This window comes from Miscanthus floridulus, chromosome 19 (genome assembly GCF_019320115.1).
Source record: "Miscanthus floridulus cultivar M001 chromosome 19, ASM1932011v1, whole genome shotgun sequence".
NCBI classification, from domain to species: Eukaryota; Viridiplantae; Streptophyta; class Magnoliopsida; order Poales; family Poaceae; genus Miscanthus; species Miscanthus floridulus.
In genome coordinates this window covers 90,275,357-90,346,343 of record NC_089598.1, presented here as the reverse complement: position 1 = coordinate 90,346,343, position 70,987 = coordinate 90,275,357, and the positions used below count along the sequence as shown (strand labels likewise).

The 70,987-nt window shown below is 47.0% G+C and overlaps 4 protein-coding genes across 5 annotated transcripts; 2 read left to right on the top strand and 2 right to left on the bottom strand.

Annotated features, from left to right (window-relative positions):
• Nucleotides 1-17,246: 17,246 nt before the first annotated feature.
• On the top strand, nt 17,247-19,731 carry LOC136528145 (amino acid transporter AVT6E-like). Its single transcript, XM_066521060.1, has one exon. It carries the CDS (start codon nt 17,864-17,866, stop codon nt 19,316-19,318), a length of 1,455 nt encoding a protein of 484 aa, XP_066377157.1. The 5' UTR covers nt 17,247-17,863; the 3' UTR covers nt 19,319-19,731.
• A 5,847-nt stretch (nt 19,732-25,578) lies between these two features.
• LOC136527492 (U3 small nucleolar RNA-associated protein 21 homolog) lies at nt 25,579-54,527 on the bottom strand. Its single transcript, XM_066520249.1, has 19 exons — nt 53,982-54,527; nt 53,607-53,634; nt 53,422-53,522; nt 52,946-53,149; nt 52,612-52,855; nt 45,761-45,936; nt 45,140-45,222; nt 44,984-45,056; nt 44,775-44,840; nt 44,641-44,683; nt 29,051-29,190; nt 28,719-28,931; nt 28,352-28,436; nt 27,974-28,268; nt 27,399-27,654; nt 27,033-27,246; nt 26,475-26,689; nt 26,199-26,354; nt 25,579-25,984 (listed from the first exon to the last, which is right to left on the bottom strand). Exons 1-18 carry the CDS (start codon nt 54,108-54,110, stop codon nt 26,205-26,207), a joined length of 2,715 nt encoding a protein of 904 aa, XP_066376346.1. The 5' UTR covers nt 54,111-54,527; the 3' UTR covers nt 25,579-25,984; nt 26,199-26,204.
• Nucleotides 31,261-34,444, top strand: LOC136528615 (serine/threonine-protein kinase BSK5-like; the record flags this gene model as incomplete). Its single annotated transcript, XM_066521573.1, has 8 exons — nt 31,261-31,641; nt 31,723-31,858; nt 32,674-32,807; nt 32,901-33,006; nt 33,087-33,172; nt 33,390-33,578; nt 33,858-34,019; nt 34,427-34,444. Coding segments are annotated over 8 exons (1,212 nt in total), but the record flags the coding sequence as incomplete, so codon positions are not given.
• Nucleotides 54,528-55,290: 763 nt separating the features above from the next.
• On the bottom strand, nt 55,291-62,534 carry LOC136527829 (protein S-acyltransferase 24-like). Of its 2 annotated transcripts, none has more exons than XM_066520673.1 (13): nt 62,090-62,534; nt 61,196-61,336; nt 60,795-60,907; nt 60,581-60,660; nt 60,311-60,474; nt 59,413-59,551; nt 59,240-59,315; nt 58,080-58,137; nt 57,838-57,915; nt 57,654-57,752; nt 57,245-57,323; nt 57,023-57,171; nt 55,291-56,517 (listed from the first exon to the last, which is right to left on the bottom strand). In XM_066520673.1, exons 1-13 carry the CDS (start codon nt 62,375-62,377, stop codon nt 56,089-56,091), a joined length of 1,893 nt encoding a protein of 630 aa, XP_066376770.1. In that variant the 5' UTR covers nt 62,378-62,534; the 3' UTR covers nt 55,291-56,088. The 2 variants fall into 2 exon arrangements, with proteins under 2 accessions (XP_066376770.1, XP_066376769.1); XM_066520672.1 differs by having other exon boundaries at nt 59,240-59,339; nt 62,090-62,533.
• Between the last annotated feature and the right edge of the window lie 8,453 nt (nt 62,535-70,987).

Below are 70,987 nucleotides of genomic sequence, written 5' to 3'. Positions count from 1 at the left end.
CATCACCTAGACGGCTTGGCGATGATTGGAGAGCTTGGTGATCATCTAGCGGAGCTTGTAGATGACCCAACTCAAGTTGTGAGTGGTTGTGGGTGATTCACCACGATGGGGTGTTGAAGAATCAACCCATAGAGAGCACTTGATCCTTACACGGATCAAGGGGGAGCTACACCCTTGTGCGGGTCCTCCAACGAGGACTAGTGGGGAGTGGTGACTCTCTGATACCTTGGCAAAACATCACCGCGTTCCTCCTTTTCTCTTTACTTTGAGTATTTACTTTGAGCAATTCAATTCTTGTCATTTACATTCCTAGAATTGCCATGCTAGAGTAGGATTGGAACTTAGGGTGCTAAACTTTTGTGCGTTAGACCAATAGAAACACTTTCTAGGCACAAGGGGTTAATTGGGCTAACCATAGAGTTTAATTATTGCAAAGAAATTTAGAATTAGCCCAATTCACCCCCCCTCTTGGGCATCTTGATCCTTTCAATTGGTATTAGAGCTAGGTGCTCATGTATTTAGGCTTAACCGCCTAGAGAATGATGTCTCATGGGGATGAACCTCCTCCTATCTTTGAGGAGGATGATTTTCCATATTGGAAAATTTGCATGGAGGCGTACTTAGAAGCTCTAGATGTTGGAATACTTAGAGCCGCCTCACAAGGCTTCCCAAAACCTCAGGATGCTACTAACCTATAAGGCGATGAGGTGAATTACAAGAAATGGAATGCAAAGGCTCAAAACACCATATTTAGAGGCCTTTGTAAACATGTGTTCAACCGGGTGAGGAACCACAAAGATGCCCATGCACTATGGTCAGATGTTTGTGCGCTCCATGAGGGAACAAAGAGTGAGCGTGAGGAACGTTATCATCTTGTCATGAAAAAGCTTAACTCTTTTGAAATGCTTCCTAAAGAATGTGCTAATAAAATGTATTCACATTTGAATGTTCTTGTAGAGGAAGTCAATGGGCTTGGACTAACTCAAATGCAACCATTCAATATTGTAAGAAAGATCTTGAGTGTCCTCCCCATTGACAAATATGGGCACATTGTGACCGTGCTTTATCAAGGTGATCTTTCCACCGCCACACCGACATAAATCTTAGGAAAGATCAATGCTCATGAGATGTACATGCACATCACACCTTAAGATAGCTCATCCTCTAACAAGAAGAAAGAAAAGGACTTAGCATTCAAAGCTAGTCAAGAGAAGGGCAAAGCAAGGCTTGAGTATGAGAGCTCAAGTGATGATGAAGTTGATGATGCAAGCCTTGCTCTCATGATGAGAAAAACCGCCAAGATGCTAAAGAAGCTCAACAAGAGTGGCATCAAGTTTGATGGCAAGAAGAAGAAGTTCTTCACTAGCTCTAGAAGGAAGCCAAAGCCAATCTCCGAGATGGATTGCTACAATTGTAGAGAACTTGGTCATCTAGCTCACCAATGCACAAAGCCCAAGAAAGACAAGTTTAAGAACAAGAACAAGGGCAAGAAAGATGACTCAAGTGATGAAGATGAGAAGAAGAAAGACAAGCCATACAAGAAGAGAGATGGCAAGAAGAAGAACTTCCATAAGAAGAAGAAGAGTGGAAAGGCATACATCATCAATGATTGGCTCACGGACATTGATTCATCTAGTGGCTCATCCGATGATGATAGTGATAGTGAGAAGGTGGCCACCATTGTTATTAACTCTTCATCATCTTCACCGCCACTATCGCCATCATACTCTACACACCTATGCCTTATGGCCAAGGGTGAACACAAGGTATCAAATGATGATGAGAGTAGTGGTGATGAACATGCTAGTAATGATGATAGCGATAATGATGATGATGAATATGAATCACCTTCTTATGATAATCTTGTTAAATTGCTAAATAAATACTCCAAGATCATTATAAAGACTAGAGCTAAGAATGATAAGCTAGAAGCTAAAAATGATTATCTTTTAGCTAAATGTGATATAGCCGAAAAGGCTAGTGTTGAGCTTAGAGAAGCAAATGAAGCTATGTCATCCAAACTCAAGGAGCTCAAATCTTCTAAGAAAGAGCTTAAAGATAATCATGATAAACTTGAGAGGATGCATAAAGAGCTCATCACTAGCCATAATATGCTAAAAGATGAATATACTACTCTTAAGATTAATCATGATAATCTTGTTATAGCTCAAGAATATTTATTCAATGAGCCACATGATGCTACTAACAATGTTGTTAAGATTGATATAGCTACATCATGTGATGATTTGATTATTGAGAGCATTGAGCAAAGTTCTAGTAGCAAGGGCAAGCAAGTGGTTGAGGCTGATGATTATGATGAGTTTGTCAAGCTCAAGAATGACAATGAAAGGCTCAAGAAAGATCTTGAAGAGATCAAAAGTCACAATACCATTATGCTAGAAACTCTTGATCATGATGGTGAGTTGATGCTTGAGAATGAGAAGCTCAAAGAAGAAAACAAAAAGCTCAAGGAAGAGAAAAACAATGATGCTCTTAAGGAAGAGAACAAGAAGCTCAAGTTAGAGAAAGAGCATCTCAAGATTGGATTGAGCAAGTTCACTAGAAGCAAGTATCTTCAAAGTGAGCTACTAATGAACACCGTCATAAAGATGGATAGAAGTGGCATTGGGTACATGGCAAACAAAGAGAAGAAGGCTCAAGCTCAACAACAACAAAAGCCAAAGCCAAAAAAGTGTTTTGAGTGTGGACAAGAAGGCCACTTTGCTCATGAGTGCCAAACTCCACCACCACAACCCTTGCCCAAGCATGCTAGACCTTTTGCCTTCAATGCTCACTACATGCTTAGAAATGATTCTAGAGGAAAGATGAAAGTCATGTTCTTAGGACCTCCCAACAAGAATAGGCCTAAGAAGATTTGGGTTGCTAAGTCACTTGTTGAGAAGGTGAAGGGCCCTCAACAAGTTTGGGTTCCTAAAGCTTGATCTCTTATGTGTAGGTGAACTACAAGACCGATGGAAGTCATTGGGTTATTGATAGTGGTTCCACACAACATATGACCGATGATCCTTGTATGTTCACCTCACTAGATGAAGAAGTAGATAGACAAGAAAGAATCATATTTGGAGATAATTCAAAGGGCAAGGTTAAAGAATTGGGCAAAGTGGCAATATCAAATGATCATTCTATCTCAAATGTGCTATATGTTGCTTCATTGAGCTTCAACTTGCTATCCGTTGGATAATTGTGTGATCTTGGCTTCTAATGCTTGTTCACCGAGAAGGAAGTTGTTGTATCTAAGATAGATGATGATCAAGTGATATTCAAAGGATTTAGATACAACAACCTATATCTAGTGGACTTCACCTCCGAAGATACAAATTTGAAGACTTACCTATTTACCAAAACAACACTTAGGTGGCTATGGCATAAAAGACTTGCTCATGTTGGGACGAGCTCACTCAAGAAGCTAATGAAGAATGACTTGGTGAGAGAGTTAAAGGATGTGAAGTTTGAGAAGGACAAGCTTTGTAGTGCATGTCAAGCCGGCAAGCAAGTTGAAAATACTCATCCAACTAAAGCTTTCATGTCAACCACAAGAGTGCTAGAACTCCTTCTTATGGACCTATTTGGGCCAACAACATACAAGAGTTTGGAAGGAAATCTTTATTGTCTTGTGATTGTTGATGACTATTCAATATATACATGGGTATTCTTCCTTCATGACAAATCCGAAGTTGCATCTTGCTTCAAGAAGTTTGCCAAGAGAGCACAAAATGAGTTTAAAGTGAAGCTCAAGAAGATAAGAAGTGACAATGGGAAGGAATTTGACTGCACAAACATAGAAGCATATTGTGATGAAGTTGGGATCAAGCATGAGATTTCCGCAACATATACTCCTCAACAAAATGGTATAATTGAGAGAAAGAATCGGACATTGATCACTCTTGCAAGAACAATGCTAGATGAGTACAACACTCCCAAAGCTCTATGGACGGAAGCTATCAACACCGCATGCTATGCATCCAACTACCTATTCCTTCAAAAGTTTCTTGGCAAGACACCTTATGAGTTGCTTAATGGGAAGAAGCCAGACGTCTCTTTCTTTAGGGTGTTTGGTTGCAAATGCTACATCTACAAGAAGCTACAATACCTAGGGATGTTTCAAAGACATTGTGATATTGGTTTTCTTGTTGGTTACTCATTAAAGTCCAAAGTATATAGAGTATTTAATCATGCCACTGGCTTAGTTGAAGAAACATATGATATGAAATTTGATGAATCTAACGGCTCCCAAGGAGCACATGAGATTTTTGATGATGTAGGTGATGAACCATTGAGAGAGGCTATGAAGAACATTCTGGTTGGAGACATCAAGCCTAAAGATGAAGAAGATGATGTACAAGTGATTGATCCACCTTCTTCATCAAGTATGCCACAAGATGATGATAAAGATAGGAGAGTAGAAAATAAAGACACCCATGTCTCCCATGATCAAATGGTGGTACAAGCACAAGATGTTGATGCTCCACAACCTCCTCTCAAGTGGTCAATAGAAGAAATACACCTCTACTACAAGATCTCATCATAGGGAGTCCATCAAAGGGTGTAATGACTCGCTCACAAAAACTTGCTTCATTTATTGCTCATCACTTTTTTGTCTCTTACTATGAGCCTACCAAGGTAGAAGAAGCTTTTCAAGATCCGGATTGGATAAATGCCATGCATGAAGAGTTGAACAACTTCACCTGCAATGAAGTTTGGACTCTTGAAGAGCGGCCAAAAGGAGCAAGAGTCATTGGAACAAAGTGGGTGTTCTACAACAAGCAAGATGATCAAGGCGTAGTTGTGAGGAACAAGGCAAGACTAGTTGCAAAGGGGTTCTCTCAAGTTAAAGGATTGAATTTTGGAGAGACCTTTGCACCGGTTGCAAGACTAGAAGCCATTCGTATCCTCCTTACATATGCATCACATCATGAAATGAAACTATATCAAATAGATGTGAAAAGTGTATTTTAAATGGCTTTATTAATGAATTAGTCTATGTTGATCAACCTCCCAGGTTTAAAGACTCTAGATATCCTAATCATGTTTATAGGTTGTCCAACGCATTATATGGGTTTAAGCAAGCCCCAAGAGCTTGGTATGAGCGCCCTCGAGACTTCCTCATTGAGAAGGGCTTCACCATCGGGAAGGTCGACACCACACTATTCACCAAGAAGCTTGATGGGCACATCTTTATTTGTCAAGTGTATGTTGATGATATCATCTTTGGATCATCAAATGAAGATTCTTGCAAAGAGTTTGGTGAATTGATGTCAAAGGAGTTCGAGATGTCAATGATTGGAGACCTTACATTCTTTCTTAGTTTTTAAGTCAAACAAATGAGAGAAGGGATCTTCATCTCTCAAGAGAAATATACAAATGATCTTCTCAAGAGATTCAAGATGGATGAATGTAAGCCAATCAAGACACCAATGCCAACTAATGGACATCTCGACCTAGATGAGGGAGGTAACACGGTTGATCAAACTATCTACCGCTCTATGATTGGTAGCTTGTTATATTTAACCGCATCTAGGCCCGACATCATGTTTAGTGTGTGTAGTCAATCCTAAGTAAACTCATTTAATTGCCATAAAAAAGAATCCTTAGGTACATTAAGCACACACCAAGCATTGGCCTTTGGTATTCCAAAGGAGCTAGATTTGAATTAATTGGCTATTCCGATTCGGATTATGCCGGGTGCAAAGTTGATAGAAAAAATATATCCGGAGGGTGCCATTTGCTTGGTAGATCACTTGTCTCTTGGTCCTCCAAAAAGCAAAATAGTGTGGCTTTGTCCACCGTCGAAGCGGAATACATTGCTGCGGGTACTTGTTGTGCATAAATTCTTTATATGAAACAAACTTTGCTAGACTATGGTGTAGTTCTAGATAAAGTACCTCTTTTGTGCAACAATAAAAGTGCGGTAAATCTTGCAAATAATCTGGTTCAACACTCTCGCACCAAGCACATAGATATCTGTCATCACTTTCTTAGAGATCATGTTGCTAAAAATGATATATCATTAGAAGGTGTAAGGACCGAGGATGAATTGGTGGATATCTTTACTAAACCGCTTGATGAGGGGACTTTTTATAGATTGCGGAATGAGCTTAATGTTCTTGATTTTAGCAACTTTACTAAAAGATGAGCTTGTGTTGTCCCTTGCATTGTATTGTAAATATATAACATGTTTAATCTTTGGTAATGCTTATAGGGCTTGTCTAACATGGTTAAGATAACCGCCATAAAGCGTGTGAATAAGCTTAACCTTGGATCAAACTTGACAAGCAACTAGATTTACTTTCAAGTATTGCATTGCATATGCATGAATGTTGTTTTATTGTTTATCTTTAATTGCCCTCTTATTGCCTATTTCATAAAAAGAATAATAGCCTAAGGCAAAATATTTTTGAAAACATGAGAGCTTGAGAGAGGTAACTCACATCAGTCCTAATTGGTGTTTATTTGGATCTTATTGGAGTTGGGACTTGATTGGGAACAGGCAGCACGAAGGACATTGAAGATTCGCTGGAAAAGGAGTGACTGGACGCTGCACCAGACTCTGATGTCTAGCGTCTAGTCAGTTCACAGGAGGTGAACCTGCTGTAAAGGAGTGACCAGACGCTAAAACAGTGTTCTCCCAGTGTCCGATTAGATGGTGGCTCTACGTCCGGTCGATCGAAGATGAAGGAGACAGCTTGCGCCAGACTCTGGCTGCGTCCGGTCGGTATCCACTGGATGTGTCCGGTCGCAATTCTAGGGGATTTGGACCTCTCTGGAATCGACCGAACGCTCGGTGGCAGCATCCGGTCGATGCCACCGGAGCGTCTGATCAGTTGAAAACGTGCTGGATTAAATCTCTTTTCTCTGTTTCCTTTCCGATCACATTGGAGGCCACTATTTAATCATAGCTCCATTTGACCTAAGGCTGCCACCGCCCTACTCCTATGCCCTAGCAGCCACAGTGCCGCCGCAAGTCACCACTCGCACCGCTCGCGTCTCCGCGCCCATGTTGCCACCACCACCGTACCACGCTGCGTCGTGCCCAAGCTGCCACCGCGACCGCCGCGCCAGCCTCCCCATGTCTCCTCCACTAGAGCCACCGCGCCTTGCCCACGCTGCACCAGAGCCACCCTACCTACGCCGCTGCGCCCATGCCATGCCAGCACGTCGCCGAGCTCCCACTATAGCCGCGCCGCCTTGCCAGAGCTGCCACCGTGCCCTAGCGCCAGCACCTTCCACACCGCACCATGTTGCACCACCCATGCCCCTGCCCTAGCCGCTGAGCTCGTGCCCTAAGCCACTGCCTCCGCATCATCTCGGTCGCCAATTTTCATTGAGCTGGAACCCTAACCCTAGCCGATTCAGTGGTTCCCCGCATGTCGCTTCTCATCTCTTCGGATCGCTAGTTTGTCAGGTAGCAAGTCCTCGATTCAATTTCGTACCTAATTGCTTGCTTTCTTAGGGTTTCATATCTCTAGATGAATAATTAAGATTATCTATATATTATCTATTCTATCATGCAGCGAGTCGGTGCCATTGAGGTCCAATTTGCTGTTGTCTGTCGACCCGGGGCCAAGCTCATGAGTACGGATCGAGGCCAAGCCTCGGAAGTGATAGTTGTTTCTTGTCAACGACAGTTTTTCTTTTCAGATCCAACCGATGGTTCGTGTCAAAAATGTTGGAGGTGGTCCTGGTGATGAGGATCCGAGACACCCGCCTCGCTTGCCTATAGATCCAAAAGGCAAGGCGATGAAGAAACTTGCAACAAAGAAGCGGAAGTATCCAGATGCAGACACAACTAGAGCAGTCGCAGTTGCAGTAGTAGCAGAGCATGTAGAGGCAGGAGGTGCTAGGAGTGGAGTCCAGATCACAAATCAACTCTCTCCATCTACGAGGACCGCACTAGAGCAAGTTGAGCGCCGTCATGGTGGTCCAGCTGGGACTGTCATAGTTGCGGGACGGCGAGTTGTCTTGGATGAGAGTCAGCCTCAGGGGGGTCACGGCAGGAGCCACAGGCAGCAGAGCATACTCAGGAGGGATAGCATGTAGAGGAGATAGAGCAAGCACCTCAGCCATAGCTTCGCCGCTTTGGTCGTACTCGCGCTCGAGTCACACCGAGGGCAGATACACAGCGGAGGGGTTCTCATCCACCGCCCAGACCACAGGGTCCACCTCTAGTGACATATCTAGATCTGAGGGCCGCCATGACCAAGCAGGTGCAGTAGCTCAGATTTGTGGATTTTGAGTAGTGGTTTCCACCGAGGTGAGATGAGCGTGCATAAGAGGGCTTCTACACACCACTGTAGGAGGACTTCTACAATGCATATCTTAACAATGGAGCTATTTTCATATCTCAGAGGGTGTTCAACATAGAGTCTATTGTTGCAGCAGCTGGAGAGCACATTTGCCCCTACCTTTCTTACCTACCAGGGCTAACAGATTTACTTAGATGGACAGGCTTATATGTTCCATCTTGGGTCCATCAGTTCTATGTTTCTCTCTAGATTAACCCGCAATATAGATTTATACACTTTGCATTCAGTGGCAGAGATTATAGGCCGACGAGCACTAGGGTCATAGAGATACTCAGGCTTCAGGAGTAGCTCATTCGGCTACATGAGGTTTGCTATGGACAGACAGCGCCCCCTAGATGTCCTCATGGCAGGATGGTGCCCCTACTGATCTAGTCCACCACTGCTTCATAGAGCCATTCGACGAGGGGTCTAGCAGGACACCCAGTGATCTTACTCCCACTGCTAGAGTGCTTGGTGCCATTATGAGGAGGACACTACTTCCGAGGATGGGGTATCACGAGGGCTTGACTCACATATAGTTGTGGCTACTGAACTATCTTGCATATAACCTGACTCAGATGATCCATCATAGTACATCGAGTGCACCTAGCCAACTGCGTCGTCGTCCAGAGGTGCCAGAGACTGTAGCCCAGCAGGATGATACTATTAGGGGCATAGCAGCTATTGAGGAGGAGCAGTTAGATGCTTAGTAGGAGGGGATGGTCGAGAGCGACCCCAGTGATAGCTTAGATGAGGACTACCATGATATTCCATAGATGCCTCCACGATGACATGATCATGAGGCTGGTAGCTCTAGTTTAGCTCCACCTACACTGCAGACTGACCCTGCTCTACTTGCCATACTTGAGCGAATGAGGCAGGATCAGGCTCGCTAGGCTCAGGAGACCGTCGCTACTTTTGCACAGTTCTAGGCTCAATAGGATGAGTTTTAACGGTAGCAGCAGGCCATACAGCAGCAATAGTAGGCCATGCATCAGCAATAGCTCCTCATGCAGCAGTAGCTCCTTGGATTTATGCAGCATGTAGTGATAGCTATTGGGGTTCCACCGCCATAGCCTTCACCCTAGCTTGGTCAACCTGCCACCACTTCTATGACTCTAGCGTTACAGCCTAGTGGGCTTCAGAGTTAGGGACATCCACCAGCATAGTTTGCTTCACCTACAGAGCAGGTGTCCTAGTGGTTTGCTTCGCCCATGTTAGCCCCACAGTTCACACCTCTCCAGATGGGTTTCACACTGGCTCAGACTTCCTCGCTACTAGTGCTAGATACTTTAGTCTCTAGGAGTCTTGGAGTGACTTTTAGTGAGTTGATAGAGCAGCCTACTCTGTCATATTTGCATATCCCATGTCCTTCTATAGTTGCACCTATTACTGGGACTATAGAGATGCTCCCTTCCTTAGTGGCATCATCAGAGTCGACAGCTCTAGTCATACCTGCATAGTCTATAGCAGCTCCAGTTGTCGATCCAACCCAGACTGCTTCAGCATTGCTTCCAGCTACAGAGGGTCAGACCACTCAGAGCTTTGGTTCAGATGATGATGGCACTCAGTTCTAGCTTGCTCCTCATATCTCAGTGCCTGACTCGTCCGTTGTAGCCCCACCGACCGACCCTTAGGTTTTAGTGTTTGACGCCAAAGGAGGAGAGGAATCGAGTATGTTAGTCTTAGGGGGAGTGACATATCTAGGGGGAGCTTAGTTTACTTAGACTATCTATTACATTTGGAGTTTTATGTGTGATACACTTTTATGCATTTGTGTGTTTACCTTTATGCATCAAACTATATTTACGTAATCGTTATATATGACATGTGTGCTCTCTACTTTGAATTATTTATATGTCATATCACTTGTGCTATGCTCATTTGCTTTGCTTCCGCATTTTACTCCGATGCAAATGAGCTTTATTACTTGTACTCATGCTTATTTCATATCTTTTGAGTACATCATGTAGTCTTGGGTCATATTAGCTTGCCTAACTCTCTTGTTCTTATTATCAAAAGCTTATATGAACCAAGCATGTCAAAAACCTCAACTCTTTCATATACTCGAGGTAGTATTGTCATCAATCACCAAAAAGAGGGAGATTGAAAGCATCTAGACCCCTAGTTGGGTTTCGGTGATTAATGACAATACGTGATTACTATGACTAACATGTGTTTTTAGAGATAATTAAGTTAGATTATGGTAATGGAGATCGATTGAGCTATCATGGTGGTCATGCCCCTCGATGGAAATCGTTTCGGTTTTCAAAGGATGGACGATAAGGTTAAGGATGGACTAGTTCTAAGTATCGTTTGGTGTTGAAGAGACACTTAGAGTAGTTTAGGACTTTGTTTTTCCTTTGGCCGTACTATTAAGGGGGGGTATGGACGGGTAGCTTGACCTAGGTGAGTCTAGTGGGTTAGGTGTGGTGCACACTTGCTAAACTCAGCACTAGGTAGCTCCTAAAAGCCCTTAGATCTATTGGAGTAAACTTCATTCACGTATGATCGAAAGCTGGAAGTGAATGGAGGGTCAAATGCTGACCGGACGCTGGCTTCGGTGTGACCAGACGCTGGCGTAGAGTCTGGTCAGTTCATTTGATCAAAGTGAAGTCATCTGGAAGTAACCGGACGCTGAGTGGTGAAGTGACCGGACGCTGAGGGCCAGCATCCAGTCGACTCCAGTAAGATTCTAGAGAGGGAAAATCACGACCGAACGTGTCCGGTCACACTGTAAACATTGGAGTTTGGGGTGAACTGACCGACGCATCCGGTCAACATGACTGAAGCGTCCGGTCACCCCTCAGAGGCACATAATGGTTCATTTTTTAGCTCATGTTATAAATACTTCCTCCATTCATGTGTGGGGTACTTTTGCTCTTTTCAACAGCTGAGAAATACCTTGGAGAGTGCCAAGAAGAGCAAAGTTCTAGTGAGGTGATTGAGATTTGAGAATCCCAAAGAGAGCCCTCATTAGTGAGATCAAGAGTAGCAAAGTATGCATCCACCCTTCTCATTAGGCTTGTCATGGTCAAGTGAGAGTTTGTGCTTGTTACTCTTGGTGATCGCCATCACCTAGACAGCTTGGTGGTGATTGGAGAGCTTGGTGATCATCCGGCGGAGCTTGTGGATGACCCAACTCAAGTTATGAGCGGTTGTGGGTGATTCACCGTGACGGAGTGTCAAAGAATCAACCCATAGAGAGCACTTGATCCTTGAGCGGATCATGGGGGAGCTACACCCTTGCGTGGGTGCTCCAACGAGGACTAGTGGGGAGTGACGACTCTCCGATACCTCGGTAAAACATCGCCGCGTTCCTTCTTCTCTCTTTACTTTGAGCATTTACTTTGAGCAATTCAATTCTTGTCATTTACATTCCTAGAATTTCTATGCTAGAGTAGGATTGGAACTTAGGGTGCTAAACTTTTATACGTTAGATCAATAAAAACACTTTCTAGGCACAATGAGTTAATTGGGCTAACCTTAGAGTTTAATTATTGCAAAGAAATTTAATTATTGCAAAGAAATTTAGAATTAGCCCAATTCACCCCCCCTCTCTTAGGCATCTTGATCCTTTCAGTATTTATTTTATGTCCTGCATCTCAATAAATAAATTGCTCCACTAGAGAGCCATTAAAGCATCATATGGCAAAATAAAATACTTTTCAATTAGCCACTTTCAATATTTTACAAATATGCCTATTTGTGAACTATTGAACACAAAACGAGCAAGGTGGCTATCCTATAAGGTTTAGGTACTTGTTACCAATGGTGAGGATGAAATATATGATATATTCATTGAATTATCTTCGGGTCAACCATATAAGAGATTATGATAAAAATTAGTTGATAGATTGAGTGAATATTATTAAATTGCTTGCTCAACCACCCTGAAGCCTTCATCTCATCACCAAGTACCTACATCATTAACCTAAGCACACTTTGGTACCCAACTCTTGTTGGGTCCTTTTCGGTTAGTCAACAAGTGCTTAGGCACCCAAATGGCTTTAGCACTAGTTTGTGGTGAACACATCACCTTGCTTGTGCTAACTCCATTTGTGGTCTTCCTAAGCTTATCATTATAAACAAATGTGTTTGGCTTAGGAGCGTTACCATTTGGGCATTCATAGCTTAGATGCCCCTTTCTTCTATAAGCATAGCATATGCGACCTTTGTTTGCTCTATGCTTGTTTTGCTTGTATGGACATCTATCAACCTTGTGGCCCATCTCATTGCATCCATAGCATCTTCTTGTTGCAACTTGGACTTCCTTTCTTGCCTCTTTGTACATTGGGCATTTCTGGGTAGGATGCCCCAATTTCTTGCTCATGAGACAAGCGCTTTGTCCATCACTTTTCTTTTGGTTGGCCAACTCGTTTGATGCCTTTTGTTCGGCCACTTCACACTTATCGGACCAACTCTTATGTGGACACATTGCCCACTCATGTCCATATAATCCACAACCATAGTATAACCTTTTTCCATGTTTTTTGCTCTTGGTTGTGTTGGCCTTACTTGAAATATGATTCTTTTGTTGGGCTTTGGAGGAAGCAATGTTTGAACCCTTCTCAAGCTTCTTCACCATGTTATCACGATTATCTTGAGAAGGTTGTGCTTTCTCCCTACTCTTCAACTAAATCATATCTTTCTTTAACCTTTTCACCTCTTCTTTGAGCTCTATGTTTTCTATAAGATTTAGCTCAATAGAAGATTGGCTTGCTTAAGGAGCACACTCATTAATACAAAAAATGTTTAATTGGGATGGTATACTAGTGAGTGAATGTGTGAGAGGTTGAGAAAAGTTTACCAATGTGATCACAACCTCATGAGCTACCTCAAGCATGATGCTTGATTCTACTACTTCATCATGAGAGCACTTTAGATGAACATAGTTTGGTTGTAGCACATTATACTTGCTTGATAGTTCATCTAGCCTTGTCTTAAGCTCAAAGTTTTCCTTCTCTAGTTGTGAAACACTAGAAGAGGAGTTAGTAACTAAAACATGCTCAATTGACAATTTTTCATACCTTTCACTTAGAGCCTTTAGTTCTTCCATCTTGGAGATGAGAAATAATTTTTGCTTTTGAAGTGATTGCTCTTGCTTCTCAATCTCTTCTTCAAGCTCATCATTCTTTTCAACTATCTTCATGATGATGAACTTGTCTTTGTGGTTGAGATGATCAAGGTTGTAGTTGTCTTCAACTTCAACATCACTCTCATCTTGATCATCTACTTGTGCTCTCTCCTTTTCTTAACCTTTCTTGTTACTCTTTTTCTTACTTTTCTTGGCTATGAGACACAAGTGATGAGTATCATGAGATACTGAGGTTGACTCATCACTTGGTCGCCACCGGGCTTGAGCATTGTTGCAAACAGCTACTTGCTGTTCTACTGCCTCGGCCATACCGGACATGTCCGATAGGCATACCAGACACGTCTGGTATGTGTAGGCAGACAACAAGTCATGCGCTGCTTGCACTTCTTGCTCTGGCTCGGCGCTCTTGAGATCTTGTGAGGCTTCTTCACTGCATGAAGACACAATGGACATACTTTCCATTGACTCGATCTCAATTGCATCATCACATTTGGATTTTTCGTATAAATTAAAAAGTCTAGTCCAAATAAGATGAGCACTCTCCAGAGGTGGTTGTCCATTGAAGATTGCCTTATCTTGAACCTCTACACTTAATGTACTCAAAATGATATTAATAGCTTGAGCATTGAGTTGCACACATATCTCTTTCTCTTTTGACAAAATTTTTGTAGTTGCTTCAATCAACTATAGGAAGAGTCATGCTTGCATCCACAATATGCTCAACAAGAGGACTAATATCCCTAAAAGCATTGAGTATATGAATTGACCAAGGTAGAAAGTTTGAACCATCATTTTAGAGAAGCACCAGCTCCAACTCGATAGGCGTCGACATCCTTTTCTCACGACGGTGAAGCGTTAGGTGAGAACCTTGCTCTGATACAAATTGAAAGGACCTAGGATGCCGCCTAGAGGGGGGTGAATAGGTGTTTCTGAAAATTAACACATTTAAATGCGGAAACAATTAGAAAAGGGAGTTTCCAAAATGGAAACTCCAAATTAAGAGTAATACCACCCCTCACAAGTTAGCCACAGAGTAAACAAGGTATAAATAATATATCTAGAAGCTACAACCCTGCAACACAAAGTTAGAACAGAGAATAAATATTTTCAATACTGAGCTTTAATACCGGACGTGTCTGTATGAATACCGGACATGTCCGGTATACATGATTTCTACAGATCAGCCCTGAAGTTGCTCCTTTCGATTTCTATCTTCAAACCAAACTGTAGGCACCTACTAGAGATGACAATATACACAGAGAGCCTGCACAAGAGCTGGAGCAACACAAATATCAAATGAAATGTGGATTGAGACACAATATTTGTTTTACCAAAGTTCGGACTTGTTCGAGTCCTACTCTCTGTTGAGGGGGTTGCGGGTGACCCAGCAAAGGTCAGCCCTAGAGGGTACCACGAAGGTCACTCTAGCTAGAGTCTTTTCCAACTCTTTTTTCTCCTTCCACTAGTTGATTCTAAGGCGGCAGAATCGACCGTTACAAACTTTTCGAGGCACACCACAATCACTTGGGTGCTCTCCGGCGACGCCTAGCCGTCTAGGACTGAAGAGTCCAAGAGTAACAAATGTGAATCACGAGATTAACAATATGCACAAGTGCTCAAGTGGTTGGATTGCTCTCCTTTTGAATTTCACTCAACCCACAATTTGATTTGGCAAATTTGATCAAACACTCACTAAGAGAGGGTTGGAAGAGTTGCCAAAGCTAAAAAATGTGCTAGAGGATAGCAGAATCAGTAGCCTCCAAAGGTAACTAGCCGTTTTATAGCCCCCTTGGAAAAACTAGCCGTTTTATAGTCGTTGCCATACCGGATGCATACCGAACACGTCCGGTATGACTTACACTGCACCAACGGTAACTAAGTTACAATGTCAATGTGAGGCGTCGGAACTCCCGATGAATGCCAGAACTCCCGATAGTCGGAACTCCCAACTCACGTCAAAACTCCTGACCCTCAGCATATTTGAAAATTAAGTAACCGAGTTGAAGTTTGTGGGTTGTCGAAACTCCCGACGCATGACGAAACTTTCGACCATAGGAACTCTCGACTCACATCGGAACTCCTGACCCTCAAGGCATTTGAAAACTAGCTGTTGGCCTCTGGTTGTCTGGTATGAATACCGGACACGTTCGGTATGACTAGGACAGTGAACCATCTAAGTCAGTTAAGCGCGACACATCGGAACTCCCGACCATCGGAACTTTCGACTCAAGTCAGAACTCCCAACGAACCAACCCGAGAACAACAAGAACTTTATCATTGCTGGGCACATATCGAACACGTCCGGTATAAATACCGGACACGTCTAGTATTGCCGGATCAGCAAAACACAGGTTAACACTTTTGTCTCTTAAATACTCAAAACTCACATGGGTTGGCTTGAGCACTTATGAAACATTATCTATCAACATGATGCATCCCTCTTAATAGTACGTCATACCTATTAAACTCAAGATTAAAGGAAAAATGAATTTATACCGCTTGAGTTGACCTCTTTTGAATTAATGCCGTCTCTTTTAATCTTCATGAAGTAAGGGTGCCAACATGTTGATATTGATCTTGTCACTTAAGCATAGCCATCTTGAGCACATGACTGGATTCCATTCATCAAATATGAATAACTCTAAATGCATCAAGTCACTTCAAACACTTTGTCCAATATAAATTTGATCCTCCACATCAATATGGCCATCGTAGCTTGATTAATACCTCAACTAAATGCAAGTACTTCCTTTTTCACCCTTGCTAGGTTCTTCGGCCGTCAAGCCGTCGCTTGTCCTTCACCCTTGCTTAGTACCTCGAAGCCTTTCATTGCTATCTTCACCATCTGAAGCCATCAAGTCACTTCTTCTGTTGAATCAACCATTTATTTGTATTGTTATCTTTTTCATTTCAATTTAGCGAGCTTCAAGTATGAGACCATTCCATATGCAATTCCTTATGTCTCATTAATTAATTCTTACGAGCTTGCTTTCATATAGAATATGGAAATCCCACAATAAATAAGCCTTTGCATGAATTCCATTTATATTGTTGTCTTGTGCTTGAACTAGATTGTTTTATACAACAACGCATCATTTTGGCTTTCATTAAGTACCTGTGAGATTACCTATTACCTGTCAATACTTAGCAAATGGGTTAGACATTTAATCACGTTGTTATTTAACCATCCAAAACCCACTAAAGGGCTATATGCACTTTCACCGAAAAAATGTTCAAGTAAAAACTAAAGCAACATGGAAACCAAAAAGATGAACTCAATTTATTTTCGAAAAGTTTATACGAAAATTACATATTTTAGGTGGAAAGATATTTTTGCTCACCGACAGGTGGGGCAGATTGTAGTAGGTGGTGCAACTAGCCAGCAACTGGGTCCCGCACCGACCTCAGGTTGCCGGCCAATCAGATCGAAGAGTTGTATCTGCGCGTCGCATGCCCATGGCCCCGTTCGGTTGGCAGAATTTTGGCTGAAACTGGCTGAAAAACACTGTTCTGACTGAATTATTGTGAGAGAAAAACAATGTTCCGGCTAAAAAAAGAAGTCGAACAAGCCGAATATAGGGTAAGCCGAACGGAGCCCATGTGGCCGAACGCGTGAGCCCAACACAGACAACTCTTATGAATCACTAGAGTACCCTCTCACTGTCACTTGGCCCCGCTTCTGTTTGGACCCACACGTCATAAGCATCTACGAAGAACACGGGAGTCACACGGTTGGTGTAGCCATCCGTACTTAGAAATTAACGTGAATTGACTGTGCTCTCTTTGTTAAGAGTACTCCTACTCTTCTTCCGAGAGAAGGAAGGACACGGAAGGAGTGGAGAACGAGCTCTGGCTCGGTTGGCACGCGGTGCAGGTGAGCAACGCTGGTGTTCTCACCGCCATTTATTCCCATAATAATTTTCAAGCCCACGAACAGATACTGTATCCAGATGAGAGGTCCCATAATCATTTTCAAGCCCACGAACAGATACTGTATCTAGATGAGAGGTGACAAAAAAAAAAAAAAACACGGAAGGAGTGGCAGAAGTAAAAAATTACAAATATGCCAGAGGGATAAAGCTCAGATCTCTCGCCGCAGTTCAACGCCCCAATCCTCCCTCTCAGTCCACCCCGCTTGTTGCTCCCCAACTCCCAAAGCCCTCGGTGCTCACCAAGATTCTTCTCTTCCACCGTTGCATCCCCCAATCTCCTCCTCAGGGAATATTTTTTGTTTTGGTTTCCAACCCCCTCCTTGCTAGATAGGCACTCTTTCCTCCCCTTTCTACAGCAAGCAATTTTGTGTTCTTAGTTGTAGATTGGGCGCGAATTTCCTTCCCTCCGTGGGTGATTCAGGCATTCGGATTCTATTCTAGGCGCAATTTGTTCCTGTATCCGGTCTTGCCAAGAATTTTCCATCTCCCTCTTGGCTCTCTGATCCATCTTTGATGCGCCAAGAGGGGAGATGAACACGAATTACTCGGCGCTCCCATTGACCTCCCCCTCCATCGAGCTCCAAGCCAAATCTAACGCCGCCGCCAATGGCATCGTCAACGGCCACGCTAAGATCTCCAAGCAAGATTCGTTCTTGGGCGAGGTGGAGGACGGAGTCGGCGGCGGCGGGGAGCACGACGAGCTGCCGCTGATTGGCGACGGCCCCGCCGGGCCGCCAGAGGGGTCCGGCGTGCCCGCCGCCGTGTTCAATCTCGCAACCTCCATCATCGGGGCCGGCATTATGGCGCTCCCGGCCACCATGAAGGTGCTCGGAGTCGCCGCTGGGCTCGTCTCGATCCTAGTCATGGGAGTCCTGTCCGAGATCACTGTCGAGCTGCTCGTGAGGTTCTCGGCCTACTGTCGCGCGCTGTCGTACGGCGAGGTCGTGCACAGGGCGATGGGCCGCCCGGCGAGCGTCGTGGCGCAGATGTGCGTCATCATCAACAACGCAGGAGTCCTGGTGGTGTATCTGATTATCATCGGAGACGTGATGTCAGGATCACTGAAGCACATCGGCGTCATGGATCAGCTGATTGGCCATGGCGAGTGGGATAATCGGAAGCTGCTGATCTTGGTGGTTCTTGTCATCTTCCTTGCGCCATTGTGTGCGCTTGAGAAGATTGACTCACTAAGCTTGTCATCTGCTGCGTCAGTTGCCCTTGCTGTTGTGTTTGTGGTTGTGTCCTGCATCATTGCTTTGATCAAAATCGCCGAGGGCAAGATCAGTATGCCGAGGATGGGGCCAGATTTCAGCTCCCGAGCAGCAATGCTAGACCTGCTCGTCGTGATACCCATCATGACTAATGCCTTCATCTGTCATTTCAATGTCCAGCCAATCTACAATGAACTCAAGGAGAAGACGCCGCAGAACATGTACAAGGTTGGGAGGATCAGCACCGTGCTATGTGTAGTGGTGTATGCCCTGACTGCCCTCACAGGGTATCTCTTGTTCGGTGAGGACACCGAGTCCGATGTGCTCACCAACTTCGACAAGGATCTTGGGATCAGATTCAGCTCTTTGCTCAACTACATTGTCAGGATTGGGTATGTCATCCACCTGGTCCTCGTCTTCCCAGTTGTCCACTTCTCGCTCAGGCAGACAGTGGACACACTGATCTTCGGGGAGCTGGCGACCCCTAGCTGGAAGAAAACACTCACATTGACAGTGGTGCTTCTAGCTCTCATCTACCTTGGCTCGACAATGATACCCAACATCTGGATGGCCTTCAAGTTCACCGGAGCTACGACAGGGTTGGCTTTGGGTTTCATGTTCCCAGCCCTGGTGGCATTGAGGCTGGACAAGGAAGGGAGTCGCTTGGGACATGGGGAGAGGCTCCTGTCACTTGGGTTGCTGGGGCTATCAATAGTTGTTAGTGTCATCGGAGTCGTTGGAAATGTATACACCTTGAAGAGTAAGTCTGAATGATCTCTCAGATGGACAAGTTCGTAGCTAGGGTTAGAGGAAGCTTTAAATCATGACGACACATAGTGTGTTGCAACGACAGGCATACAGATCGTGTAAACATGGCGACTATACACTAGGTCAAAAATGATATTACATTCGAGAGAGCCTCAGGATCCTATATGCATTTTTACTTAAGGGGATTAACACTGGACCATCCTCGAGGGAATTCTTTTTGTACTTCGGACCAGATTCTTCAATGTATCGATTTGATTGTGTTCTTACATGAGGGCTCTAGAGTCACTATTTGATCAGCAACAAAAAAGACCTGTTCTGATGTACTGTGAGACCCCAAGTCAGAGTTTAGGCTGTTTGGGGGCATACAATTCTTAACACAATTTTCATCCAATGACACATGATATTGTCTGCCGTGTTAAAGTTTGCAACATTACATTTTCATTTTCTGGATGTTGGTTCATATTTATGCACAGCTGATTTGATTGCAGCTGATTATCAGCCTGAAGCTCTGAAAATTGTTCAGCATTTTTCATGACTGTATATTCTCATTAAACACCCGGTATTAAGAAACGGGTGCATCTAAGTTGCAAACACTCTACACAGCACTTTTCAAAATTATCAAAAACTGGCATATATGAGGTTATGTGGAAGGTCCATGCAAAAGTCAGGCTGAAAGTCGATTAGATTTGTGAGTCGAGTAGAAAAATTCAGGTGCAACAAAGCTACACACTGTTCACACCTACATCTCAAAATCTCAAACACGATCTGAGTTTGCTCTTGCCATTTATATTGTTGCGCAAAATAACTGCTCTTACCAGTGATTGTTTTCAGAGATTCTTGGGGGAGAAATGTACGAAGTGATTCTAATATATTTGCAAACTTTGGTACATTTTGGATATTTTCACCTGGTATCCTCCACAACATAACTCCGCCTATGGTGGGGCGCCTTTGGTGTCCCAGCATAGCAGGTCCCAAACCCTAGTAAAATAGAAGGGTTGTGTTAGGCACGACGAGCTAATGTAAAAACTTAGCTACTTTTATGGAGATAAAACCCAAAAGAATCCTGTTGGGGCGTAACCCTCTTAGTGACGTGCCATGTCGGAACCCGGATATGTTGTTAAATGAGCAAGGGTCAGGTCGTCACCCCGTGACACGCCGTGTCGCGATCTGGACACGGTGTCAAGTGAGCAAGGATCGGGTCGTCACATCCTTAGTGGCATGCCACATCGGCGTCCGGGTGTGGTGTAAAATAAGCAAGTGTCTTCACACCTACCTCGGCAGGTGCGAAGGGTAAGTAAGCTAGTCGAGCCAATTATGATCCGTTTAGGTAGCTGGAATATAAGGTCCCTTATGGGTAAGTTAAGATAGTTAGTGGACATAACGGTTAGAAGGCGTGTAAATATCTTATGTGTCTAAGAGACTAAATGGAAGGGGTAGAAGGCGAAGAAGGTGGACAATACCAGCTCCAAGCTCTGCTACACAGGGATAACTTCAAATAAAAATGGAGTAGAAGTTTTGATTGATAAGAGTCTCAAGGATGGTGCGGTGGAGGTAAGAAGGCAAGGGGATTTGATCATTTTAGTTAAACTTGTCATTAGTGATATGGTCTTAAATCGTAATTAGTGCGTATGCCTCCCAAGTAGGCCATTATGAGAGTGCTAAGCGGCTTTTTTGGGAAGACTTAGATCGCTTGATTAGAGCTGTCCCTAGTAGCGAGAATCTCTTTATAGGAGGTGATCTTAATGGCTATGTAGGTACATCAAGTGTAGGTTTCGAGGCAGTTCATGGGGGTTTCAGATATGGTAGTAGGAACCAGGAGGGAGAGGAAGTCTTAGACTTCACCATAGCTTTTGATCTGATGATAGCTAACACTTTGTTTCGTAAGAGACATTCTCATTTAGTGACCTTTAATAGCGGCCAATACTATAGTCAAATCGAAATTGTCCTTACAAGGAGGGATAAACGAATATGCGTGGACTGTAAGGTGATACCTGAAGAATGTGTGGTCACTCAACACAAACTGGTGGTGGTTGACTTTCGCTTTCTGGTGCAAGCTCGAGGGAACAAACAAGCTAGGGTTGCTAGAACGAAGTGGTGGAAATTAGAAGGGGAGGCATCAAAGGCCTTGAAGGAAAAGGTCATTGAAGAGTGTCCTTGGAAGGATGAAGGCGATGCAAACAACATGTGGGAGAAGATGGCAACATGCGTTCGGAAGGTTGCTTCAGAGGTGCTTGGAGTGACCAAAGGGAGCGGATATGACTCGAAAGACACTTGGTGATGGAATGAAGATGTGCAAAAGGCTATTAAAGAAAAGGAGTGCTATAAACGCTTGTATCATGATAGGTGTGCAGACAACATAGAGAAGTACAAGGTGGCAAAGAAGACTGCAAAACAAGCGGTGAGGCAAAGGGGTGGGCCTGTGAGGACATTTACCAACATTTGAGTACGAAGGAAGGAGAGAAGGACATTTATATGATGAATAGGGCTCGTGATAGGAAGACAAGGGACTTCAACCAAGTCAAGTGCATAAAGAATGAGAGGGAGCAACTTTTGATGAAGGAGGATGAGATCAGACATAGATGGCAAGAGTATTTTAATAAATTGTTCAATGGTGAGAACGAGAACACCACCGTTCAGCTGGACAACTCGTTTGATGACACTAATAGGCGTTTTGTGCGGAGGATTAAAGAATCGAAGGTCAGAGAAGCCTTGAAAAGGATGAAAGGGGGCAAAGCGATGGGCCCTGATGGTATTCCAATCAAGATGTGGAGATGTCTTGGGAATATAGCTATAGTATGGCTAACCAAGATGTTCAACAATATCTTTCGATCGAACAAGATGCCTGAGGAGTGGAGAAGAAGCATATTGGTACCAATCTACGAGAACAAGGAAGATATCCAAAGTTGTACTAATTATCTGGGAATTAAGTTGATGAGCCACACTATGAAGTTATGGGAGAGAGAGTCATCGAGCAGCGCCTGCGAGGAACAACGCAGATATCAATAAACCAATTTGGTTTCATGTCCGAAAGGTCAACCACAAAAGCAATCTTCTTAATAAGACAAGTTATGTAGCGGTTTAGAGAGCAAGAGAAGGATATCCACATGGTTTTCATTGACTTGGAGAAGACTTATGACAAGATATCAAGAAATGTTATGTGGTGGGCTTTGGACAAACATAAAGTCCCATCAAAGTACGTGACCCTCATCAAGGACATGTACAACAATGTTGTGACTAGTGTTCGAACAAACGATGGTAACACATAGTACTTTTCGATTAAAATTGGACTTTATGAAGGGTCGGTCTTAAGCCCGTATCTCTTTGCCTTGGTAATGGATGAGATTACCAAAAATATACAAGGGGATATCCCTTGGTGTATGTTGTTCACTGATGATGTAGTGTTAGTGGACGAAAGCCAGACGGGAGTAAATAGGAAACTAGAGTTATAGTGGCAGACTCTTTGAAAGGTCCTAATGGCTAGAGGGGGGTGAATAGCTTATTAAAAAATTTTACAACAACACTTAACAAACCGGTTAGATAATTATGAGACGAAGCAAGTGTTGCGCTAGCCTACTAAAAATGCAAGTCACCTACCACAATTCTAGTTTCTATAGTTTCTAACCACACAATGGCTATGTCACTATACTAAGTTAGTGTGCTCTCAAAGGCTAACTAAAGAGCCACACTAACCAAACTAACAAGCTCTCACAACTAGCTACACTAAAGAGCTTGATAACTAGTTTGTGGTAATATAAAGAGAGTGAGCAAGATGGTTATACCGTCAAGTCGAGGAGTGAACCAATCAATCACAAAAATAAATACCAATGGAGACCAATCACCTTGGAATCAAATGATGACACAATGATTTTTATCAAGGTTCACTTGCTTACCGGCAAGCTAGTCCTCGTGTGGCGATTCACTCACTTGGAGGTTCACACGCTAATTGGCATCACGCTCCAAACCCTCAATAGGGTGCCGCACAACAAACATAAGATGAGGATCACACAAGCCACGAGCAATTCATTAGAGTACCTTTTGGCTCACCGTCGGGAAAAGGTCAAGAACCCCTCACAATCATCACGATTGGAGCCGGAGACAATCACCAACCTTCGCTCGACGATCCTCGCTGCTCCAAGCTGTCTAGGTGGCGGCAACCACGAAGAGTAACAAGCGAATCCCGCAGCGAAACACGAACACCAAGTGTCTCTAGATGCAAACACTCAAGCAATGCATTTGGATTCTCTCCTAATCTCACAAAGATGTTGAATCTATGATGGAGATGAGTGGAAGGGCTTTGGCTAAGCTCACAAGGTTGCTATATCAATGCAAATGGCCAAGAGAGTGAGCTTGAGCCGGCCATGGGGTTTAAATAGAAACCCCACGAAATAGAGCCGTTGTATCCCTTCACTGGGCACAACTCAGGATGACCGGACGCTCCGGTCATATCGACCGGACGCACCCTGCCAGCGTCTGGTCAACGGATGGCTGCCACGTCATCCCTCTCTTCAAATACTGAGCGCCCGATCCCAACGGTCAAGTGATGACCGCACGCAGCAGTGCCACGACCGGACGCAAGACCTCAGCGTCCAGTCACTTCTAGTAAGGTTTCAGCTGTGACCGGACGCGTTAGTTTGATCATGACCGGACGTAGGACCCCAACGTTCGGTCATTTCTAGTAAGCCTCCACTCGCAACCGGACGCGTCTGGTCATGCTCGACCGGACTCACCCAGCGTTCGGTCACACTCTGTCTCCTCTGTGCGCTGCCACGTCAGCAGGACTAGACACATCCCACCAGCGTCCGGTCACGAAGTGACCCAGCGTCCGATCGAAGACCGACGTCAGCATCTTCACAGCTTCCATTGACTGGACGCTCCGGTCCAGTTGAGACCAGCGTCCGGTACACTCTGTGAAACCGTGTCTTTTCTGTACAGGGCGTCGGTGGCACCGTCGGACTGTCCGCACTCTACGGACAGACACTCCGTCGGTGAAGTTTCTAACTCTTGCTCAAATGTGCCAACCATCAAGTGTATCACCTTGTGCACATGTGTTAGCGTATTTTTATAAATATTTTTAAGAGTGTTAGCACTCTACTAGATCCTAAATGCATATGCAATGAGTTAGAGCATCTAGTGGCACTTTGATAACCGCATTTCGATACGAGTTGCACCCCTCTTAATAGTATGGCCATCGAACCTAAATGTGATCACACTCACTAAGTGTCTCGATCACCAAAAATAAAATAGCTCCTACCACTTATACCTTTACCTTGAGTCTTTTATTTTTCTCTTTCTTCTTTTCAAGTCCAAGCACTTGATCATCACTATGGCATCACCATCATCATGTCATGATCTTCATTTGCTTCACCACTTGGAAAGTGCTACCTATCCCATGATCACTTGATAAACTAGGTTAGCACTTAGGGTTTCATCAATTCACTAAAACTAAACTAGAGCTTTCACCCTTGAGTCTAAATGTTTTAGATTGAGCAGAACTAAAACTGAATACATGATATACGACTTTGACGGAGCTGCACAGGAGAAGGGATATGTGAGTTTAGAAGGTCAAGTAGTGCCTAAGAAGGATACCTTTCGGTATCTATGATCGATGCTACAGAGGGATGTAGATATTGATGCGAACGTTAGCCATAGAATCAAAGCAAGGTGGATCAAGTGGCGACAAGCTTCTGACATTATCTGTGACAAGTGGGTACCACAAAAGCTAAAAGACAAGTTTTATAGAACGACGATTAAATCGGCTATGTTGTATGAAGCAAAATATTTGCCTACAAAGATTCAACATGTTCAATAACTGAATGTTATAGAAATGCGTATGTTGCGATAGATTTATGATCACACAAGAATAGACCGAGTTCAGAACGATGATATACGTGATCGTCTAGAGGTAGCATCAATTAAAGAAAAGTTTATCCAACATCGGTTGAAGTGGTTTGGCCATGTCCAAAGGAGACCTTCAAAGATACTAGTGTATTGTAGAGTCCTAAGCCAAGCTAATCATATGAAGAGAGGTAGAGGAAGACCAAAATTGATATGAGAGGAGACAATAAAAAGATATTTGAAAACTTAAGATATAGCTAGAGATCGATGTTTAAATAGGAATGCTTGAAAGCAGCTATTGAAGTGCCTAAACTGTGACTTGAGGCTCTTGATGGATTTTAACTCTAGTCTACCCTAAATTATTTGGGACTAAAAGGTTTTGTCGTTGTTGTATCCTCCACGACATAAGACCAACGCAGAAACTAAGCTGGCTGAATGTACAGACATGAGTTTTGCTCAAATAGCAATGGCAAGCCTTCGCGTTTCTTGCAGCACGGTGTTTGACACATCAGTTTGTTACAAAAGGATGACACAAACGTAAAACTACAAAATTGTTACATCATGAGATGGAGCTGTTTTGGTAGCTATCAATGTTTACCAAGTGGACTCCTTGCAGCGTAACTGCTACAGCAAAATTGTAAGCATAGATATAGCCATGGCTGCTGCTCAACGATGCTCTAATATCTGTGCGGACAGCTTGGACTGCCATGCTTGAGAACGACCAAATCGGTTTTACTGCAGTCTCCAAAACTCAAACTATACCCACTTTCTCAACCCAATGGCCACAATTCCTGCAGTATTAGACACCATGTATGCCCTGGTATGTGGAGCTCCAGCCTATTTAGGGACAAAAGAAAATAGATTACAAAGCTGCAAAAGAATATATAAAGAAGCTCGATGAGATGACCAAAATGTCAATGGTAAGTTGAGCTCTGAAAATATTCTTCCTCCCAAAAAAAATGCAGCATTACAACTTACAAGTGAAGGTCAAAATTTAACCAGTCAGTAAATGAAGCGAACTTGTTTCACAAAACAAGTGACAAGGAATCACCTGCTACTAAAATTGCGAGTTACTGAGGAATGTAACCATGCATCGTGCACCCTGAAAGATCTTATCAATCTTCTGCCAAACTAAGCTCTGGACCTCAAGAAGCTTCTTGACCTTACTCTGAAGCATCGAGTGCCGTCGTATTGTTTCACCATGTATCTGCTTCCCAGAAATATATAGACTTCTAAGTACAAACTTGATGGGTTAAGATGTTATGTACTTATCACATGCCTTTGAACATAATTTTAAACCAGCCGAAACAATACACAGATTATATACCTTCAAAAACAATTTCAGAACAGCCTGGACAAACTCGAAGTTATTCCTGAAGGAAAGTTCATGAATGAAATAATCCAACAGCGATGAAATGGACTGAAGCTCAGGTCTTTGCTCCAGACCTTCAGACTCTTCATCATCTATTATTTGTAGCATTCGCAGTTCCATATCTAAAGACGATGGTGACAGGCCTTTTAGGTAGTCAGTAAAAGCCAAATCTGCAAAACAGATCCGAGGTCAGTGCTTAAAATCACGAGCATCAGCCTCTAAAGGCAACATAGTGAGAATGTATCTCCAGATATTTATCCTTCTTTCTGGTTGCATATGATGGTTAGAGTCATCAGATATACGGGATTGAAGAATAACGACAGTACAGCAGCAACCTTTCATAGGATTAACATGCTAAGCCTTACAAGTGTTACTAAGGAAAAAATACTTGAGTAAAGATGGATTGAACGATAATGACAGTGTGGCAGCAACTTTTTATAGGATTAACAAGCTAAGCCTTACAAGTGTCACTAAGGAAAATTTACATGAGTAAAGATAATAGTAAATACTCACAGTTCTTTGTTTCACCACAAGATTGCAACAGCTGACTGAAATGAGAGGAGAGCTCAGACATCTTATGATTTGTATTCTTAGTGGTACTGATGTCGGTTTCTTCTGTCCTGGCAGGGGGCTCAAACAATATCTCCCCAGAAAGGGATGGAACTGAAGGCAAGAAGAAAGGTGCCTTCTCAGGTTTCTTAGGTGGCTCAATTGGTTTATTGCGAACCTAAAGACATAATACAAAGGTTAGGACTTTAATCTAGTTTTTCAACACAATAAAGCTCTTTTATATAAGCTATAAGCAAGCAATATAGGCCACATAGTTCATAACTTTGCAATGTTGAAACCTGAAAGCTAGAACCAAGACAAGCATATTACCTTTATAATGTCAAGATTTGTCAAACTTTGCCATTGACTCTTTGGAAGTAAGGAGAGGGTGACTAGATTGGGTATTTGATGATCCATCATGACAAAAGGTTTAATACTGGACTTATATGACTCTCCTGAATTCTGAACTTGTTCTTCCTCAGATCTCTCTGTAGATGAAACAGCTGGCAAACACACATTCCGTACATGTTTACCACTGCCATAATTTTCAGTATTTGTTGAGGCCGAGAATAAAGATTGATTAACCCTGTCAAATTTATAACACATGTATGAGACCACAGATGAAAAAAACTGGAAGAACACTATATATCATGACCCATAACGGCGTATAAAATTGCATGCTGTGCCACACAACTCTAATTCGGTGCATATGTTGAAACAGAGTGTACTGATAAACTATTCCGTTGGCTATAAGTGAGATGAATAATATATTTGTGGAAATTGCACCAGCTGGAAGGCCAATCTCATGATTTATTTTTTCTGAACTATATATAGCTACAAAATAAATTGAGATATGCGTGGGTGGTATAATAGGCTGAGCATAGGGTGATGCAACAGAACTCTACCAGAGGTAGACACCATTTTGATCAACATGAGTGGTTGCCAACACATCCATATTAGGAGACATAGAGACAGATGTTATAGATACATCAACATGCATTGCATCTATCTGCCTTGCTAAACTGATGTCCCAAATCCTAAGAGTCCCATCCATGCTAGACGAGATGAGCCATTTTCCATCCTCACTGAAGCACAGATCAGTGATACGGTCTGTATGTCCTTCAAATCTACGAACCATTTTCATGGACACCGTATCAAACAATATAAGTACCATATCACCTGCTACGGTAGCAAGAAGACCTGCCATAAATAGCAAATAATTGTTAGTTGTCTGAAAACTTCCTCATGGGAAATACCAAATATGTTGAACACTAGTATACTACCATTTGGCCGGTGAAATGCAATTTTAGTGACAGATTTACCAACATCCAATCTGGATTTCAGCTTGCAAGTTTTAAAATCCCATACCTGCAAGATACACAATTTTATAGTTAATATGTTGTGGCCGAAATTTCATTGAGACTTTTAAAGAAAGTTTAAAAGTGAGTAAATTAAAAAAAAACAGGTGGATCATACACAGTTATTCTTGATTGTAGGGTTAAAATATTTTGAAAGATAATATGGAAATGCCAAGGAAACAATTTAACTAGTTGATAGGACAGAAAATGAAGAGCACAGTTCTCCATAACCGTAATGCTCATGTCTGCTCACAACAAGAAGCACACTGCAGCACAACAGAGAGGGTCATACCTTAATATCACCATGGTATCCAGCACTAATCAGAGCGCCATTTGTGGCATTGCAAGCTAACCCAACAACTTCACCATCATGTGCACATTGCATTGCCAACGAAGTGTCAATGTAACTACCACGACTAAACCCTGATTGAAGGTTAAATTTTTCGATCCAACCACCTTCAGTGCCCAAGATAGTAAAATTACCACATGCACTTATCACACAAGCCTGTCAGAAAAAGAAAATGATGCTTCAAAAAGCAAATAATAGCACTTGAATTTTAGGAATCACATTTTCTAGTCTACAATGAAATTCCATAGATGCAAAACTTCAAAAACAAGCATTACCTTAATCGGTGTCACAGTGCTTGATGATGGTGTCAAAACATGTTCACCAATAACGAAGTTCTGAAGACGCCATACATATGCCTGTGGAGTATCCATGTGGCATGTGACAACATTACACCAGTCACGTGCACGTATCTCAGCTGAAAAAGAGAGGACAGTCTGAAGGTCAGATTTGCATAGCATAGACAGGTATATAAACAGAAGATATGCTGATCTGTGAAATATCTTACAGGTCAAAGATGCATAACTAACATCTCAGGCACAATTTAATCCGTTGTGCAGTTATTGTAGATAATCACCAAATTTAGTAAGTTTGTTGCATAAAAAGTAAGCAAACGGCTAAGAGCGCACATGAAGCAATTTCTCAGGTAGCATTTGCAATGTCATGAGAGCTAGAAAACATGTCTGCCGTTGCCGTGTCTGGTATCTCACAAACAACATGATAGACGATACTAGAAGGCCCGTACTGGATACCATCAGAAGTCACTTCAACCAATCTTTGTTAAACTGAAGCTCTAACCTTAGCAGCAATAAGCTACAACACTGAGATTGTTTGTCCTATGATATGCCAGCCCAAGGTGCTTCCTAGTTTAAGTTACCTACTTGTGCAACTTATATTTCAGCTACTGCTCTCCTCCCGCCCATTTCCAAAAATATCCACATTTTGGTAACAGTATATATCATATAATGAGATGAAGGTCATGCAGTTCGTTGGATGAAATATAACTCTACAACCAATTATCTAGATAACAGTAACACTTCTCGACACAAAAATATATCTTAAACCTCCTGCTTTTATATGGTCCAAAAAAAAACTTGCTATGCAAAGCAGCAGAATTAAAGATATGAAGGCACGCCGAATCGGCGGCCTTCTAGGATGTCCACGTCAGTTCTTTTAATTTAGTGCGTTAGATCGAAATTCCATGGTTCAGATGAAGATATGAAGGCACGTCGAATTCGGCGGCCTTCTAGGATGTCCACGTCAGTTCTTTTAATTTAGTGCGTTAGATCGAAATTCCACGGTTCAGATGAAGCGTGTCACAACCGGCCTTCCTTCGTGCACTCGGCGGTAGATAGGTGAAGCGAATGCACGCATTAAATGAAGTACGGCTTTCTGCTCATTGTACGCTGCACGTAAATGGACGGTGGCGCGTAGCAGGGGACGGTGGATTCTCGACATGGTCGGTGCCTAACTAGGGCGCATCCGAATATGCATGCATGCCTGCTGCCAGGCCTGGCTTGCTTTGCAGACCTGGGCTCCATGGTCCTGTCACGGTCCTGTCACGTAGAATGGTGCTTCTTTCTCTTTCTCTCTCTCGTCTAAATGGACAACAAGCACATTACCCCTCGTCTCCTCCGTCGCTGTCGCCCTGCCCTCTTCCTTCCCCTGCGCTGCTGCTCCGCCTCTCACAGCGCTGCCCCTCCCCATCGCCTGCACCGGCGGTGCGCCCTCTCCAACGCCTGCTCCGCCCCCTCTTGCGGTGGGGAGACGGCGACCCCCTACGCGGCGCACCGGCGCGAGGACGCCCGAGCAGTTGGTGCCCCTCGGCATGGCGCAGTGCCGGCGGCGCAGCGGGGCCGGTCTGGTTCCTCAGCCAAACCCAGCGATGCTCCTGCCCAAGGGTACCACGTTGGAGGTCCGCTCCTCCTCTCGCTCGCCTTCCAGGCCTCCGTCCAACTCCTCCAGCTTCCTACTCCGGCTCCTCCTATTCCTCCTCGCCGCGGTGTCGGCACTCGCACCGGAGCCTGCTAGGCTCGGGGACATCGTCAAGATATACCAGGACATTGCCACCACCGCTGCCTCTCCCTAGGATTCTCCGTGTTTTTGTTTCTCTCTCTCCTCATCACACTCTCGCCGCGCCCCGCGCCTGATTCTTCTGTTGTTGGGGGCGGCGGCGTCGGCCCGGCATTTGGGGTGTTTTTTCTGCTGCGGCTTTTCAGGGGTTTCTGCTGTTCGTTTCCGCGTGCGTGATTTCGCGCTTCCGTTTGGTGGGATGCGGCCCCGTCGATCTCGCTCGAACTGTGGCTCCGATCCCATCCGTTCGATTTGTTCGCACGCGCAAGAGCGATCCGAATCGTGGTTCGCTCTGGCCGGCGGCCGCCACTTGCTCCGCTGATTCCTCACGTTTCTCCTCCTCTCGGTTCGGCGAATTCGGTTGCTCTCGCGAGGTTTCTGGACTTAATCGTGTTTGGTTCTCCGCGTTTCTTCGTGCACTCTCGTGGCGGAGAGCAATGCGAAGCTAACAGCGAGTGGTTTGCTGTTGATTCCGAGCGTGGTGTGCAGAGAATGGCGAGTGTCTGTCTGGCTGTCTGCTCGCGTCCTTGGTCCTGATCCGACAGCCGTGTTCGATTCCCTGTGTGCAGAGAATGGCGCCGCCGAGGATGACGGCAGCGGCGTGCCGGTGTTCGCCGAGTACAGCCTCGACGAGCTCCGGGCGGCCACCGACGGCTTCGCCCCCGACCGCATCGTGTCGGAGCACGGCGAGAAGGCGCCCAACGTGGTCTACCGCGGCACGCTCTTTAGATCCGGCCGCACCGTCGCCATCAAGCGATTCGGTCGCTCCGCCTGGCCGGACTCGCGCCAGTTCCTGGTTCGTGTACCTTGCTCCGTGTGATGGATGGATTGTTTCTTATGTTTGTCTGATTGAATGACTGTGTGTCCGTGGGTGCAGGAGGAGGCGAGGGCTGTTGGGCAGCTGCGCAGTGGTCGCCTGGCCAATCTGATCGGTTGCTGCTGCGAGAGCGGCGAGCGTCTCCTCGTCGCAGAGTTCATGCCGCACGAGACCTTGGCAAAGCATCTCTTCCACTGTATGTTTGGTTTCTCCTTCCTCACTCTTCTCTTACATTAGCGAGTTGATTCTGATGTGGTACTAGTTCGAATGTAGCATCAAGGTGATGGTATTGGGACCCATATTTAAGGATGTGTGTTTGTCACCTGTATCCAATCTGGAAGTGTTGCCTTAAATTGTAGAGTGTTGTTCAAGTTAGTTTCTGCTGCACAACTGTTTAGCTGTTTGCTTTATCTGGGGCTATTTCTGTACTTTAGGCTAACTGGAAATCGACACTGGTCTTTTATAATTAATTTTAGTCACCATATTTAAGGATGTGTGTTTGTCGCCTGTACCTCAGTACCAGTAACCACTGTGGAAGTGTGGCCTTTGGCCGCAGAGGGTGGAAGTAGTTTCTAGTGCCAAATCCTCTACCTGTTTGTTGTATCTGGTGCTATTTCTGTACTTTAGGCTAGCAATAAATCAAGACACTGGTTTTCTATAGTTACTTTTAATCACCAATATTGGGTTGTGTCACTTTGTTACTTTGTTCTGGTTGGAGGTGCAGCAGTCATTCATGCCATTGATTTTTTGGCCATGCTAGAGGATATATGTAGCTTGATTTGCATCTAACCTGCAAATGTTGCTTCCAACAAATGGTACTTATTAGGGAGGATTTGAATTGCTATGACCTTTCATTTATGGACCACTCTCGGAGGGATATGGCTGTCAGGAGCTTTAAGCATTTAAAATTTTGATCTTTAAGTGGATTATATCAATCTAATATATGATAGTTGCTCTGTGTTAAAAAAGACGATAGCTGCATTTTATCCTCATGGTGGTTATATGTGGCAGGGGAGACAAATCCATTGGGTTGGGCAATGAGGATGAGGGCTGCGCTTTATGTGGCACAGGCGTTGGACTACTGCAGTAGCAAAGGGAGGGCACTCTATCATGATCTGCATGCATACAGGGTCGTCTTTGATGTGGTAGGTCTTTACTTGTTCGCATTAGTTGCTTCTCAGATCTTTCATACAAAAGCATTAATCCTTTTGTGTTTTGACTGTGGGCCAATTTTGTAGGATGGTAATCCAAGACTATCATGTTTTGGTCTGATGAAGAACAGCAGGGATGGAAAGAGTTACAGTACTAATTTGGCTTTCACGCCTCCTGAGTATCTTAAGACAGGTAAATGTGTCACACACTAGCAATAGTATCCCATGAAACATTTTGGGGATGTGCCTCTTTAACTGTTATCTGTTCTGCAGGCAGAGTAAGTCCTGAGAGTGTGGTTTACAGTTTTGGCACTGTCTTGCTTGATCTCCTGAGTGGAAAGCACATTCCACCAAGTCATGTAAGTTTTCCTACCCTGTGTGCTTTTAACATAGTCTACACTTATAATACATTGGCGCTGTAGTGCTATTAACATATTCTAGAATTTATATAGAAATAAATTTTACACTAACCTTTTCTCTCCTTTATTTAGTTCTTTGTGTGTGGATATTTATTTTTTGCCTTTGGTATATTTTTTCGAGGGAACGAGTTGACATTACCTTTTCTTTTCCCTGTAGGCACTCGACCTTATAAGAGGAAAGAACTTTCTAGTGCTGATGGATTCTTGCTTGGAAGGTCATGTATCCAACTCCGATGGAACTGACTTGATGCGATTAGCATCCCGCTGCTTGCAATATGAAGCACGTGACCGGCCAAATCTGAAAACTGTGGTATCCGGTCTCGCAGGTCTCCAGAAAGATGCTTCTGTAATGTTCTTTCTTAGCTATGGTCTTTTCATGTTAAAATTCTTATACCATGGTGATTCTTGAGTACGCAAATGTCCCTTGTTAAATTTTTTTCCAATTGTAAATTAGAGGTAGTAAGTCTGATGTTATTTTGTTCGAATGCACTTAGTGCATGTGTTGAGAACACAAAGGTTGTTCGTGTGTGCCATACATTCTATCTTGTTTTTTCTAGCATGTGGACTTATGTCATTATTTTTACAGTTTTCCTTGCTTAATAGTTCTAACTGAATTTTAATGCAGACTCTGTCGCACACTTTGCTGGGGATCCAACATGATAAGAAAAACTCAGATCGAGTTTCCTTATCCGCTATTGGGAAAGCTATTGCCAGAGCAGACCTGAATGAGGTGCATGAAATATTGCTGCATGATGGATATAATGAGGACGACGCGGCTAATGCTGAGGTAAAGGGGGGGGGGGGGGGGGGGGGGAGGTGGTGGTTCGCTGCCGGACCAACCCGGCGACACTTCCCAGATCCCACCATCGCCCCCGCGTCTATGGTCCATGTCGGGGCCGAGCTCGTCCGTCCAGGCCACACGACGTTAGCGCTGCTAAGCCCTCCGACCAGGTCTCAGCGTGTCGTCTCCAGGTTTGCACGGTGTTAGTGCTGCTGGTCCTATTCAATGGTGAGCCCTGCTGTTGTCTCCCTCAGATCTGCTAGATATTTAGTAGATGCAGCTAACCTTTTTTGTTGAATCGTTGGAGCATTGGCGTATGCAAGCCAAAACTTTATACACATATTGATTTCTTGTTGAATTTAGTAGCAATATATTTTTGCTATGAACGACAACAACTTTCTTGTGCCATGAAGGAACAGATGCTTGATTGATGTGTAGGAGTATTGTGCCATGAAAGAACAACTTTCTGTTCCAACCTGAAAGTCTTGGTACCACACACAACTTACAAGCAAAATCAGGAAGGGTCTCTGATTTTTCCAGTTTTGCTAGACAATAGAATGTTCTCTAGTCAGTGTACGTGAGCAGGAAAATTTATTTGACTCTGAATCTCTGAAAAGATGTGTGTGAGCAATACGATTCCTAAATATTGCATTGTCTGGATGTAACACATGTTGGCACTGTCTGGATAGTGGGAGGACAGTGGGTAGTCAGTTATTGAGTAGAATAATTGTAAGTAGCTGAGCGATGTCAGCACGGCTCGGTGGATTTCCTTCCATGGTTGGGATGTGAGTAAATTGTAGGTTTTGATGGGTTTTAGACTTTTAGGAAAAATATATCTGTACTGAACTTAAACAATTGAGGATAATAAAACTATAATGGAAGTATCAAACACCTAAAAAACGATTGTATTGAACCCCAGGTATGCTGTTACCATAGTTATGTTTCTCAACTCATGATGACTTTTGCAACTTGTATTTTCCGTTGATGTATTGGAGTCTGGAATTACATATGTTGTGGTCTAAATGGTAAAGGCTTGGGTGATTTAACAACTAATTGTTTGGTTTGCGTGTATATATTTGATTGTTCTCTTAATGCTGCCTACATGCTTGTACTGAAAATCGTGACTATGTTAGAATTATTTGCATGCATGGCTATCATATTCTTATAATTTTAATATCCTCTGGTGCTTTTTTCATGCAGGCTGTCACTGCTTCTAGCACAAAGAAAGCTGACCTGATCTTTGGTGAGATACAATCACAGATAAAGAACAAGAACATTACGGTAGATGTGAAAGCAAACTCAGAGTCAAATGTAAATCTCTCTCTCTGTATATGTATATACTTAACCCCTGGAAATTGCATGCTTTGCTCAAAATGGACCTGCAACATGTTCATTTCTTGTGATATCACCTAGACTAATAGTAGTAGTTTGCCAAACTATTATCAAGCATGCTATTTGTGTTGGTCAACAATTTGCTCTTTGACTAATTAGTTGATCTGTCATGTTTCTCACTGTTCGAGTTCTGTTGACTGCTTGCTTTGACGTGCTGTTCAGATCATTACTACAGTTACTGTTGATGAGATTGCAACACCAGGACTGAAAACCATCCTTAGCTTTGCTGTTCCTGATCAGAGGGCTGGAAAGGTAATAATCTAATTCAGTTTATTATTTCTTAAGTGGAAGGTTATTCTTCAATGTATTCATGTATTTATTTCTGGTTGCAGGTTGAGCTTCAGTATTTGCATGATTATGCTGGAGTTAATGCAAGCATTGGTCTGACAGCCAATCCTGTAATCAACCTCTCTGCTGCCTTTGGCACTAAGGCTCTTGCAGTTGGTGCAGATGTCTCACTTGATACTGCCACTGGGAACTTAACCAAATACAACGCTGGACTGAGGTTCACTCATGAAGACCTCATCGCATCCCTGACCCTGTGAGTTTTCAAAGTGTAGTAATCTTATATATTTAGGCACTGTATGCGACTGTTATTTGACAACGCTTAAGCTTATTTAATACTTGTAATTTCTTTTTTATGGTTAAGTGCAAATCCCTGCTTAATGTGTTTCAACTTCAAGCCGTTGTGTAGCTGGTTTAGGGCATAAAAAATAGTCAAAATATTAATATATTGTCACCATGATTTCACCTTTTGAGACATTTCTCAAATGGAGTTTTTCAAAGAAGCAACTTTATAATTTTGCTTCACTTATATTTGTTTGCAACAAACACGAGTTTCTAAGTCACTCAGATTATTGCATGTACAGCAATTGATGAAAGTTACTGACTTTGCTAAGTGTTTTTTTTGTTTCATTGAAAAAAAGGGATCTTTTGCAGTAAGCTGGTGGCAATATGGCTAATATTGAGCCGTGCCTCCAGGAAGGGTTTGATGCTAAGTATTTTGGTTTTCTAATTGAGTGAAAAGTCCTATGTATAATTTTGGGTTTGATGCTCAGTATTTTGGTTTCCTAATTGAGTGAAAAGCCCTATGTATAATTTTCTTATATTAAATGAAACTGATGTCATAGCTCCTCAACAGATATAATCCCGTTTCTTCTAGGATGTTTACTGTCTTATTATTGCAGTGCCTTTCCAAATTTCATGTTACTAATCCAACCTTCTCTTGCAGGAACAACAGGGGAGACAGCCTTACTGGAGCTTACTACCACAAGGTGAGCGAATTGAGCAACACAGCTGTTGGGGCAGAGCTTACCCACAGCTTCTCGACCAATGAAAACACCCTCACCTTTGGCGGGCAGCACGCTCTGGACCCACTTGTTAGTCGCTGAATTCTCGCTCTTGGTAGTACGAGAATTCTTACTCTCATCGAGAGAGGATGACACTAGGAGTTGGGGCAATTTTCTTGTCTATTTCTCACACAAGCTCACACAAATGCCATGCCAACCCAAGGGGTTGGGGTTACATATTTATAGGCTGCTAGCCAGCCAAGCATATGCCAAGATGCTAGTCTAAAATGCTAAGATGCTGTCCTCTAGTCTAAGATGCTGTCCTCTAAGATGCTGTCCTCTAGTCTAAGATGCTGTCCTAAAAACAGAAAAACAGCCACAAGGACCATGACCATGTGAGCATCATAGCCCCACAAAGACCAGCCACACATGAGACTTATCCATCATTCTCCCCCTAAGTCTTGTGCGTCGTCTTGTGGGAGAGTTGAACCATCCCGGTCCTGGAGCAGAGCTCAAGGAACTTGATCCTCCCAAGGGGCTTGGTGAGCAGGTCCGCAAGCTGGTCCTTGGTGTTGATGTAGCTCGCCTTGATGCTCCCTTCCTCCAAACAGCTTCGGATGAAGTGGTACCTCACCCGGATGTGCTTGCTGCGTTCGTGGAACACGGGGTTCTTTGCCAGGGCTAGAGCGGACTTGCTGTCCACCCTGAGCTCCACCGCTCTAGTGTCTCTGCCGAGGAGATCACCAAGCAGTCGAGCGAGCCAGAGCGCCTGAGTCGAAGCGGTGGAGGCCGCTATGTACTCGGCCTCGCAGCTGGACAGGGCCACCACCTGCTGCTTGACCGACTGCCAGCTAACGAGGCACTTGCCGAGGAAGAAGAAGATCCCGCTCGTGCTCTTGCTGGTGTCGATGTCGCCGGCGTGGTCGCTGTCGCTGTACCCGACGAAGTGTGCCGCCCCAGGGCACCTCGGGTAGTAGAGGCCGTGGTCGAGAGTCCCCGCAACATAGCGGATGATCCTCTTCACAGCCTGCTGGTGCTCCGTCGTCGGTCGCTGCATGAACCGACTAACGTAGCCGACGGAGAATGCCAAGTCCGACCGTGTGTGGGCGAGGTAGCGAAGGCTCCCCACAAGACGCCGGTACTGCGTAGCGTCCACCTCCTCCGTCGTGCTGTCGCGGCTCAGCTTCAGCCTCTCCTCCATCGGAGTGAGAGCTAGGTTGCAGTCGGTGAGCCCAGCTAGCTCAACGACGCGCTTGGCGTAGGCGGTCTGTCGAAGCGTGATCCCAGAGTCATCCTGGTGTACCTCGATTCCCAGGTAGAAGGAGAGAGGCCCCAGGTCACTCATCTGGAAGGTGGCCTTCATCTCTTCCTTGAATGCCGCCACCTCCGCATCCTTGGTGCCGGTGATCACCAAGTCGTCGACGTAGACACCCACCAACAGGGCATTACCTCCATTGCCCCGTCGGTAGATGGCCGCCTCGTGCGGGCTTTGCTCGAAGCCCATCCCCTTTAGCGTGGAATCCAGCTTGGCATTCCACGCCCTCGGTGCCTGCCGCAAGCCATAGAGGGCCTTGCGCAGGCGGAGCACCTTGCCCTCCTTGCCGGGGATCGCAAATCCCGGCGGCTGGTGCACGTAGACCTCCTCCTTCAAGTCGCCGTTAAGGAACGCCGACTTGACGTCCATGTGATGAACACGCCAGCCCTCCTGGGCAGCTAGCGCAAGGAGGAGTCGCACGGACTCCATCCGTGCCACGGGAGCAAAGGCGTCGTCGAAGTCGACCCCCTCCTGCTGCACGAAACCTCGTGCCACCAAGCGAGCCTTGTGCTTGACGATGGCACCGGCTTCATCCCTCTTCAGCTTGTACACCCACTTAAGGGTGATCGCGCGATGACCACGAGGAAGGTCAGCAAGCTCCCAGGTGCGGTTCTTCTCAACCGCATCCATCTCCAACTGCATCGCGGCGCGCCATGCCGCGTGTCTCTCGGCCTCTGCGAACGACCGAGGCTCGCCGTCGTCACACGCAAGGTGCAACTGCGCCTCCAGGTCCTCCAGGTCATGAGGCACCAGTCCCGGCACCAACTGGTCGCCGAGAAGGTTCTCCATCGTACGGTACCGCAACGGCTCGCCGTCGTGGTACGCGTCGATGCGCTCCTCGTCGTGAGAGAGCGGAGTAGCGAGCTCAACCGGGCTATGCTCGACACGAGCTGGTGTTGGAGTAGACGTGCCCGGAGAGGTGCCTGTCGGTGCTGGAGTGCGTGGCATTGCCGGCTGTGGTGAAGCCGGCGAAGAACTCATCGCAGCCGAGGTCCTGGCTGGAGAGCTTGGAGCTGTCGGAGTAGCAGGCGCCGGGGTCGGTGGAGGCTCGGGGACTGGGGTAGACGCGCTCGCCGAAGAAGAGCTGCCTACTCCCCCAGCTCCCTCGAAGTGGACGTACTCGACAGTGAAGTCGTCGTAAGTCGGAGCCGAGCCATCGTCCACCGCCTTGTCCCACGCCCATCCTCGCCCTTCGTCGAACACAACGTCGCGCGCCGTGCGCACACGCTGTGTCTTCGGGTCGAGGATGCGGTAGGCCTTCGAGCCCTCCGCGTAGCCGATGAACACTCCCGGAGTGCTCCTGTCGTCGAGCTTGCTGATGTGGCCAAGCTCCTTGGCGAACGCGAGGCAGCCGAAGACCCGCAAGTGGGAGACCGCCGGCTTGCGCCATGCCAAGCCTCGTACGGCGTCCTGCCGTCGAGCGCCTTGGTAGGCGAGCGGTTGAGGATGTAGACGGCCGTCACCACCGCCTCTCCCCAGAAGACAGCCGGCATCCCCCTCTGCTTGAGGAGGGCCCGAGCCATCCCCACAACCGTCTGGTTGCGCCGCTCGACGACGCCGTTCTGCTGCGGGCTGTACGGCGCGGAGTAGTGGCGCTGAATGCCCTCGTCAGCGCAGTACGACGCGAATTCAGCCGCCGTGAATTCGCCGCCGTTGTCGGTGCGCAGCACGCGCAGCTTGCGGCCGCACTCCGCCTCCGCAGAAGCCTGCGCGCGTCTGATGGCGTCCGCAGCCTCTCCCTTGCTGCCGAGGACCATCACCCACATGTAGCGGGAGAGGTCGTCGACGAGCAGCAGGAAGTAGCGTCGTCCTCCCGGTGTGGCCGGTGTCACCGGGCCACACAAGTCCCCGTGCACGAGCTCGAGCCTCTCCTTGGCTCGAAAGCTCGCCTGCTGGGGAAAGGGGAGTCGCCTCTTCTTCGTCAACACGCAGACGTCGCAGAGCTGCTCCACATGGCCGAGGCACGGCAGGCCTCGCACCATCTTCGTGGCACTGAGCCGCTTCAGGGCCTCAAAGTGAAGGTGCCCGAAACGCTCGTGCCACTGCCACGCCTCGTCGTCCCGACGAGGAGCGAGACAGAGGGGTTGTGCCACCTGCACGTTAAGGACGTAGAGTCGATTTGCGCTTCTGGATACCTTGGCAAGAAGGCGACGACGACGATCCCAAATCCTCATGACTCCGTCCTCAACCACCACGCGCGAATCGTTCTCATCCAGCTGTCCCAAGCTGATGATGGAGTTCCTCAACGCGGGGATGTAGTAGACTCCGGTGAGCAGCCTGTGCTCACCAGACACGGCGGTGAAGATGATGGAGCCGACGCCCTTGATCTCCACGCCGGAGGCATCCCCAAACTTGACGGAGCCTCGGACGCTAGAGTCAAGCTCGGTGAAGAACTCCCGTCGACCGGTCATGTGATGGGTGGCGCCGGTGTCGAGGCACCACCCGTCAGTCTTGTCGTTGCCGGAGCTGTCGCCGAGGAGGGCGTGTGCTTTTGGCTCGTCAAGGTGGAGGAGAGCCGCTGCGACCGGTGCCGCTGGAGGTAGCTCGATGCTGGCATGTGCCATGAACAGAGCCGGCTCCTCCTCCTCCGCCTGTGCGACGTGGGCCTGGCCGCGTCGTGGCTGTCGACAGTCCTTGGCCCAATGGCCAAGCTGGCCGCAGTTGCGGCAGGCGTCGTCTCGTGCCGGCTTGTGCCTGCCGGCGGCGCCGCCCTGGGTGCCTCCGCGGGCATCACCCTCGGCACGTCCTCGCGCCCCGGCCTGGGCGTCTCTGCGCGCCTTGCGTGGCTTGCCACGCTTGCGGCCGCCTGTCGCGGAAGAAGGCTCCCCCTTCCTCCGGTCACCCTGGCTGGCAAGCCACTGCTCCCGAGTGAGAAGGAGCTTCCCGCCAGTGGTGATGGGCCCTGAGAGGGACTGTGGCTCATCACTATCGACGACCTTGAGGCGACCTATCGCCTCCTCGATCGACATCGTGGAGAGATCCAGCAGCGACTCGATCGAGCGAGCCATCTGCTTGTACTTCTCGGGGACGCAGCGGAAGAGCTTTTCGACAGCTCTCTCCTCGCCGTAGGTGTCGTCGCCGAACTGCACCATCTTCTGCAACAGAGTGTTGAGACGGAGAGCAAAGTCATCAACGTCCTCACCTGGCTTGAAAGCCAGGTTCTCCCACTCCTTGCGAAGTGCCTGCAGTGTGGACTTGCGGGCGCGGTCGCTGCCGATACGTGCCGCAGCGATGGCGTCCCAAGCCTCCTTGGCAGTCCGCTTGCTGGTAAGCGAGAACTGCATCTCGGGTGGGACTGCAGCGATGAGAGCATCCAGCGCCCGTCGATCTAGGTCGTAGTCGACGTCGCCGTACCGTACTGCCTCCCACATGTGCCGCACCTGGAGCTTTACCCTCATCACCGCAGCCCACTCGACGTAGTTGGTCTTGGTGCGGGTAGGCCACCCACCGCCGGGACCGACGTCCCTGACAACAGCCTGGAGCCCGTGGTAACCACGGTACCGATCCGGGGAGAGAGAGCCACGCTGCCTGTGAAGGCCGCGCTCTCCATCGACCCGTCCGCCACCGTTGCCGTGCGCGCCTCCTCCAGGAGCGCCGCCGCCGTGCGCGCCTCCTCCAGGAGCGCCACCGGCGCGTCCGCGCCTGTCTGGGCTGCCGCCGCGCTCGTGGGCGTGCGCGGCTGCCCCAGGAGCGCCACCGCCGTGCGCGCCTCCTCCAGGAGCGCCGCCAGCGCGTCCGCGCCTGTCTGGGCTGCCGCCACGCTCGTGGACGTGCGCGGCTGTCCACTGCGCCGCCCGCGCTCGCGCTGCCTCCCTCTCTAGCAGCTCGAGGTCCGCGTCGGCGGTGTCGTCAGCGGAAATGGAGCTGCCGATGCTGCCGCGCAGAGCCTCGACCTCCGCCGCCGCCGCCGCTGCTTCCGCCTCCGCTCTGGCTGCTGCCAGCTCCGCCGCTGCTAGCCTCGACGCCCTTGCCGCCGCCGCAGCGGTCTCTGCCGCCGCTCGCTCGCGTTCCTCTGCCGCGGCAAGTTCGGCCTCCTGCCGACGCCGCGTGCTCGAGGCGACCGAGCGCTGAGACTGCCCTGCGGACATGACGCGCTACCGGGGGGCTGCTGCATGGGGAGAGGGCTGCTTCAGACGAGCTGGGAGAGGAGTGAACAGGAGCGGCCGGAGGAGCTGCTGCTGCCAACAGCTGGGGCTGTTGTGGGGCTGGGAGAGAAGATGAGCAAGAGATGCTCAGGCTACAGGATAATACGGCTCCGATACCACTTGTTAGTCGCTGAATTCTCACTCTTGGTAGTAGGAGAATTCTTACTCTCATCGAGAGAGGATGACACTAGGAGTTGGGGCAATTTTCTTGTCTATTTCTCACACAAGCTCACACAAATGGCATGCCAACCCAAGGGGTTGGGGTTACATATTTATAGGCTGCTAGCCAGCCAAGCATATGCCAAGATGCTAGTCTAAGATGCTAATATGCTGTCCTAGCTAAGATGCTGTCCTCTAGTCTAAGATGCTGTCCTCTAAGATGCTGTCCTCTAGTCTAAGATGCTGTCCTAAAAACAGAAAAACAGCCACAAGGACCATGACCATGTGAGCATCATAGCCCCACAAAGACCAGCTACACATGAGACTTATCCATCACCACTAACCGTCTTGAAGGCCCGCATCAACAACTCTGGCAAGGCCAGCGCCCTCATCCAGCATGAGTGGAGCCCAAAGTCACTGGTCACCGTCTCGGCCGAGGTCGACACAAAGACCATCGACAAGAGCTCGAAGGTCGGGATTGCCGTGGCCCTTAAGCCCTGATTGGTTATCGAGACCATATTTTTTTCCTTCTAAGCTCCTAGCATGACTGTTTCGATCAGATCAGGTCAGCTGGTGAAAACAAAACTGTTGGGGTTCCCGGCATCTTTTGGTCGTTGCAGTCTGTCGATTTCATGAACCGTGAAATGTTTCATTGAGGAATTTTTTCGGTCGTCTGTGTAGCGCTCTGTTAAATGAGCAACCTTCACAGTAGAATTCTGAACTTGTTTACAATGGTTGATGGTGACTTGTGTCAATTGAGGTATGGGTGGTCCTGTTTTCTGCAACCGTTTTTGCAAGGGGTACGTGGTACCTTTGCCAGCTCTATGAAGAGCCCGTTGCCTGTACCCCCATGAAGTTCTTTCCACCCTTCGATAGGAATCGGCGGCCATGGATGGCTCGCATGGAGGCTTTGCAAGGACGTGATGCGCAAGAAGATAGTCCTACCGTGGTGCGCTTGACCACGTACCTGCTTGCTCTGGATGAGCAGTATGACTGGCAAGCCTTGGAGCTGAGAGCGTGCCTCCGGCGCGCCGAAGAAGCCGAGATCTTCACTCGGATGCTCCAGGTGCAACTCGCCGAAGCGCATGCCAGTGCTGCAGCTGCTGAGAGCCAGGAGACTGCAATGTCAGAAGCTCTGAAGGAGGCCGAAGATCGGCATGTTCATCAACTGGGTGAGGCCTATTTGTTCACTAGGGCCAAGCGGAGGGCGCTGGTTGATGAAATGCGGGATGCCCCGATCTTGGAGGGGATCCCTATCCACCCAACTGAAACAAGGAGAACCGGTGATGTAGAACCGCCAGCGCCTCCACCTTCGGAAGTGTTAGAAGCAGAACCCTTGGTTCCTCTCACTCAGCCATTAGCGCGAGAAGCTGTAGATCCATAGCTAGGACAGTAAAAGAATCCGCCGAGCACAGGAATCAAGATGCGTGGTTCCAAGGTAGATTAGTTGCCTTGGGATGTTGTACCCGTAGTAGTAGTGCTTTTCGTCGCTGTCCTCCTGTATTGTACTCTTGTCGTTATTGTCATCCGTAGTTATTGGATGCGTGTTGTAGATTCACCTAAGAAGAGTGGATCCTAATTCACTTTTTTTAAACCCTCCCATTAGGAGAAGTACTTGTGTTTTAGTTTTTGCTATTTTCGCCTATAATGTAATGCTATCCAATGTTGTACTTCAAATCTAAGTGTGTTAGTTGCTTGAACCCAACTCCATCAAATACTTCTTTCCACTAACATGTCATTTATTTGTTGGCCTAGAATAGGCACCATGTAATGACAACCAACCTCTATGTTCGTTTACAGTATTAAGACCAACCTTCAGTACTAATACGATGAGAAAACATATTAGTCATATGAGGTTTTCTATACCAAGCAAATCACCCGCAGCGAAGCGCGGGCAGCAATGGCTAGTTTATATGATGTGTGGATTCTGTATCCAGGGGTTCTGGCGCTGCCATCAGCGAATTCAGCATTTTGCAATCTTCCGAAATTTCATAAAAGAATCAGGTATCCAGTACACAAAGTTAAGACAACCTGCAAAAATCTAATTTCAAATTCACATGAAGTGTGACATTGCTCATCATGTGCTAATATAGTTCCACTTGTCTTTTCTGAATCTTGATATCAAAGGTGAAATCTGAACTGAATTTCTGCAGGTTCTACGTATATGATATATTTATGTAATTAATCTTTTAAACATTCCAACATGTTGGAATGATCCTATTTTCACTATTGGCACGCCGGCTCCCCTGGATACCAGTGAATTTTCTTAACGATATTAGCATAATATATTAAGAAATTTTGCTACTTGCAAGAAACCAAAATAGTACCGCAGTCAAATGTAACAACTGGTTTTAGCTTGATCTCTTCCTCCTGCAGGAAAAAAAGAAACTTTTCAACACCCAAACAGGGGGAGGAGGGAGGGGGATTGAACGTAATAAATGAATAAACCCCAGATTTGCACCTTTACTTTTAGCCTTTTTGCTCTTTTTGCCACATGCCGCTGAGAAAGCTCTCTACTTTGTTGATCCTGTTAAGAAAAGTTACTTCACGAGAATTAAAACAGAATGAGAATATTAAGTTTTGCCTCAAAAAGGCAAAGTAGCAAATCAGCCTGGTATTTGAAGCATTCTTATAAAAGCATTATTACAAAGTTATGATGCAATTAGTTACCTGGATAACTGAGAAAAGACGAAATGCACGATCTTGACCAGCAGATAATATGCATTTTCCATTGCCATAGAATCTAAGAACAAAAATAGGTTGACTCAGCAAAAGCACAACTGACAGGAAGCAAAAGACAAGAGACAAATTGGAGGGAAGCTGCACCTTATGCACCTAGGTGGAGCACTGTGACCACTTCGAAATCGTAACAGACGAGCATCTCCATCATTACTATCGAATATCCACATCTGGTAGAGCATATTAGATTAGGACCTCAAAGTTAAACGAGGCCATTAACAGGTAACATTGATAAGGGAATTGTATATTTGTTCCCAGCTATTTTGTTAGCTGCACTTATTAGCAGGCTATCAAGCTGGATGCTAGTTGTCAGAAAGAAGATTCTTGTTGCCCCTGCCCCTATTAAAATATGTAAGGCGAGCCAGGCTAACATTGAAATATTGCAAACATACAAGAAAATACTAGCAGCTATTGAAGTGCCTGAACTGTGACTAGGGGCTCTTGGTGGGTTTCAACTCTAGCCTACCCCAACTTGCTTGGGACTGACAGGCTTTGTTGTTGTTGTTGTTCTATACAAGAAAATACTACTAGATGTGAGGCATAATGGCCTGCATAATTTCAGCACTACTGAACCATTATGAAGATAAAGCGTGCAAAGGTTTGCAACTTCCAAGTGATTGGACAGCTGGTGAAGCTGGGTAAGTAGACAGTGCATGCAGTTTTCTACCATACAGCAACTGAGAAGTAAAACCAAAAACAGGCACTAACTTTGATTGAATTATCAGCAGCTGAACTCATCAGAATAGGTTCGTTCGCAAAAAAGTGAAGTGAAACTATTGAACCATCATGGGCCTCCCTAATCACAGAATGCAGCCGTCTCTTCTCAAGATTCCATATGCTGATAACGCCTGAAGAACCTCCAGAAGCCAAAAGGGGTTGCCCATCTGGAAAAAAAGGTAAATTTGGGAAAGACCGCTTTAGCTAGTCTGAGATACAGAAGTGGTATAACATTACCATAGTGCAACTTTGGTGTTACCAAAATGGAATGTCAAACATCATAACCAAAAAAAGAAAAATAAAACATTGATGTCAGTAAAGTATCAGGTTATCTGCCCAGCGATAAGAAAAACCAGATGTGTTTCCATAATAACCCAAATGTGGACTCTATAATTTTACAAATTTTAGTGTCAATAAAGCAGCAAAAGTTGATTCAAACTAGGGAGGACTCTTCAACACAACTTTTATCCTTAAATTCTTGTTCAAGCTCCAAACAGTCAAAAAACAAAATAATCAAATGATACTCCCTCCGTTCCAAATTATAAGTCGTTTTGGCTTTTCCAGGTACATTACTTTTGCCATGTATCTAGACATAATATATATCTAGGTGCATAGCAAGATCTATGTACCTAGAAAAGCCAAAAAGGCTTATAATTTGGAACAGAGGGAATTAGTAGGTACACTGTGTTAGTCGCTGAATTCTCACTCTTGGTAGTAGGAGAATTCTTACTCTCATCGAGAGAGGATGACACTATGAGTTGGGGCAATTTTCTTGTCTATTTCTCACACAAGCTCACACAAATGCCATACCAACCTGAGGGGTTGGGGTTACATATTTATAGGCTGCTAGCCAGCCAAGCATATGCCAAGATGCTAGTCTAAGATGCTAATATGCTGTCCTAGCTAAGATGCTGTCCTCTAGTCTAAGATGTTGTCCTCTAGTCTAAGATGCTGTCCTAAAAACAGAAAAACAGCTACAAGGACCATGTGAGCATCACAGCCCTACAAAGACCAGCCACACATGAGACTTATCCATCATTCTCTCCCTAAGTCTTGTGCGTCGTCTTGTGGGAGAGTTGAACCATCTCGGTCCTGAAGCAGAGCTCAAGGAACTTGATCCTCCCAAGGGGCTTGGTGAGCAGGTCCGCAAGCTGGTCCTTGGTGTTGATGTAGCTCGCCTTGATGCTCCCTTCCTCCAAACAGCCTCGGATGAAGTGGTACCTCACCCGGATGTGCTTGCTGCGTTCGTGGAACACGGGGTTCTTTGCCAGGGCTAGAGCGGACTTGCTGTCCACCCTGAGCTCCACCGCTCTAGTGTCTCTGCCGAGGAGATCACCAAGCAGTCGAGCGAGCCAGAGCGCCTGAGTCGAAGCGGTGGAGGCCGCTATGTACTCGGCCTCGCAGCTGGACAGGGCCACCACCTGCTGCTTGACCGACTGCCAGCTAACGAGGCACTTGCCGAGGAAGAAGAGGATCCCGCTCGTGCTCTTGCTGGTGTCGATGTCGCCGGCGTGGTCGCTGTCGCTGTACCCGACGAAGTGTGCCGCCCCAGGGCACCTCGGATAGTAGAGGCCGTGGTCGAGAGTCCCCGCAACGTAGCGGATGATCCTCTTCACAGCCTGCTGGTGCTCCGTCGTCGGTCGCTGCATGAACCGACTAACGTAGCCGACGGAGAATGCCAAGTCCGGCCGTGTGTGGGCGAGGTAGCGAAGGCTCCCCACAAGACGCCGGTACTGCGTAGCGTCCACCTCCTCCGTCGTGCTGTCGCGGCTCAGCTTCAGCCTCTCCTCCATCGGAGTGAGAGCTGGGTTGCAGTCGGTGAGCCCAGCTAGCTCAACGACGCGCTTGGCGTAGGCGGTCTGTCGAAGCGTGATCCCAGAGTCATCCTGATGCACCTCGATTCCCAGGTAGAAGGAGAGAGGCCCCAGGTCACTCATCTGGAAGGTGGACTTCATCTCTTCCTTGAATGCCGCCACCTCCGCATCCTTGGTGCCGGTGATCACCAAGTCGTCGACGTAGACACCCACCAGCAGGGCATTTCCTCCATTGCCCCGTCGGTAGATGGCCGCCTCGTGCGGGCTTTGCTCGAAGCCCATCCCCTTTAGCGTGGAATCCAACTTGGCATTCCACGCCCTCGGTGCCTGCCGCAAGCCATAGAGGGCCTTGCGCAGGCGGAGCACCTTGCCCTCCTTGCCGGGGATCGCAAATCCTGGCGGCTGGTGCACGTAGACCTCCTCCTTCAAGTCGCCGTTAAGGAACGCCGACTTGACGTCCATGTGATGAACACGCCAGCCCTCCTGGGCAGCTAGCGCAAGGAGGAGTCGCACGGACTCCATCCGTGCCACGGGAGCAAAGGCGTCGTCGAAGTCGACCCCCTCCTGCTGCACGAAACCTCGTGCCACCAAGCGAGCCTTGTGCTTGACGATGGCACCGGCTTCATCCCTCTTCAGCTTGTACACCCACTTAAGGGTGATCGCGCGATGACCACGAGGAAGGTCAGCAAGCTCCCAGGTGCGGTTCTTCTCAACCGCATCCATCTCCAACTGCATCGCGGCGCGCCATGCCGCGTGTCTCTCGGCCTCTGCGAACGACCGAGGCTCGCCGTCGTCACACGCAAGGTGCAACTGCGCCTCCAGGTCCTCCAGGTCATGAGGCACCAGTCCCGGCACCAACTGGTCGCCGAGAAGGTTCTCCATCGTACGGTACCGCAACGGCTCGCCGTCGTGGTACGCGTCGATGCGCTCCTCGTCGTGAGAGAGCGGAGTAGTAGCGAGCTCAACCGGGCTGTGCTCGACATGAGCTGGTGTTGGAGTAGACGTGCCCGGAGAGATGCCTGTCGGTGCTGGAGTGCGTGGCATTGCCGGCTGTGGTGAAGCCGGCGAAGAACTCATCGCAGCCGAGGTCCTGGCTGGAGAGCGTGGAGCTGTCGGAGTAGCAGGCGCCGGGGTCGGTGGAGGCTCGGGGACTGGGGTAGACGCGCTCGCCGAAGAAGAGCTGCCTACTCCCCCAGCTCCCTCGAAGTGGACGTACTCGACAGTGAAGTCGTCGTACGTCGGAGCCGAGCCATCGTCCACCGCCTTGTCCCACGCCCATCCTCGCCTTTCGTCGAACACAACGTCGCGCGCCGTGCGCACACGCTGTGTCTTCGGGTCGAGGATGCGGTAGGCCTTCGAGCCCTCCGCGTAGCCGATGAACACTCCCGGAGTGCTCCTGTCGTCGAGCTTGCTGATGTGGCCAAGCTCCTTGGCGAACGCGAGGCAGCCAAAGACCCGCAAGTGGGAGACCGCCGGCTTGCGCCCATGCCAAGCCTCGTACGGCGTCCTGCCATCGAGCGCCTTGGTAGGCGAGCGGTTGAGGATGTAGACGGCCGTCACCACCGCCTCTCCCCAGAAGACAGCCGGCATCCCCCTCTGCTTGAGGAGGGCCCGAGCCATCCCCACAACCGTCTGGTTGCGCCGCTCGACGACGCCGTTCTGCTGCGGGTTGTACGGCGCGGAGTAGTGGCGCTGAATGCCCTCATCAGCGCAGTACGATGCGAATTCAGCCGCCGTGAATTCGCCGCCGTTGTCGGTGCGCAGCACGCGCAGCTTGCGGCCGCACTCCGCCTCCGCAGAAGCCTGCGCGCGTCTGATGGCGTCCGCAGCCTCTCCCTTGCTGCTGAGGACCATCACCCACATGTAGCGGGAGAGGTGTCGACGAGCAGCAGGAAGTAGCGTCGTCCTCCCGGTGTGGCTGGTGTCACCGGGCCACACAAGTCCCCGTGCACGAGCTCGAGCCTCTCCTTGGCTCGAAAGCTCGCCTGCTGGGGAAAGGGGAGTCGCCTCTGCTTCGTCAACACGCAGACGTCGCAGAGCTGCTCCACATGGTCGAGGCACGACAGGCCTCGCACCATCTCCGTGGCACTGAGCCGCTTCAGGGCCTCAAAGTGAAGGTGCCCGAAACGCTCGTGCCACTGCCACGCCTCGTCGTCCCGACGAGCAGCGAGACAGAGGGGTTGTGCCACCTACACGTTAAGGACGTAGAGTCGATTTGCGCTTCTGGATACCTTGGCAAGAAGGCGACGACGACGATCCCAAATCCTCATGACTCCGTCCTCAACCACCACGCGCGAATCGTTCTCATCCAGCTGTCCCAAGCTGATGATGGAGTTCCTCAACGCGGGGATGTAGTAGACTCCGGTGAGCAGCCTGTGCTCACCAGACACGGCGGTGAAGATGATGGAGCCAACGCCCTTGATCTCCACGCCGGAGGCATCCCCAAACTTGACGGAGCCTCGGACGCTAGAGTCAAGCTCGGTGAAGAACTCCCGTCGACCGGTCATGTGATGGGTGGCGCCGGTGTCGAGGCACCACCCGTCAGTCTTGTCGTTGCCGGAGCTGTCGCCGAGGAGGGCGTGTGCTTTTGGCTCGTCAAGGTGGAGGAGAGCCGCTGCGGCCGGTGCCGCTGGAGGTAGCTCGATGCTGGCATGTGCCATGAACAGAGCCGGCTCCTCCTCCTCCGCCTGTGCGACGTGGGCCTGGCCGCGTCGTGGCTGTCGACAGTCCTTGGCCCAATGGCCAAGCTGGCCGCAGTTGCGGCAGGCGTCGTCTCGTGCCGGCTTGTGCCTGCCGGCGGCACCGCCCTGGGCGCCTCCGCGGGCATCACCCTCGGCACGTCCTCGCGCCCCGGCCTGGGCGTCTCTGCGCGCCTTGCGTGGCTTGCCACGCTTGCGGCCGCCTGCCGCGGAAGAAGGCTCCCCCTTCCTCCGGTCACCTTGGCTGGCAAGCCACTGCTCCCGAGTGAGGAGGAGCTTCCCGCCAGTGGTGATGGGCCCCGAGAGGGACTGTGGCTCATCGCTGTCGACGACCTTGAGGCGACCTATCGCCTCCTCGATCGACATCGTGGAGAGATCCAGCAGAGACTCGATCGAGCGAGCTATCTGCTTGTACTTCTCGGGGACGCAGCGGAAGAGCTTTTCGACAGCTCTCTCCTCGCCGTAAGTGTCGTCGCCGAACTGCACCATCTTCTGCAACAGAGTGTTGAGACGGAGAGCAAAGTCATCAACGTCCTCACCTGGCTTGAAGGCCAGGTTCTCCCACTTCTTGCGAAGTGCCTGCAGTGTGGACTTGCGGGCGCGGTCGCTGCCGATGCGTGCCGCAGCGATGGCGTCCCAAGCCTCCTTGGCAGTCCGCTTGCTGGTAAGCGAGAACTGCATCTCGGGCAGGACTGCAGCGATGAGAGCATCCAGCGCCCGTCGATCTAGGTCGTAGTCGACGTCGCCATACCGGACTGCCTCCCACATGTGTCGCACCTGGAGTTTTACCCTCATCACCGCAGCCCACTCGACGTAGTTGGTCTTGGTGAGGGTAGGCCACCCACCGCCGGGACCGACGTCCCTGACAACAGCCTGGAGCCCGTGGTAACCACGGTACCGATCCGAGGAGAGAGAGCCACGCTGCCTATGAAGGCCGCGCTCTCCATCGACCCGTCGGTACCGATCCGGGGAGAGAGAGCCACGCTGCTTGTGAAGGCCGCGCTCTCCATCGACCCGTCCGCCACCGTTGCCGTGCGCGCCTCCTCCAGGAGCGCCGCCGCCGTGCACGCCTCCTCCAGGAGCGCCACCGGCGCGTCCGCGCCTGTCTGGGCTGCCGCCGTGCTCGTGGGCGTGCACGGCTGCCCCAGGAGCGCCACCGCCGTGCGCGCCTCCTCCAGGAGCGCCGCCAGCGCGTCCGCGCCTGTCTGGGCTGCCGCCACGCTCGTGGACGTGCGCAGCTGTCCACTGCGCCGCCCGCGCTCGCGCTGCCTCCCTCTCTAGCAGCTCGAGGTCCGCGTCGGCGGTGTCGTCAGCGGAAATGGAGCTGCCGATGCTGCCGCGCAGAGCCTCGACCTCCGTCGCCGCCGCACGCGCTGCATTCGCCGCCGCCGCTGCTTCCGCCTCCGCTCTGGCTGCTGCCAGCTCCACCGCTGCCAGCCTCAACGCCCTTGCCGCCGCCGCAGCGGTCTCTGCCGCCGCTCGCTCGCGTTCCTCTGCCGCGGCAAGTTCGGCCTCCTGCCGACGCCGCGTGCTCGAGGCGACCGAGCGCTGAGACTGCCCTGCGGACATGACGCGCTACCGGGGGGCTGCTGCGTGGGGAGAGGGCTGCTTCAGACGAGCTGGGAGAGGAGTGAACAGGAGCGGCCGGAGGAGCTGCTACTGCCAACAGCTGGGGCTGTTGTGGGGCTGGGAGAGAAGATGAGCAAGAGATGCTCAAGCTACAGGATAATACGGCTCTGATACCAGTTGTTAGTCGTTGAATTCTCACTCTTGGTAGTAGGAGAATTCTTACTCTCATCGAGAGAGGATGACACTATGAGTTGGGGCAATTTTCTTGTCTATTTCTCACACAAGCTCACACAAATGCCATACCAACCTGAGGGGTTGGGGTTACATATTTATAGGCTGCTAGCCAGCCAAACATATGCCAAGATGCTAGTCTAAGATGCTAGTCTAAGATGCTAATATGCTGTCCTAGCTAAGATGATGTCCTCTAGTCTAAGATGTTGTCCTCTAAGATGCTGTCCTCTAGTCTAAGATGCTGTCCTAAAAACAGAAAAACAGCCACAAGGACCATGTGAGCATCACAGCCCTACAAAGACCAGCCACACATGAGACTTATCCATCACACTGGCTAAATTGGATCTCAGGTGCTGGGTGGTACCTACACTAACTAAAATTTTGACAAGGAACCAGTTTAGGGCTTGAGACAAGCATGTTACAACGAAAATAAGGATTTTTGTTGTTCTTGTAACAATGTAGTTGACTAAACACTAATAAAAATTCCATTATCTAAACTTTTTTATTTTACAATATATTATTACATCACCTGTTCGAAATGACAGTGCAGTCACAGCACCACGAATCTGATGGTTGAAAGACATCAATTCTTCATCATATCTTACATTATGAACATGAACTGACCCATCAGAACATCCGACAGCAACTACATCCAGGGCAGGCGAAGAGACACAACACCGAACCGGTGAGTTCCAACCATTGAAATCATACAGTTTCTTTTTTGTGCTGATATTCCACAGCTGCAAGGGGCCTTCTTCGCTACCAACAATTACCTGATGCAGAAACAGACTTGTTAACAGAATGCAGACGAGGTTCGGAATGAATACTATTTCTGAAGCAAAACTCCAGATAGCTTCAAGCACCTTATTTAGGTAAGTATCAGGATGCATGATACATGTTGGGGTGAACTTGTCTCCCAATGATATGCTTCCAACTGGTTCAGTGTTTGGTCCTGCTCCTCTGAAGGCCCACATGAATACATTACCTTTAGCATCTGCACTTAGAACATATTCTCCAAACAGGTATAGCATGTTGACCTTTTCTTCATGTCTAATCCAAGTAGCCACCTGATTGAAAGAGAATGTGGGAGACATACATTTAAGGTTTGTCCAAGTAGCAGTTGATGGGCATATATGGTGAGGTATGGATCTCCCTTTGTAAGCTCATAGATGATCAGCATTATCCCAAAGTTCTAATTTCACATAATAATAGCACATCTTGAATACTTTCTAATCAGAAAAAAAAATGAACAAGGCTTCTAGTAAAGAATGAGTTTGGACAGCCAAGGGAGCAACCGATAGCAAAAGTTTAGGTAATGGTAGCACAGCAATTTCTGTACCTGATCAGTCCTTTTGAAAACTGCAATGTCACTTCCATAAGCAGCAAATGTATAATCCTTGTAGCATGCAATAGCACGGATCTTCTTGGGCAGTTGGGGTCCTTTGATAACATAAGAAACTCATAAACGACAAGAAAAACAGGAACATTAAAAAGAATACATGAACTGAAATATAAGAGGCTTACCAGCAAGAACCAAATTCAGCTTAGCACACTGCAGAACGAAAGGGAAAAAGCAAAATGAGTATCGCAAGCTTCTAGAATGAAATTCGGTTGCAAAGGAGGCATGTAATAGGAACAGAGCAGAGTAAGGTTTAAATGACAATCACGCAGCTCGGTTGACTACATTTATCCCCTACTAGGAGCAACCAGTAAATAAACTCTGAACTCTGCACCAGCTCAAAACAGATTCTAGTGATTTACTACATTCACTTGCTCTCACTATTCACGATACTGAATTCCAGCAGAGCAAACCACGCCACCTCGACGCACGAATCCTTGTCGAATTTTTTTTTTCAAACAGCAGAACAGACGGGGGTGAGCTGTAGAGTGACGACTTACGTTATAGACGTGGAAGGCCTTGCCGACGCTGACAGTGACGAAGGTCTCGGTGCCGAGGCGCTGCACGGAGAAGGGCACGCCGCCCGCCGTGATGTAGCCGATCGCACGGAACGGCTCGAAGATCCCCATCCTCTCTCCCTTTCCTCTCCGGTCGTGGAGCCCCTCCCCCGGCGGCGGCAACAGCCACTCCTGTCGCCGCTGCTTTTTCTAGGGTTTGGCAAAGCAGGAGAGGAGGCGGGAGCGCCGGCGGCGAGGGTTTTAGAGTGGGTTTGGGAGGCAGAGCGGCGGCGGGAGGCGGGGAACGGGGGTCGGGGGTTTTCCAGGTAGGTCAGTTTGGTTGGCCGTGTGAGGTAGGTCGGGTTGCGCGAGGCAGCTGCCGAACCGGGTCGGGCCGAGCCCAAACATGTCTTTTCTCCCACTTTTTGAAATGTTTGTCTTTTCTCTGTTTTTTTTTCTCCGACACTTTTTATCTCGTTACATTTCTATAATCGGTTAAATGTCTTTATTATTCCGTTCGATTTGATTTTTCACCACCACGTGAATTTACATGTCTTAGGGTAGTCCCAATGGTGTATTGATGATGGTTTCTATCCTCATTAAATGACTTGCCACGTAGGCAAAATGCTGACATGGCAACGTAATTAATGAAGAAAGAGAGCAAAAATCATAGAAATTGAAGAAACCAGGTCTACTCTTGACCCAATGCACCAAGAAACTATGAAATCGCCATTAGGAAGAAACTACTAGTTTCTAGGGAGCTCGTGTCGCACTTCCATTGGAGGAAAAGATAGAGTTGGGAGAGAGAAAGAGAAAATAGTTATTACTCATAGAAACCATGGGTTGAAAAGCAGTACTTTTTTTGTGCGATATCCTATGTTATAGAAACTACTAGTTTCTTTCATTGGGACTGCCATTACTCCATTCGATTCGATTTCTCACCACTAAGTCAATCCACTGTAAAATGTCGTAGCCAGTGTAGAGAGCTCTCACTCTGTGCAAAGTCTAAGAAAAGGTGTTAGTGACAAGCCTTACCTTCGCCCGTGCAATACGAGAAAACCACGACTCAAACCCGGAACCTTCCGGTCACAGACGATAAGACTCTACCGCTTGCACCAAGCCCGCCCTTCTAAGTCAATCCACTGTAATTCTATAAAATGATGCTATATACTTGTTTTACTAGACGCATTCGCAGGCGTTGCCCGAATACAATCGATGCACAGCAATTTGTAAACAACACTAAACTATCAATATATGAACATCAAGGTGTTGATTAGAAATTCATAGAAACGAGCGAATGCCAGGTGAAGAATAAGTGAATAACAATGGCTTTGAAAAAGTTAACAATAATGAAGGTGCCTTTTGTACCAAGCAATTTGATGTAATCTAGAGCCTAGAGTAGAACCCACGCGAGAAGTGATTAGTCATGCCACGGTAACATGGCAAAGTACAGCTATTTACCATACAACTTCCTTTGCATCAATCTTTACTGTCAGTGTCTAACATGCTTCGTAACAACAATACTAAACTCTGAAGCACTCACGATCATGCACCACCAGTACCATAACTAGACCAACTATAACTCAGGTACCCATAACGGAAAACCAAAAATTCTTTCCGTGGTTCATAACAATAACCAGACCCAAAAATGAATGAAAAGTGTGAAAACAGCTAGTGCTGCAGTGTGCTTACTAATCAATTTACAATTTTCTCGATTTACAGTTACCTTTTCCAAACTCATATCATGCTAAACAATGGAGGTACCACCGAACCTGATGTACACAACAATTATGAAGACATCTCATGCTACTGCATCTGTCGTAAGCCCATAATTGTTACCCTTTGTGCACAAGCTCTCTGATATTTCCCGACTGCAGATCAGCTGATATTCGCAAGCCAAGCTGTTACCTTCAACTTCTCTGAGTTCACCGCAAACTACAACACTAGGTATATCTGAATATTCCAGAGCTAATGGCCCAACAATGCTAACCCTGCCCAGCCAATGCCACATGGTGAACCATGTCAAGGGCACGTATAACAGAAGATGGAGCCGGAGCAGTGAACAAATCCAATCTACAGTGAAACGAACACATGATATGCAAATGATGGATCACAATGGGATAAGAGATCGAACATACTGCCGGGATGCACTGTTTCGCCCAAGGCCCAATCCTAGGCCCAACGGTGTCCTATCAGTCCTCTTACTGTGATCACAACACTGAGACGAACCAACTTGGCTATGAGGTTTTGAGTTTGCCTGAGAATCAGCGCAACTATGGTCGGTGCCATTACCATGATGTAAATGATTGTCACCATTCTGCGAAACTGCACTTGTCATCTGTACCATCCCCATTTCCTCATCAGTGTGCAATGTCTGGTCTAGCCGTTCAGTGTCCTCATTGTATCCATACAACAAGAAGTCAGAGCAGTTCTTGCGAATCCCATGATCATATGGGTTCCTGAATCTGCCACCTGGGCCTCTGAGATATGCATATCTCATGGAATTTGCCATCTCATTTGTTGTAATGTTCCTTGCTATCTGCAAGTGAGATGGAAGCAAGGCATGAGCACAGTGCAGGTATGCCTTTCATGTATAATGGAATGATGGAATGGATAGCTATAGGATGGAAGGCAACATCCTACACAGAAACCTCACAGAAAGCAAACCGGATTCCTAACCTTCATTATTTCATAATGAATCCGAAATAACATAGCAGTTTTATTCTTGATATTCTAGAGTTCGAAACCACGAACAGTACTAGATGTTAGTGTATACTATCAGAAGCCATACACTTAGGAATCATGAAAAGGCTGAAAATGGCATAAACAATACAACAAATCCAACAAGGCTTCAAAGATTTCAATGGTAAACACAAATGGCTGCAGTACCAGTTCCTTACAAGTTCGTGGTGTCTAATCAAAGTTGATGTTCCAGTTAGTGATCAAACAATATTTACAGTTTTACAAACAATATAAAATCACTCCGTAAAAACTAACCAAGTTTCTCTGTGAAAGAAATATAAATTCAAAAAAAAAAACTTTACCTGCGATGCTTGAACAACTGTAAGAACTGCAACGCCAAAGAAAAAGAAACAATCTAGTGTGAGAAATGATACCACCCCAGGATGCTGGAATGCAGAATAATGAATCCAAGCACCAAAGGATGATGGGGAATCTGGATCCCTTACAATTCCTGCAACAAAAACAGCAATGAAGCAACAAGAACTTCCAATGTAATAATTAGGATAAAGGACTCAAGGCATTACTCATAATGGCAGCAGAGCCAGTAATGATCATTGCCAAAACTTCTAGAGTGAGGAACATGAAGAATTCCCATTTGTTCTTCTGCAGTTACAGTTCACAAATAAACCAGATGAAAGAACACACTCACATTGAAGAAACAATGAATTATTTTAAAGGCCACAATTCTCTTTCTAATGTTACAGGCAGTAATTCAGTAAGATTCTGAGAGAGAGAGAGAGAGAGAGAGAGAGAGAGAGAGTACCATGATATTTATGTCAACTTTTATCAAATTTCATTGTTGATTATACGTTGGTGGCAAGCTTTCAGGATTTGTTGCTTGAGTATCTTAACTCAAATACAATACAGAAGGGCAGAAGGCAGATACATTAAATCACAACTACATAAATACGAAATCACAACAGAAACATGTACCTTTCCTATGCAATTAGATACCCAAGGGCAGTGGTGGTCAAACTGCTCCACGCAACGATCACATGTAGAACAATGTTTCGAACGAACAGGTCTGACTATCTGAAATGAAGATGTTAGGAAATCTGATCCATGAGAATAACAATCAAGGAGAGAGACAACTGAATTGCTCAATCGAGTGACTTACTTTGCATGTTATACAAAGTTGTGACCAGTTGCCAGAAACAAGTGCAGGATTTTCTAACTCCATCTTCAGCAACGGTTCCTAAACGAACAAATGCGCATGATTTAGACAGCAAAATTTGGGATTATGTTTTGACTTTTGAAGTTTGGAAATGCATCAAGCTAAAAGAACCAAAGTTCAATCAGAAGATAAAATTACATGCAGGAAACTACAATAATTAATGGGTACTTATATTTTAAACTTACATCATCCCTTTGATTTTGCGAGCCCCTTGTATTTATGTTGATGTAACCTGGATCTTTCCTGCATAAAGCAATTGTCAATGTCATGATGATGTTGAATGATAAAGGCTGCCTATATATCTATATCTTGTGCGTGATATGAAAGTAGCGGGGTAATTATACGACAAAACAATAGATATTTGTTATTAAAAGTGATATAGGGTAGACCCAGTGCCAGAGGCTCCCACATGAGTGGGGTCTGGAGAAGGGAAAAACCGAGGCAAGCCTTCCCCCCGCAAAATCTGCGGAGAGGCTGCTTCGAACCCATGATCTAGTGACTCAGTGAGACAGCTCTCACCACTGCACCAGGCCTGCCCTTCTATTAAAAGTGATATAATGATTTAAATAATTTGGTGTCTATCTGAGCATGCAAGAGTTGATCAAACAGTCAGCTACTAAAAATGGGTAAAGATATATCACACAAAGTTTTAGTTTTCCGCTCCACAAGGTGCATAAACTGAGAGAGTTTAACAAAGCCAAAGGACTCTAGCCCAAGTGGTTAGGGAATTCCGGCGGCACCCCTCAGGTCCTGAGTTCGACTCCCCGTGGGAGCAAATTTCAGGCTAGGGGTAAAAAAAAATCCCCTCGCCCGTCCCCATAAGCCAAAGCGCAGAACGGCCTGGCCCGGTTCTCACAGGGCAATGGATTCCGCTGCGTCAGGATGGGGCGGGGGTTCGGGGGTTTTCTCGATCTGTGTGAGAAGATAATCCTTCTTCTTAAAAAAATGCCCGGGGGCGTCATACCCCCCGCAGGTCGAGTTTTTTTTAGAGAGTTTAACAAAATACCCCAAAAAAAGAAAATCACAGACCCACAATATTACCAAGAAGTAATAAGTACTTCCTCCGATCGGAAATATAAAGTCCATCTAGGTTTGTCCTAAGTTAAAAAAAGTTCGACTAGCAATATCTACACAAAATGTATTATATTAAATGAAAAGAGGTTTATCCAAGTATTTTACATAATGAATCTAGATATTGGTGGTCAAAGTTAAACTAGTTTGACTTAGGACAAACCTAGATCAACTTACATTTCTGATCAGAGGAAGTAGTAACTGGCGATCAACGCCCTCATGTCTGGTTTGACCTATTTATAACTATCAACAGAATGCAACTTTTTAGAAATACCTGCTACATTTATAGAACATGACCAACCCAGCAGTTGCAAGAAAAACTCCTGACCATGCGAATATCCCAAATGGTGCTGTCATAGTCATGGCATATTGTCCTGATGAGACCAGCAATAACATATTACAGAAGATCAAGACAGTGAAAAAACATAAAGATGCTACTCAATTTACCTGATATAACAGAGTGTATATATGTAATAAGCATGCCAATAATGGTGCACCAAAGAAGAGGAGAAAGCCCTAATTTTGACAATTTCCCAAATCTGGTGTTCACACCACATCCTCTGTCGTGTACCCTTCTAGCATTGTCCTGAAAAATATTGGTAACACAAGTAAGCAAATGGAAGGACATTTCAGCTCATGGTCAATATGATCACTCTTATCCAGCTTAAGTGGTAAATAGAAGGTAACCATTTAACCATTTACAAGAGCAATCACAAGTCATTAACTGATCATTAAGAAGTTAACATCTAGTTCTTACTTAAACATTAGAAAGGTGCCAGGTCAAACTAAACCAAATCATTTTCCTCCTTGGTTACCTCTGTTTCAGTATTTTAACATCTAGTTCTTACTTTAAGATTCAGAGGAAAATTACCACTAAACAGATTAGACAGCATGTTATAATGCTCCTAACCGGTTAACAGTAATTTAGAGGGAAACAGGCATAGAAAACATACGACGATCCAAACAATTAATCCTTAACAGTAACATGTCTGTATATTAGCAATCCATGTGCCACAATCAAAACTTAAAAATAGAGCATCCTTTACAACAATCATTAGCAGCTAGTAGCCTAGTGTTATATTACCATTTTATTTCATTACTTTCTTGCTCTTTTAGTTCATGTGTCTCATGTCAGGTTTCATCTAAAGCCTACCCCAATTTGCTTAAGACTAAATGTTTTGTGGTTATAACATGTCTGCATGCAAAACCATAGTAAGAAACTTGCTGCCATTATACCTATCAGATGGTAATGCTAGGACATTGGGACTCTTGACTCTTACGACGCTGCAGAAACAGGACTTCAAGTAGATTACGAAATATAAATGTCATGGTTAATTTTACTCACGAGGAAAAATGCAACTTGCCGATGATTCTTATCGGCAGCAAGCTGTGCTGGAGTTAATCCAGTTTTGTCTTTCACCATCAAATCATCCTTTTTGCCAACCTGAACTAAGACAGTGCATGCCTCAAGGTTCCCCCGAATAGCAGCCCAATGTAAAGGGGTACAACCTAAGAGTAGCATTTGCAGTTAAAAGGAACAGCAACCAAATAAGCTGATATAATTACCAAAGGAGTGATTATAAATAATATAGGCATGAGATAAATTTACACATGCCTTCTTTGTCTTGCCGTCCCCTATAAGCATCCAAAAACAAAAGAAGCCGTATGGAGTCTGCGAATCCCTTATAAGCAGCCCTAGAAGGGAATACGTAAAAACAGAGAGAGAAATAAGCAGCAAAATGTTAAAATTCAGCAGGGCAGTATGTTACAAAGTGCACAAGCAGAAATTACAGCGAGGCAAATGAGAAACATATAACACAAGTACAAACCAGTGTAAAGGGCTCCTTCCATCATTATCAGGGATATCTGGATCAGCATTCCATTTCGCGACAATGTGGTAAATGAATGCAGTCTGACCATACTGTGCTGCAACATGTGTGGCCTGAACACAGAAGTATATTGACTTAAAGAGCTGCGGCAAATTCTCTGCATAATCAACTTCAGTGATTCTTTTTTCCCCTAACGCAGAACAATCACATGACCAAAGTATGTTTTTAGTCTACTATTAACCTCTGACCTGGTAAAGTGGATATAATTGGTCAGCTGCAGATATACATCCAAAACTGCTTTAGTTGGCTACCGGTTGTCAACGAAAGATGGCAGCTTAAAGTGGAGACAGGCACAACAAGGACCAAAGAGGCAAAGAAACAGCAGGGAAGAGAATACAGACCTGATACCCATATAAATCAGCAGCATCCACCTTAGCTCCTTCTTTCAGGAGTAGTTCGGCAACTTGAATATGACCACGTACAGCACTCCAGTGAAGTGCTGTTTGTCCAGTGTGATCTACAGCATTTATGTCTGCTCCATGCTATTCAAATACAAGCACGAAATCATCACCAAAGGGAACCAAGGAAATTCAATCAACAACATTCATCAACCAAAAGTAGCTAATATGCCTTTCAACCACAGACACCTGATCAGAATAACAAAGCGATACCTACTAAGACATCAAGATACAAAATACTACGCAGCATCACAACATGTGTATTGTGTGAGATAATGCATTCATGCAATAAAAGGCATATCATGAGTAGTAATCATCTTGGTCTAGACTGTATCCTAAACATACCATTTACACATTTGATCTCAATTGAAATGGTTGAAGACATAAATAGAAGTAGCTAGTTGACACCGCAAAGCCATCTACATTCTTCCTGAACTGCCCTGTTGCAACTATCAGCAGGTAAATTTGATCCAGATGTACTAACAACCTACACACATCCAAATCCCTCCACATAAACCAGCTCCGAAATTCCAAACCCACCACCACGGCAAAGCATTCAGCTCGCAGATGCACACTTTGTTCACAAACAAGGATCCTCGGCCATAGAAACTGACCAGAATGATGACCACCGAAGGTGCATAGCTCCTTCGCGCAATTAAACAAGCAGCCCACGGTTCTGGCACACAAAATTCCAGCTCAGAAAGTGCATTGCATCGCTACGCAGCCTACTGTAACGTACCCTAAATCCCCCAATAGCAACGCAAAGCGAGCGACTATAAATAAAAGGCCAAATTGCGAGGCGTTGGAGGGGGCGCGGGAGCGGGGGGAGAGGGCAACCTCGAGGATGTACTGCGTGGCGGCGACGCGGTTATTGAGCGCGGCCCACTGGAGCGCGTGGTAGCCCCCGCCGTCGGGCTCGGTGACCGGACGGCCCTCCCCCTCCACCAGCCGCTGCAGCTTCTCCAGATCGCCGTACGCCGCCGCGGTGTACACGTCGTTCTTCAGCGACTCGTCCTCCGCCGGCGCCCCCGCGCCCTCCGCGGCGGAAGGGGCCGTGGACGCGGCCGCGACGAGGGAGGTCGAGGAGGTGGTGGTGTCCTCGAGCACCTCGATCTCCGACGCCATGGGTTCGGCGGGATCGGGGCGGGGTCCTGGGAGGCGGCGAGGTGGGGAGGGAGGAGAAGGGGTCGGAGCGTTTGACTGGGCGCTGGGCGTTCGTTGATTTTGCGTAGCGTTTGTCCCTGGTGACTCGAGAGGTGCGTGTGGCCGGAGCCGGAGGCGGAGAACGGGAGGGAAGGTTGGGCCGAAATGGGACCTCGGATTTTGCATGTCAGGACCCCAGATTTTTCTTGTTTCACAAAATTTCGGCCCGTCAGACCTTAGGATTTAAGTGCACAAATTCTAGGACCTGTTTGATGGCCGGGACCAAATGGCCGTCTACGTCCTCTAGGTGCAACTAGGTGTTTGATTGCCTGACTCAGCCCGCGAGCCAGCCCCACACGCTGGTTAAAGCAGTGAAGACGCTGCATCCAGAGAATTTACATTTTTGCGGAGCCAGGCTCGCTGTATCCACGAGCGGGCATTGCCGTCACCTCCGGTTGGCAATCTTCCCAAGCCAAGTCGCCCCCTCCCTACCTCACCATGGGCAACGCCGCCGCCGTCGGGAAGCTAACGCGGGACGACATGAGCGCTCTACCGAGGGTCATCGGCGTGTCCAAGGCGGATCCAACGGTCGAGGAGCTCAAGCTTCGTCCACACGGGGCCTAGCCGCGGCGAGCTTCGCCGCGGCCTCTAGGATAATCGTGCAACAATGGGCTGCGCAGCGCCGCCAGCAGGCGTGTGAGCAGATGGTGCTCACCACGCTGGGCCTAAGCTCCTCGCGCTCATGCGTCACCATGCCGTCTCCATGCTTGACCCTCCTTCTCCATGCTGGTGACGCGAACGTGGTGACATGGTCTGACAGGGCTACCACGGGGCTGCACCACTGCAGGCGCCGAAAGCCTCGAGGCTGACCTCGATCGCCTCTTCCCCGCCGTCCTCTCCCACGGATTCGTATCAAGCGCCCTCCGCGCGCTCATGGACCACGGTGTCCCCTGCAGAGCGCTTCTTCGTGTAGGCCTCCTCCCTCGGCAAGGGCTTCTCCCTTGAGCATAAATAGCTTCAGCCTCTTCCCCAATGAGCAGCCCTCGACAGAGACATGGCGGCGGCCTAGGCACCTCGACGCAGTCGTGGCAGCGAGCGCTCACTGGCTGAAGTCCATGTATGCAAGGTGTTTGTGCAAATGCTTTAGAAGAAAAGTAGTAGGTGCTGAGAAGAAGAAAGGGTAACTCTACCCATGAGTTGATGCAGGGTAACCATATTCGCTTGTGCAGCCTACCAAACAATGTCTGATCCTCAGCCTGGCTTAGTTTTGTACACAAAAACAAACAGGAGTAGTTGCTCCCAGATGAGCAAGTACCAATCTAGCCGGTCTTTGGCCAGCCACATGAGCCACCCTTGTCTAGATAATCAAACAAGCCCTAGAATACAAATAAGCGATCAAGAGCATCTCCATGAGTTCCCAAACTTTAGTTCTCAGAATCCTTAAGTTTTCAAGTTGCCAAAAATAAATAAGAGTAGCAAAGAAGAATCTATCCAACAGTTTTCAAAAACTAACTCCTAAAATATAAAAAAAATTAAACTTTGCTTCAACTTCGACTTCATTGCCGTCGTCTGCCCGTGCCTCGTGTCGCCTTTCAGGCCATGGTCGCTCATGCTGCTCCTGGCGGACGCCTCTAACTTCAACCAATCGTTCCCGCACGCAGTCGCGCGGTTGGTGGACGTAGCTGGCTAGGCCCATCGTGTGGACTGGAATCACAGGCCCCGGATGACCTCTCACGCGCACTGCTCATGGTCACCAAGCTCGACCTGCTCCGCACTCCCAACGCCGTCTCCCGATGATGTGCACGCTTGGGCGCACTCCCGCACCCGTGCCGGTGTGAGGGAGAAGAAAGCCCGGGAAACCTGGCGTGAGGAGGATACACGGACGTGTGTTGCGCGTATTTTTTTGTGCGGGAGAGGGGGGGCTAGATTTTTTCAAGTGCCAAAAGATTGAAAGATGGTTCATGGCCTCCTAGGCAGCTGCCTGCCAGGCATGCGATCCTGGCCCTAGGTGACTGAAATGGGATGCCTGGGAGTGCTGCCTGGCCCAGGCAGCTCCACGAGAGAACCAAACACGTCTATGATGTCTGAGATCTTTTTCTTAATTGAGAAATGAAGAAAAACAACATGTATAAGAAGAGTATGACCTGCACAAAATTAGGTTATTGCGGTCTTTCATTTTTTTACTTCTATTTCTTTAGATACACTTGCCCTTTGGTTACTACCAGAAATGGACATACACAACTTATATAATCTCAAGTGATAAACCCCTCAGTTTATATGGCATGGTTAGCGCCCAGACGTCCAGACACTAGCTCCCGTCCGGACGCCTGCGCCTGCCTCGCCTACTGCACCTGCCCCACCTACCCATGTTTATTGCTGCTGCAGCAGCCCGCCTGCTGCTGCTACGCATGGCCGCCTATTGCTGCCACACCTGCGCCTACCTACCTCTGCTGTTGCGCATGCACGTGGGGACCGACCATGCCCGCTTCGCTTGCCCCATCCACGCGGGGACCGCCTACAACTGCCTCCATCTACGCTCGCTTCCCGCGCCTGCTAATGAAAACACTTACAACATGAAGCATTTGCTACAACATACGTCTGAAGCAGGTGAAACAATGAGAACATGCGCTTGCAACATACGTGTATAGCTACTGTAGCATATGCAATATCCTGATAAAACATTTGCAACATACGTCCAAAATTCTGAAACATTTGAAACATACACTTGCAATATATGTGTATAGTTATTACAACATATGCAAGACCAGATTTACTTTTGCAACATCGAGATGAAACACATGTAACATCTAGATGAAACATACATCTGAAACGCATGAAACATACAGAGCTCGATGCCGGTGCGAAGCTTGATGCCATGGAGTGGCGCGGAGGTTGCTGGTGCGAAGCTCATTAGCGGCATGGACCTCGATAGGTGGCTGGAGCACAGTTGCGGCGAAAGACGTGGTTGTCGGTGTTTGATGACCGGCAACTCATCACGGGGCTACCCGGGACGATGTTCGAAGGGCTTCGGCGTACGTAGAACTCGATAGTAAACGCAAAGAGATGAGCGATTTATACTGGTTCGAGCCCTCTTGTCGAGTAATAGCCTTTATGTCTAGTTGGCGTGTTGCCTTTTGCGTTAGATTGATTGTATGATTGTTAGGGTTACAAGGGGGTACGTTGTACCTCTCTTTATATAGGGGAGAGGGTAAGGGCACGTATCTAGTCTTGGTCGGTTATAAGAGAAAAGTCCTAGTCCTATTACAGAATCTAGCTTTCATAGTAAGCCGACTAAGTTGATCTAGAATAGCTTGAAGTCCACGCCACCTTGTCTCATGTCCTTCTACAGATCATGGGCCATCCTAGGGCCCATCCGGGTAGAACTCCTGTGGGGAACCCCTAGAACCCTGGTCCGTCAAGCCCCTGAGCGTGTCAAAGTTGAACTCAGAAGCCTTCTTGTTCCTCCTGGTCTTGCCGAGTAGAAACAAGTGTAATCCGAGTGCTTTCATGAGTGAAGCTATGAGGTGCTTTGTAAAGCCTTCGGGTAACATGCACTTTTCAGAAAAGTGCACTCACTGAGTGTAGCCCCCCGAGCCTCTTGCTATTTGCAAAACAAAGAGTTAGAGGGTCTAAAAGAAAAAAACATTAGTAGAGGATATGTACCCTGCAGCCCCAAGCCCGTGTCCGAGTACTTGTACCCAAAACAAGAATATGAAAAGAATATACTCGAGGATGAGAGTGCCAATGAAATTTATTGCCCTATCTATTTGTACAGAAGCAGGAAGGACCTATCAAAGTCACATGCAAAGCTTTAGTACTGTTGGTCCAAAGATGCTCAGTATATCCATGAGAATATGCCATCAAAGATGCTACCGGGTGTACTGTAACTTCTCATGTGTTGGGAAAAGGCTGCCTATATACTAAAAAGGTGTAGTGGGACGCACTGTACCCTCGTAGTGTAGCACATGAACATGTGTAGGAGTCCGTAGTTTGTCTATGTATTTCGCATGAACCTGATCTATAGACGTTGTCAAAACACCTATAAACCCCCCTTGGCAAACGCTTGAACCTCCATTGTAGAAGAAGCGATGTGGCTAAGAGTTTGTAGCTTGCAAATATGGTGGTGAGCAAAGTAGACCAGCCCCCAGGAGTACTCGGTTGACATAGCCAAGAGATGTAGTGACTAGAAGAATTCTTGTGAGAGGGTTTAGAGGTAGGCTAAACCCACAGTTGTGCACAATAGAGTAGTCTAGATCTGCAACTAGAAGAAATCTTGTGACGGCTGGTGGGGTAGCACATCCAGTAGTCCCATGTTAGTTCTTCTAGGGTGCCTATCAATGTCTGTCCATGAAGGGTCGTATCTGGTCCCGAATGTGTACAGATGGCGTCGGCTGGGTGGCAAGATGTGCGAGTAGCTCATCGTGCATACTAGCTTGTAGGCTTCCTATTGTAGTAGCTATGCTCCCAAGGGTAGGCGGTCAACAAATGTTCATAGCCGGACAGTCTACCTAAGGTTCTAGGCTAGGACACACTGCACTTCTGTTATGTACCCGGATGCATGACTCTTTCCTTGGATCCAGGTGCATCGGGTAGAAAAGTATCTACTGAGAAGCACTTAGAGTATGAGTACTCTGTTATATCCGAGTAGGTGTTGTCTTTTTTATTGACTGAAAAAATCTTGTACTGAGTGATCTTGAATCTTGTAAAGTGTTCAACTTTGTATCCATGGTACTGTTGTTGAATAAAAAATCTTCATCTGAGTACTGCGCTGTGTAGTGCATACTATCAAGCAATTGTCCAAGTATTACAAAATCATTCGGGTACTACATGATGTGGCTGTGTAAATAATAGTCGTATCGTGGCTGGTACTAGGATAGAGGAAATCCAACGAATAAGTTTGAACACATTCTGATGCGTGGGAAATCATGAAAAGGCATGCAACCATCGTACCAAATTGTGCAGCATCATTAAAATGGAAGGGAAACCGAAATGCCATGCCCGTTGGCATGATTATCGGGCCGCGTGGTAGTGGAATCCCTGTATAAAAGGTAACCACCCTGTGCGTCTTCTTCCTCCGTCGCTTTTCGCATTTTGCTTAAGCCCACGTGCCTGTTGTGAGCGCCATCTCCCTCAAACCCTATATCTAAAAAAACTTTGCTTGATGGTTAAGGGCAAGAACCCGAGCGCTGCCGCCAAGAAGGTTGTCGAGAATAGGGCGTTGGAGGTGCCGGAGATGGCCACCGCCGCCCAGATCTGGCCGGCGCCAAGCACAAAGCCGAAGCACCTTTAGAAGCTTCACAATCAGGGCTACCTCCCTGACCAGAAGCTGGGGGAATGGAAGGCGCCTAGTGAGCATCACATTCCCAATCTTGAGTCGAGTGAAATTATGCTCTTTATTCTGTTCATCCAGCATGGGTTAGGGTTTGCAACTTGTCCATTTTTACATGGGTTTTTGCATTACTATGGCTGAACCATCTGAACCATAACTCCATCCTGCATCTATCGATTTTTATTCATCTTTGTGAAACTTTCCTTGGTATTCCCCTCCATCACTCTTTTCCGCTATTTCTTCAAACTGAAAGCGCACCCGGACACCACAAATCCAAGCATTTTGGGGGTGCTAGTATTCAATTTCGCTGTGGGGAGGAAGAATGAGTATATCCACTATACCCTAGTGGATTCTATGAAAAATTAGAGAGCCAAGTGGTTTTATGCGGGAAACATGTGGCCTCCCTAGAAGTCCATAGCGACATTGTGCTAGTGCCCAACAATCGTTGGGATTAGGAGACACTGAGTGCGATAGAACTTGAGGGTATTTGTCCTTTCCTCAAGCAAATCTGAGCCATGAAGGACTAAGGCCTTAGTGGATTTAGAGTAGTTGCCAGCTTCATTAGACGCTGAATATAGCCTCTACAAGAGAGGATCCACTATGGGTTCGAGTACATCGGCCCAGAGGACCCAACCCAGGTAACCACTGATGAACTAACGGAAGGTGAAGTTCTAGAGAGAATTTAGAATGTGCTTGCGTCAGTACAGGTGATACCATACCAGTACCTGGAGCATCATGAGGCTATTGAGGAACAGGTGGAAGAGGAGGAAGACACCTTGTTTTCCATCAGACAGTAAGTATTTTTCTGGGTAAAATCCTATTGCTGAATTCTTGAGATAGGTACGCTTGATAATGTTTATTTGCTTTTGGTAGGATGCCACCACCAGACCTGTGGAGCACCCGGGTGCAAACTCAGGGTGATGGAATCCCACTTGGACAAGGTGCTAGCGCTGCAAGTCATTAGGAGGACTTAGTGCTATCAGCATCTGTATCAAGCCTGGAGCTTGGTGGATCGCTTAGTGGGATGTCGCTAAGCAAGCCCACCTCGAAGAAAAGATCTAGTGCCAAGTAAGTGTTGAGAATTCCTCTGTATATTATTTTTGTTCTTGGGACATCACTTATATGCTACTCATTCTAGGGTAAAAAAGGCACTAAGTGCCTAGGAACAGAGTGAGGAGCCTCGAGTTGAAGAGAACCCGCAAACTGAGGGTGACTGGGTGGAAAAAGGCCAGGTAAGCGGGCCTGTGTCTCCACCCAAGTCTACTAAAACGCCCTAGGCACAAGGTCCAACATCTGCTATTGGTGAAGTAGAGGAACCTGCATAGTCAGGTTCTGTGGAGAGGGTGGAGGTGCCCCAGCCATAGGTAGCAGTGCTAGTTGGAGATGAAGCACATTCGCCGCCCAAGCTAGAGCCTGCAGGGGCTACTTCTAGAGAGGGAGTGCAGAGCACAAGGGGTGACCCAAGCGCTGCTGCACTGAGTACTCCTGCCCTAGAGGCGATGACGATGAGCGCCCTATAAGTGGAGGAGGATGACATCGTCCTGGTTACTAGACCGGGTACCTAGCTCTAGCTTATAACCCGTAGTTCGCTGGGTTGATGAAGTCATGGTCCAGGCTGCTGAACTAGGCTTCCATCTTTGACGGCTAGTTGAGGGTAAGTAAATATGTTTTCTCATTTCCTACTATAAATAACTTCCAAATTCTCATGCCAGAAATAGTCATATGCTTAGGGTGTGGAGCTAAAAGCCTCTGTCGAGGTTCAAAAGATCTAGGCAGTGCTCGCTAAGCTGTGGGAGGAGTAGGCCACGAAGGAGGCCAAGTGGGAATCTGCACAGAAACACCATGAAGAGACCCTATGTATCCTCCGTTCTCAGATTGGTGAGGCCTGAGTGGCAAAAAGCGGTCGCCGAAGCAAGGAAAAATTATGCCTTTGACTCTTTGTTGAAAATAACATAGAAGGTCGATCTCTTTGATACCAAGCTAAAAGGTAAAAGAACTGTATGACTTTTCTATAGTTCATGACATGTACTAGTCAGTTATCATGATGATGATCATTTGTGGTCCTTTTTGCAGAAGAGCAGACCAGAACCCGGCGGTTGGAAGGCGAGGTGGAGCTGAATGAAGCCCTGAGAACCTAGCACAACCAATCTAAAGAGGTAACAGAACTCGCTCGAGCTAAGCTGATAAAGTGGGGAGCTAATCGTGATCTAGTGTAGGCTCTGAAGTCAGTGAATGACATGAAGGCTCAGCTAGAGAGAGCGTAGTCGGAGCGAAACACGCTTTAGGAAGCTATGAAGCCACTCGCCCTCCTCTTCTATAAGCCAGGAGATGGCAAAAAGAGGTGGGTGGATATAGTGAAAGACATCCCCAACCGCTTCGAGGGTTATGTGCATGGAGCCGCCAAGATCTAGTGTCCGAAATGTACTCGATATGCTCTGAGTACTATACTTGGCTATCGATCTTCTATAGATAACCACGGACTATGACGAAGAAGGCCACCTTGCTACCAGTGGAGAGGGCTAAGGAGCAACTCAATGGGCTTGCCACCACCATAACTGATGAACTAGACCTTAGGATGGAGAAGCCTGATGAATAGGCTGTGTAAGTTTGAAAAAACTTGTTGAGCACATGTGCCGGGTAGGCACGTTGTAAGAAATGATATTCTTTTGCTTGTGTAGACTTGTTAGTTTAATGACAATACTTAGCATGTATGCTATGAATATGATCCATCTTGTCAGGGTACTTGAGCACCTAAGACGGGTTTTCATATCGTTTAGACTTGGTAATCTTTCAAATAAGACTGTAGTCTACTTAGGTTGTAAATTTGTCTTGTTGAGTCCTTTAGAATGGCGCGTAAGACTGAGTAGTCGAGTAAAAAGTTGATCAACGTAGTCGCTATGATTAAAATCATGTTGGACCCTTCTGTCGATGTTAAGTGGTCGAAGTCACTTGTTTAAGGAACCCATGTGATGATTGTTTGTTGTTAGGATCCCGTCCCGTAGTCAACGAATTAGGTTACTTGCTTCTGGGAATCACCCTACCTAGGATGACATGCAATAGTTAAACTAAATGTCGGTAATTGGCTCCCAGCCAAGAAGATGTAAGCCATCTGGGTAGGAGGCGTATCTCATGTAACATAGCTTAGTACTCGGTATACAAAACGAGAACTGTGTGTCAAGTGAATTTATCATATTGAGAGATGTGTAGCCATGCAAGTAGTCAGCTGTATATCTTGTATATGATGTAAAAACTTCAACAAAGGG

Coding starts and splice junctions, on each gene's coding strand:
- LOC136528145 (XM_066521060.1), top strand. CDS start 17,864: ATGAACACGAATTACTCGGCGCTCCCATTGACCTCCCCCTCCATCGAG.
- LOC136527492 (XM_066520249.1), bottom strand. CDS start 54,110: ATGGGGATCTTCGAGCCGTTCCGTGCGATCGGCTACATCACGGCGGGC. Junction 45,223..45,760: donor CTGCTGATAATTCAATCAAA/GTTAGTGCCTGT, acceptor ATGCTCTACCAG/ATGTGGATATTCGATAGTAA. Junction 44,684..44,774: donor CAAAAAGGCTAAAAGTAAAG/GTGCAAATCTGG, acceptor TTTTTCCTGCAG/GAGGAAGAGATCAAGCTAAA.
- LOC136527829 (XM_066520672.1), bottom strand. CDS start 62,377: ATGGCGTCGGAGATCGAGGTGCTCGAGGACACCACCACCTCCTCGACC. Junction 57,753..57,837: donor AACTTTGTATAACATGCAAA/GTAAGTCACTCG, acceptor TCTTCATTTCAG/ATAGTCAGACCTGTTCGTTC. Junction 57,172..57,244: donor TGGCTCTGCTGCCATTATGA/GTAATGCCTTGA, acceptor TTTTTGTTGCAG/GAATTGTAAGGGATCCAGAT.